Below are 72,089 nucleotides of genomic sequence, written 5' to 3'. Positions count from 1 at the left end.
CCTCTGCATCTGGGTGATGACTGTAGACTGAGTCTTTCTTTTTCCAAGAATTCTCTTAGTCTGATCACCTTGTCTATACTTCCTGCCTGGCTACTGGCCAATCAGTGTTTTGTTAAACCAATAAGAGTGATAAATTTTTTACAGTGTACAAAAGCATTATCTCATAGCATGTAGAAGAGCCATACTTATCACACTGCACAAAACTCATCTCCAAATGAAATCAAACACTTCAACATAAAGTCAGATACACTGAACCTTATGGAAGAAGAAAAGGAAAAACTTAAACACATTGGTACAGGAAAAGACTTTCTGAATAAAACACCAGTAGCACAGACACTAGGATCAACAATTAATAAATGGGACCTCATGAAACTGAAAAGCTTCTGTATAGCTAAGACCACTATTATTTAGACAAAGAAACAGCCTACAGATAGAAGGATAATATCCGAAATACATAAAGAACTAAAAGAACTAGATATTAAAAAAAGAAATAACTCAATTTATAAATAGTGTACAGATCTAAACAAGAAATTTTAAAAAAAGAGAAATTCAAATGGATAAGAAAAAGTTAAAGAAATGCTCTATATTCTTAGTCACCAGAGAAATGCAAATTAAAACTACTTTGATATTTCATCTTCCACCCATCAGAATGACTAAGATCAATAAACAAGTGATGGCTCATGAAAGCAAAAATATGGAATCAGAGAACACTCATCCATTGCTGGCAGGAGCTCAAACTTGTATAGTCATTATGAAATCAGTGTGGAAGTTCTTTACGAAGATGGGAATTGACTTACCTCAAAATCCAGCTATACTACTGAATGGCATATACTCAAATGATACTTCATTGTACCACAAAAACAATTGTTTAACCATATTCATTGCTAATATATTCAGAAGTTTGTTCTATTATCCAATTTCTCTCTGCTGCTGTTGTTCTTTTCTCAATAGCATTAAGAAAATTCAAGGTCAATAAAGTGTTATGCAATCTATTTCTGGGCTTATTTTCCATCCTTTTCTGTTTGTTAAGCATAACCCTTAAAGTTTTATTTCTATAATTTCCTGACCTGTAGAATTATTTTGTATACCTGTAATATGTTTTATATTATAATAAGCAAAAAACTGTTCTATTTTTTTAGACACATATGCTGGACCATTTTTTGTCTTTATTTGGGCAGATATACCCATGATGGCCATAACTTCTAATAAAAGTGTGAATACTGATAAGTAACTATATTTAGAAGTTCTTTAAAATTCCTTAGTACTATGAGAATAGTACTTTTGACAGAAATATAAGTGCTTTGTTCCACCTTACTTAATTCTTGTGATTTGTAACCTTCCTCTCCTGATTTATTTGCATCAGTATAAAATAAGCAGGCTCCATAAACTCACTGCAATGTTATCCATATATGGGCTCGGCCTTTCTGTCTGTCTTTCTGGCTCTATACATTCAACCCACCTTGTGCTTTGTTTTACTTGAGACAGGATTCCAATTCCTAGGAGTTGAATATCTGCCTCTTGAAGAGGCCAATCTAGATGCCATGGTTCTGGAGTAATGATAGTCATGTCCACACCTGTGGGTAATCCCTTAATTACAATGTCATTTATATGCACTTTTAGCTTTGGTCTTTGATTATTATAGAAAAATCTACCAAAATATATGTTTCCTATTTCCTACTAGAGTTTTTGACTCATCCTCCAGGTCTATTCCATCATCCAGAAGAGTAGGTTTTTTTTGTTTTTTGTTTTATAATAGGCACTAGATTGTTTAATTTTTCTGGTGAGACATGTTCTCCACAGTGACTGGGAATGACTGGACCTTGTTTGACATTGTGACCTGTGAGAAGTCCCCGAAGGAGTTTTGTGGTGGTGTCAGGTTGCCTTGTCTGTCTTTTGACAACCTACATTCATTAGTCCAATGTTGGCTTTTGCCACACCTCCTACATATACCAGAAAGCTGAATCCTCCTATTCTTGCCATTCCTAGAGGAGATATTATTCCTAGGAATTTCTTATCCATAGTTTCTTCTAAGATGTCCTATTCTTCCACAATTTAATATTTGGCATTTTGGTGTCTCCTCATACCATTGAAAATTGCTTCTTCTACCCATGCCTCAGTACTATAATCCAATGTTCATTCATTGTATGCAAGATTTATTCATCCATGGGTGCTGATCTAATCTTTAAAGGCCCAAGGATTTTCTTACATTCTAAGTTGGCATTTTCAAAAGCCACGGATTCAATTAGTACACATCTAGCTTCAGTGTCTGTCACTCTTACTTGTACAGCCTTAGTTAATCTTTGTAAGAAGTAGTTAAAAGGGGTCTCTCTGGCCATGTTTAACCCTAATATATGATTCAATCCTCTTTTTTGGTTCTGAATCCTGTCCCAAACATTTAAAGCTGCTGTGCTACATAGGAGCAAGGTGTGTTCCTCATAGTGAGCCTGTTCCTGAGGATCACCTCACCAAGAATTTGATCTTGGGAAGTCTCAAGTTTGCTTTCCCTGTTGCTCTAAAATTTTTGCCTCTTTTCTCCAATAACACTTCCAAAGCAGCAGAGGTCAATTTTGTAGGGCAGCTAAGATTAATTGAAGCTGATTGTGTGGGGGTATCTTTAGTGCTTGAAGCTCACGTTTCCACCATTTCCCTGACAAATGGTGAATGTAGCCCATAAAAAAACTATTGTTAGTTTTATTTCTTTTAGATCTCTCATACATATTGGTTTCCATACATATTCTTTGATTACCTTAGGGTACTTTGTGCCAGATAGTCTTTCTGAGGAAATTACCAAATATGTAGTTGAAACTCTGTGTAAATCATGCTTTGGTCTGGCACATACTGATGAAGCTACATCCTGTCATTGTACCTTCTCTCCCTGTTCATCAACTTCAATAAATTCCTCAATCTTTTCAAGTCTTTTTACTACTGGCTTTTGTAAAGTCTGAATCCCCTGTCCAGTGTTCTGTTCTAATGTCCTCACTGAGGATTTCAATGTATGAAACTTGTCCAGTAAAGATAATATTTCCTCATTGAACATAATTTTGACTGTGTGCATATACCTTCCTAGAGAGATATCTTATCCATTAATCTATCATAACTTTTTAACAGATTCTAATAGTTAAACTCAACAGCACAGATTCTTTCAGATAATTTTTTCAAATTGATGCTATCCTTCTCTGTAGAATTGAACTTTTTAAAAAAAAATGAGATAATATTAAAAACAAAGCCAATTCCTAGAATCAAAGGGATATAGAAGGAAAATCATGTAAGTCTTGCAGAATACCTTCCATAGTATAAGCAAAATAATTATTGAACTCATGGATGTTATCAGTCATTTTTTTTGTAGTTTTTCAGATCTTTCCTGTCATAAGACAATTACAATGAATTTGAGTAAGTGTAATAATCGTTTTCAGTCAGCAGATGTTGCAATTGCAAACACATGACCCAGAGACACTTGCAGTAGCATACAGCACAAGTTGGTTACTTAGTTACTGAAAAATATGTTTAACAAATTAAGAGCAGTTATTAAGGTGATCAAATGATTCTAAGAGTTGGGGCCCAGGAAAAAGAGAAAACCCAAAGTTTTCCATCATTGTCAGTTGCAGATTGTATGCACTGTTGGGATTGCAGGCAGCAGTGTATGGGTTGACATATAACTTGTGTGGGTTGAAGGCTGGGGAATGCTGAGCAGCAGCCTGCTGTTTCTGAGGGCTGGTTAGAGCCAGAGGCAGGAAAGTCATTGCCCAATGCAGCTGGGAGACCAATCCCAAAAAGTGTGGACTGATCCCCATATTTGGACAACAGATGATGGCAGAAGATACAAAATAACCCCACACTAGTTCTGAATTACATATAATAGATGGTTATTTATTTAGAGGAGATTCACAGATCACTGTTCTAGATCACAGTCCTCTACACAAACAGGGAAAGGGAATAGAGTCTAGCAGCCAGAAGTGAGAGCCAGTAGCAAGAGAGTGAGCACAAGCTTTACAGCTGCATTTATAGTATAAGAGACCATTCCCAAATAGGTTGTTTTCTTAAAGGCTATTGGCTGAAGGAGCTGAAGGAGCTCCCATAGCAACCATAGATGGAGAAAACAAGATATTTCATGATAGAGTCAAATTTGAACAGTATCTATCTACAAATCCAACACTATAAAGATACTAGAAGGAAAACTCTAACCCAAAGAAGTTAACTGAACCCATAAAAACACAGGCAATAGATAATCCCAAACCATCAAAGTCCAACAAGTGGAAACATATGCACGTACTACCACCTCCACCACCACCACCACCAATAACAACAACAAAATGACAGGAATTAACAATCACTTGAATCGCTAGTCATTAATATCTGTGATAGTTTGAAAGTAATTAGCCCTCATATTTCTCATGGGTGGTGGCACTATTTGGAGGTGTGGTTTTGTTGGAGTGGGTATGGCCTTATTTGAAGATGTGGGGCAGGCTTTGAGGTTTCCTGTGCTTAGGATACTGCCCAGTGTCTCAGTGGTTTCCTGTGTCTCACACGATGTAGAATTCTCAGCTACTTCTCCAGCACCATGTCTGCCTACACATAGCCATGTTCCAAGCTGTGATGATTATGTAATGAACCTCTGAAACTGTAAGTGAGCTGATGTGGGAGTGTCATATATCAATCTGTTGATTTTATTGTTTAAGCAATAAAGAAACTGCTAGGCCCATTTGATAGGCCCACCCTTAGGTGGGTGGAGTAAACAGAAGGGAAGGCTGGGAGGAAGAGGAAGTAAGGTCAGACTCCACAGCTCCCTTCTCCGGAGCAGACGCCTCAGGAGAGACGCCATGCTACCTGCTCCAGGGAAGACGCACACCATGCCCCAGCTCCGACCCAGGATGGACTTAGGCTAGAATCTTCCCGGTAAGCGCACCTAGGGGCGCTACACAGATGATTAGAAATGGGCCAGAGCAGTGTTTAAAAGAATACAGTGTCCGTGTAATTATTTGGGGCATAAGCTAGCCGAGCCGAGCCGGCGGCTGGGGTGTTGGGGGACGCAGCCCTGCCGCCGCCCCTTATTACTACAGATGGCGCCCAACGTGGGGCCAACTGAATACACAGAAAGCCTGAAAAAGCTTGGGAAAGAGTGAAGCATGTTTTATTGATAGTAGCGATTTCTTGGGTCTACTCTGCTTGCTAGAGGCAAGCAAGCGCCTCATCTAAGAGAGGCTTCCTGACTCAGCTTTAGCTGCAAAAGCCTGCAGCTCATTAAGAGGTCCTGCCATGAAACACTTAAACGGTGTTGACGAAAAGCTGAACGCATGCTTTTCGGTTTTCAGGCGTAGCAGGAAAAAAGCTGCGCCGTTTAAAAATGCCAGCTTTCTGGGCCATCCTGCCAGGGCAAACTCTGACTGTTTGAGGCAGGAGGGCTGGCTACCAAGAGAGTACTTGAGTGTTGTCTGTTGTAGCTCTCTGGTTGGCAAGGACCTTGAAATGCCAGTTGTGGCTATAAACATGGCTATAGCCAGTACCTCAGCCATGAGGCTGGAAAGCTAAGGATCCAGCCGTCAAAGCCACGCCTTTAGTCCTACTGATATTGCTTGGTAAATTAAAGGCTCTTGTGGTCAAAAAACAGAGAAATATACAGTAAAGAGAGATTCAGAGACAAAGAAAATTTCTAAATGGTTTACTGTGTGTTAAAAATATATGCAAGCTAAAAGTTGAAGTTCTTAAAAAAAAAGAAGGAAGAGAGTTGTTGTGTGTCCTAGTACACACCTTTAATCCCAACACTTGGGAGGCAGAGGGAGATAGACCTCTGTGACTTCAAGGTGTGGTAGCACACGCCTTTAATCCCAGTGCCTAGAAGGCAGAGACGAACAGATCTCTGTGAGTTCAAGGTGTAGTTGCAAACACCTTTAATCCCAATGCCTGGGAGGCAGAGACAGGCGGATCTCTGAGAGTTCAAAGACAGCCTGGTCCACAGATATACACTCAAAAAGCAAAAAGTTAACTTAGGAATGTCACAGCTTAGATTCTTAAGTGCCTAGTGATTTAAAGGCGCAAATCAAAAGTGCTCCTGGATAGTAAAAAATTACAGATTCACAATAGGACAGATTCAGACCACTAAATGAATCACACTGTTGAATAAATGTACGTTGGCTTGGGAGAGAGAAGAAAAAGAATATAGAGAATAAAGTTAATGGTTTAAAAAGAAAAAAGTAAAAGTAAAGTCTTTAAAGAGACAGAATAAAGTAAAGTGATAGAGTAAAAATAAGCCGCGTAAAGATGGAAAATTCACAGAAAGTCTGGATTATGTACATTGTGTTTTCTTTAAAATTTTTGACTGTGAAGGAGCTAAGTACAGAGAGACATTTCATTACCTGGGCTGCCAAGCTAAACCAGAATGGATATAAGGGTATTACGATTTCAGAATTTGGGTCTAAGGATATGATGCTTTGGAGAGAGTCTTCTTTTGTTTTCACAGAGGATGAGACTCTATGGATTTCTTCTATTCCGATTTGGTATGATGGACCACGTCCTCCTGAAGGGTTGCTGTGAACATCTTCAGAAAATTGCCTTGCTCAACTGCCAACTGAGATAAACCTGGCACACAGGTTACACCCTAAAATCATTAACGACGCCCCCATTCAGCAGGAAGCAGTTTGGAGAGAAAAAACTGCGCCCATGTTCCCAAATATAGTTTATAAATGTTCTTTTACATTTAAAGGGGGATATGATATAGACATGAATAATTTGCATTAGTATAGATTTTGCTTTATTGATAGAGATTTACGGTCAATTTTGTTATATGTACAAATGTTTCTGATGTAATTTTTACTTGATAACTGTTTTGTTATATGTAATTTTGCTATGTTAAGGTTAAAGCCTTCCTTTTTTGTTTAAACAGAAAAAGGGGAAGTGATGTGGGAGTGTCATATATCAATCTGTTGATTTTATTGTTTAAGCAATAAAGAAACTGCTAGGCCCATTTGATAGGCCCACCCTTAGGTGGGTGGAGTAAACAGAAGGGAAGGCTGGGAGGAAGAGGAAGTGAGGTCAGACTCCACAGCTCCCTTCTCCGGAGCAGACGCCTCAGGAGAGACGCCATGCTACCTGCTCCAGGGAAGACGCACACCATGCCCCAGCTCCGACCCAGGATGGACTTAGGCTAGAATCTTCCCGGTAAGCGCACCTAAGGGCGCTACACAGATGATTAGAAATGGGCCAGAGCAGTGTTTAAAAGAATACAGTGTCCGTGTAATTATTTGGGGCATAAGCTAGCCGAGCCGAGCCGGCGGCTGGGGTGTTGGGGGACGCAGCCCTGCCACCGCCCCTTATTACTACAGTGAGCCACCCCAATTAAATGTTTTCCTTTATAAGAGTTGTCATGGTCATGGTGTCTCTTCATAGAAATAGAAGTCCTAACTATAAGACAATATCTCTCATTATCAATGGACTGAATTCACCAGTAAAATAACACACTGAATGAATAAATATGAAAGCAGAATCCATCCTTCTGGTGTATACAAGAAATGTACCTCAACATCAAAAATAGATATTACCTCAGAATAAAGGGTTGGAAAGAGATTTTCAGATCAAACAAACTTAAGAGCAAAGCTGATGTAGCTATCCTAATACATAACAAATTTCATTCCAAACCCAAATTAATCCAAAGAGATGGAGAAGGGCATTTCATATTCATCAAAGGAAAAATCCTCCTCATGGAACCTTCTCCGAAATTGGCCACATACTTGGTCATGAAGTAAGTTTCTTTGGACACAAAAAATTAGAATAACTCCCTGTATTTTGTAAGATCACCATGGATTAAAGTTGGAATTCAACAACAACGCAAACTATAGAAAGCATACAAATTCATAGAAACTTAACAAAGCTCAGGTGAATACCACAAAGACAAGCAAGAAATAAAGAAAGAAATTAAAGACTTCCTCAAATTCAATGAAAATGAATGCACAACATTCTTAAACTTATGGTACGTAATGAAAGCAGTGCTTAGGAAAATTCATATTACCAAGTGTTTTAATAAATAATTTAAAGAAATCACATACTAGCAACTTCAAGGCACACTGAAAGCTCTAGAGACAAAAGAAGCAAACACACCCGAGAGGAGCAGATAACAGGAAATAATCAAACTCAGAATTAAAATCAGTAAAATAAAAACAAAGAGAACAATACAAAGACTCACTGAAACAAGGAGTTGTTTCTTTGAGAAAGTCAACAAAATGGACAAATCCTTATCCAAACTATCTACAAGGCACAGAGAGATAATATCCAAATTAACAAATCAGAAACAAAAAGGGGGACCTAACAATAGACACTGAAGAAATCAAGATAATCATTAGGTCATATTTCAAAACCCATACTCTACAAAATTTGAAAATCTAAAAGAAATAGGCAAGTTTCTTGACAAATACCACATACCAAAACTAAATCAAGATCAAATACTTTAAATAGACCTATAACCGTAAAGAAATAGAAGCAGTCATTACAAGTCCCCACCCTGCAAAAAAGCCCAGGGCTGGATGGTTTTAGTGCAGAATTCTACCAGACTTTAAAAGAAGAACTAATACTACGATTCCTCAAATTATTCCACAAAAATAGAAACAGAAGGAACATTGCCAAATTCTTTTTGTGATGCCACAGTCACCCTGATACCCAAACCACAGAAAGACTCAAAAATGAAAGAGAATTGCAAACCAATTTCTTGCATGAACATTGGTGCAAAGATACTGAATAAAATACAGGCAAACCTAATCCAAGGACACATCGAAATGATCATTCACCATGATCAAGTAGGCTTCATCCCAGAGATGCAGAGATACAAAATACAAAATTCTGTCAATGTATACTATGACTTTCAGTTTAGTGTTCTCAGGTGACTCCTGAGTGAGCAAACAAGTAGTTCTTAGTTTCTTTTATTTTATTTTTTCTTTTTTATCTCTCTTTTTGTTTCGGTTTTTGTTTTTTTTGAGACAAGGTTTCTCTAACCGTACTGGAACTAATTCTGTAGGCCAGGCAGGCCTCGAACTCACGGAGATCCTCCACCTCTGCCTCCAAAGTACTAGGATTAAAGGCATGAGCTACCACTGCCCAGTTAGTTCTCTGCTTCTACAACTGTTTCTTGCGCCATTTCTTGGGTTACTTTACTTCTGCTTCTTCTTTTTGTCCAATTATAGTGTGTTAATTTTTGTTTTAGACTATTATATTAAATGTTATTTTATTATTATCCCTTAGAAGTCTATTTGCTTCCTAATGAGAGAAAGAAAGGGATTGATCCAGATGGGAGGGAAGGTGTGGAAAGGAACTTGGAGCATTAGAAGGAGGGGAAATCATAATTAGGACATATTATTTTTGGAAAATTAATCTATTTTCAATAAAAGGAATAAAGAAAAGAAAACCTAGTATGACTTAGAAAGAAAAGGTAACAAGAGCAGATGAAAACAGGCACCCTAACTAACCAAACAGTCTCTCTGAGTAGAATCATATTTTTAAATCAAACCATGTCTTCAGTCTTCTATGCAACAGGAAAAATTTTTGTTCTTATTATATTTTTAAAGATTTATTTTTATTCATGAAATATATGTAAAATTAATTTGTTTATTTTAATTTTATAAAAATCCTTATAAATTTGTTTGGTGATAACCATAACTTCAGAGCTTGCCTTCTGTGTCAACTGGCCACAAGACTTGTATCATTTTTACCCACTATAAACTCACGTTAATACAGCAGTCTGGTAAAATGGATTGTTGGGGAAGCTGGTGTTCTGCCATGGGCTGACAGATGGGCCAGAAAGCACAGAACATTAACTTTGACCTCAGAAATTTTCTTTTTTCTTTCTTTCTGAAGCGGTCCTATACACATACTCCTACCTCTTACCCAAATTTACTTAGTTATGAGTTTCCATAAAATCTTAGACACTCCATGTTGGATTAGAGTTAAATAGAACTCATTCTCTAGGTATCTACATTGTGTGTGTGTGTGTCCTTAGATTTCAAACCACATGAACACATAAACATGAGGGTCCACAATTTGTATACATATAACGACATCATATTGACACCATCAATGTCTAGTTAGGCCACTGAAGGAGAAAGGATATCAAAAACAAGTAGCCAATCATTTCTTTTTAATGAATCATGTCATACTAGTCAGATCCAGTAATCTGACAATAAACTAGCTTCTTTGACCTCTCAATTCCTTGGGCAATAATTTAAAGAGTTAAGTGTTATGGTCACAGTGTCATTAAAGACAGAAAAAGTGTGGTGTCTCATATTGCAAATGGCTTGTTTTGTCATAATTTACCTATTAAACTTCCCAGAGTTGTATTCTTTCTGTTGAGGCAGACTGCATTACTCTGAATTGTACCCTGTAATTTCCTGCTATGCCATTAGGGGTTCTTTTCACAAAGAGGTCAAGGATGCATTACTAATTCTCATTTGTTCTTCGCAATACAGTTTAATAAAATTTACACTCTCCGTAAAATCCATCCCATCATACCCTCTCTACTACTTAACAATCATGGAAGTCATAGACAAACAGACACTCCCTTGGTTTTGCCATCTCCCAGGTTATATCCACGGACATAATCAGTGTGTGTAGGATAGTTTTTGACAGGTGAAGTAACACACCCGTTCTTGCTCATTTCTCCATGCAAGTCCCAATCAAAGGACACTTTCTTAGATCTTATACTATACCAGGCACTGAATAGTCAAGGCCTTTAAATCATACTAGATGTGCCTCACAATCATTGTTCAAGCCAAGCAGAGCAAACATAATCATTCCTGTTTTGTATATCAGTGTTCCAGAATGTATAAACAGTTCTTTCAAGGTCCCACTGTAAAAATATATCCAGAGCAAAAATTTAGATTATGGCCTGTAACTTTTATTGCTTTGTTCTGGTTTGGTTTTCTGATCTCTACAGGAGTTTTTTGCCTATGTTTCAGACACGCATTTAATATTCCCTTTGGACTGTACCCTGATAGTTTGGTTCATATGAATTATTCAGAACATAATTTCTTTTATATACATGGGGTTTAAAGGCACTAATAGCTACATTTTATTGACTCAGGAAAGGAAATTCATCCAGAAGCTGGCACTAAATCGTTTCTCTGTGAACACCATTGCCTTTGCACATTTATTTCCTAAAGTGAAGTACGTGCCTATTTTTCTTTGTTCCTTGCTTTTCCTAAGATCTGGGCTTCACATTTGTCCACTCTATTTTACTAGCTTCCTCCCGCTGTAGAAGTTCATTATCTACTCAGTCCCTTGGCAATTAGCTTCTGCACACCTGGCCTCTGAAGAAGCTTGTTTTCCTTTGGGAGACCCAGGCACTAGAGGAAGGACCCAGAGCTCAGAACCAAGCGACCTGGGCTTTCGACCTTTGCACATCAATATTTTAGGGAAAATATTGTTTACTTCTGTGAATATCTGTTCTGGATGTTTGTAAAATGGGGAGGAAATACTCCTTACTTTCGAAGTGTTTTTTTGCACTTTGGTGAAAGTTGTAACTGGTGTAATAAATATTATTGTTTAAAACTGCTCGTAAGAAAAATCAAATTCTGACCTCTAGAGCCATTATGTTGAATGTAGCTTACAGTGGAACTCCCTTCACTATTGGCAAACCTGTGAAACAGGGCATATCTCTAGCGTTAATTGAAAAGGTCTTATGTGGGTTGTCACAAAAGGAAAATCCATGTCAATCATTAAAATTGTGTTGTTACCTGTATCTGTGTACAAGTTGTGAAAGGAAAAAAGAGGAAGAGGATAAATGCGAAAATACTGGGTTTAGAAGACAAGGGGACTAATAAGGCTAGTTGATCCACATTGAATATATTTGAGATTTATTCATCATTTACCTTGCATTCGTCAATCAAAGGATATAAACAAATGTTCTGAAGGGAATTATGGACTTCAAGAAAAAGCAACGGCAAAAGTTGTATCAGACTACAAGATATGATTACGTAATGTACAATTCACTCACAAATTTATAAAATCATTCTCTGGCAAAAAGTACTACTCAAGAAGTAGTACTTACACGGAGAAGTCGGTGTTAGAAAAAGGATTTGTAAGACTATGAGCATCTGCCTTATAGACTCTGTCATCAACGCTGACCCCAAGCACATAGACAATGGGATTGTTGAGGAAGCTGCTTCCTCTGCAAGTCACATAACTGGGAAATCAAGGGCACCGTGGAATCTTTTAATCTCAGAACTGTTCATGTTTATAGGACCCAAATCAGGCCAAGCCACACAGTACAATACCACACCTTTGTTTAGCTTAATTTTTAAAACCTTATAACCTCTATGTTGGATTAGAGTCAAAGAGAATTATTTTTATAGACATCTACATAGTGTGTGTGACCTTAAAGTACAGTCCTCATGCATAAATACATACAAGGGTCCAAACTTGGTGTGGACATGTTGTAATCATATTAATATCACCAATTTTTAGCTGGGGTATTGGAAGAGAAAGGATATAGGAACACAGAGAAGATAGTCTTTTCTTTCCAATCAGTTATAATAGATTAGTCAGATCTAATAGCTTGGCAACTGATCAGTTTCTTCAGAGCTTCTTTAACCTCCCGATTCCTGAGACAGTAAATGAAAGGATTGAGGGCTGGGGTGACAATGGCATAGAAGATGGAAATGACTTTGTTCATGTTGAAGGCGTGAATAGCGCGGGGTCGGGCATACATGAAAATAGTGGCTGAGTAGAAGATGGTGACCACCACGAAGTGGGAAGCACAGGTGGAAAGGGCTTTTTGCTTTCCTGTTGGCATGCGTAGCACAGTGGCCAGGATGCATCCATACGACAGAGCAGTGATTGATAAGGGAAAGAGGAAGATGATCAGAGCCAAGACAAAGTCCACCAATTCTGCAACAGACATGTCTGTGCAGGAGAGATTAAGTACTGGAGAGATGTCACAGAAGAAGTGGTTGATGACATTGGGACCACAGAAACTCAGACGAGAGATGAAGTAGATCTTTGCCAAAGAGATGCCAAAGCCAATGACCCAGGAACCAAGAGCCAGGCGGAAACAGAGCCCATGGCTCATGATGGTGGGGTAGTGCAACGGGCGGCAGATGGCCACATACCGGTCATAGGCCATGGCAGCCAGAAGAACACATTCCGTACACATAAGTGCAATGAAGAAGTAAAGCTGTATCATACAGTGGGTGAAGGAGATGCTGTTACTCAAGGACCAGAAGCTGAACAGAAGCTTGGGCACAGTCACAGAGATGTACCAGGTCTCCAGAAAAGACAAGTTGGCCAGGAAGAAATACATAGGCTTGTGCAGTGGCCGGTTCTGCTGCACCAGTAGGATGATGATCACGTTTTCAGTCACAGTCAGAATATAGGCCACAAGAAACATCAGGAACACTGCTGCTCGCATGCTCAAGCTCCCAGGAAACCCCACCAGAATGAAATGGGTGACTTGTGTCTGGTTCTCCAAATCCATATCAAACACACAGGATTTAGCTCTTCTGAGAGAAAAAAATCATTTGGTCAGAGTCCATGGTCTGTTAAACATCTTTCATTCCTGCCTTCTTTGCATACCAACAGCAGCAACAGTTGCTTATTAACAGCATATTATTAATTAGATAGATGCGTGTGACATAATTATCATATACCAAACCCTATCCCAATTTCCTACATAGCATTTTTACCTGTACCCTCTTACTTTATTTTAATGATGAGTTATTAGAGAGCTGTTAAGTTCACTTCTATGTTCTCGCCGAGAGGAGGAAAAGGATTGTATTCAAGTCTAAGCCTAAAGTCGTGTGCTGTCTAATATCCTCCAGTGCCTCCACAAATACCTCCAAAGCAAGCTAGCAAAGCCCACTTCGTGTCACAGCTGCCAGTTTCAAGAGGTGCACTGGCTTTCCTGTGCTGTCGTCTGCTCACAGTCTGGAAGTTATTCCTTGCAGCTGGGTGACCTTCACATGCCACATACTTAATCTTTCTTCTCCACTGGTGGAGATGGAAAAGACCAGCCACAATATGAGTTGGATGCCATCACGAGGCACCGGGAGTGTCAGGCTCATCCCTGTGAAATCTCTGGATTCCATTGGACACCCAAGACTTTTATGTCCTTGAAATCATGCTCTCTTTGAAACCCATTTTCCTCTCTTGTTTAATACAAATATTAATATGCGTTCAGTGGATGGCACCGTGGATTATAATAAAATTGGGACATCAAGTAAGTGGTGTTTCATATAAAGTGTAAATGACAATTAGTGTGGAAGGGGCTCTTGCTCCATATTAAAGCAGTAAAGATGAATCTAGATCAGTCCTGGGGAAGTGTAACTGCAGTAATCCAAGTAAGTTGTGAGGAACAGAAAGGTGGGATCCTGGTCAGTGGGCTTCCAGTTTCTGAGGACAAAGACAGAGTTTTGGGGTGGGGGGTGTAATAACTACACTAAAATAGAAATGTATTTTAAAATTTTAGATATTTTTAAAGAAGATTAAAAGCCATAAAGTAACAGCACATGATCTGGGGATATTCCTCTGACCTCTGAGGAAGTAACTTTTGAGCAGAGGATTCCAGGATCAGCTCTTTGAGGACCTTAGATGGCAGAGGCTCCAGCTAATAGGAGACCCCTATTGCTACACTGTGGCAGATAGAAGAGGAGCTAGGACATGGTGAGAAGGTAGGTATGATCCAGTAGACAACACCCAAAAGCTCAAGAAAAAATATAGAGAGTGGCCTAAATGCAATGAGAGGCAAGCAGAGGCTAAAGGGCCAGGCACTACTGCGTCATAGAAAAATAACTATCATCTCAAAGTGAACGTTCTGGAGACAGAAGTTAAGAGCAGTGACACAGACTTTAGGAGAAGGTGGCAGTGACCTCAAAGACAGTTTTGATACAAAGGAGTTTAAGATCCATTTTAGAGGTAAAATCTTTAACATAAATTAGCAGATTTGGGTGTAGAAGTTTGAGAGAAAGATCAAGCAGAAACCAGACAGTTATCACATATTGTGTTGCCATTCACTAATATAGGAAAATTGGAAGGCTTTTATGGGCGTTTTCCCTATAACCAAGGAGATGGAAATGGATGAAAACCTGTAAAATAATGTTAATGAGACACAGTTACTCTAATTTCCCAGAAGAGGCCCTGTAGTCCAGGCACATAAAGTAACAGTTCCTAATTAAAGAAGGATGCAGTCAGAATTATACTGAAGACCAGGTCTTTCTGAGTCATAAATTCAATCACTAGGGTCACTCTCCCACAGACAAAGAAAGTCAAATTTTAGTCTCATCACTAATTTAAACACTTTAAACTCACGATTCTTTTATTGAATGTTCTCCAGTCCCGCTGAAACGTCATTATAAGCACTGGTCATTGGAGCAGCAATGAGCACAGGAGCAAACGTATATTTTACCCAAAACATACACAGCAGAAAGTTACATACAGAGAGGGGTGCTTGTCATGTGCACCAGAGACAGGATAAGCCCTGAATATACACTTGGATATATCAGGAAAAAACTGAGGAATTGTGGCAAATGATTCAGAAAGAAAAGACATAGAGGAAAGCTATGCACAGTTTAGCAGTCTGATGGCTGTATATGTGAATGAATTGAACAGGGTTGCCAAGCAGGGAGGCAGAAAGACTTATCTGGGTCTAAATCATGAGGAGCTCCTTACATAGCAATAAGGAGTTAAAGAACTGTTCTAAAGCAAGAACGATAAATGATGACTGTATGTTTGTCAGGAGAATGATAATAACCTTATTTTTCACCCTAGTTGTTGATATGAGAAGATATATTGGGTGAAAAAAGATTATCAACTGAGAAGTTGGAAAAGCTGGGAATCACTCTCACAGCAGACACAATGCAAACAAGGAAGAGCAAGATCTCTAGCCGATGACAGATTTTTAGGAAGCTCAGGATCACTAGTTGATGGCTGATTGTTAAAGAAACTGAAATGAACATATTCAGCTCTATCTATATAAGCAATCTACCTGCTTACATAAGAAAGACCAAGGAGTCTGTAGCATGGTGAGTCTGGGGAGCATGAAGGAATCTAAGGGTGGTGGTAATACTTTGGGGTATTTATTTATGACCCAACACCAGGAAGTTTCTCTCAAAAAGTAGTAAGAGAGCCTATTACCTCAGTTTATTGCATAATTCTCTTCACGTAGGATTCAGAAAATGAGATTATTGTTGAGGATGAAAAGGAAAGACATGAAACATTTACAGTTTAGATACCACTGTCCCCTAGAGTTGCGTATATATTATGGATACTGCAGGATAAATCACTTACCTTGACTTAGCAGCTTCTGATGGGGCAGAATGTGAAAAGAAATTCCTCACTGATTCTAAAATAGGAAGAAGTACAAAGGAAAGATTCAGGTATTGAACAGCTATAAGGAACCCACTCCCTAAAGTTAGAAGAAACCAATGGGCACAGATTACCCCACTGCTTCCCAGCAGGTGGCCAGGCCTATATAAGAGGATATCCCCAGACACTAGGACTACATTTGTGTCCAGTGTGGCATCAGGCTGGATCTTCCAGCACTGTGGGGTCAGAGATCCCATTGCCTTCTGGTGAGAACTGTTCTAGGGCACATCAAGCTGTGAATGTCTTTGTTGTTCTGAAGACTTTATACAGCATCCAGACCTTGGCATCTCTCCCAGGACCCAAGAGGAAAGAACATAGACAACAGCTGTCCAAGTCTCTTGTGGTATTCAAGCAAATTTGTGCGTACTGTGGCCAGCTCATTTGTTTCCCGTGATGTTGGTTCCATTGGAGGAAAATTACTTATGGCCACATACTTTAGGAAGAACCACGTTTTATTCTTTGTCAAATGAGTAAGAGGAAAGAGAGCACTGTAATTAAATATCTTCTTTCAGATATTCAGTTAGGAGTATCTTGACTTTTGGGAAACAGGATGACCATATCAGTTCTCCAAGGCAGACCACAACTGCTGAGCTAGACTGGTATTGTGACAATTTAGTAAGGGTTTACATGTAAGTCTGTCATCTAGTATATTATAAAGTTATGTCATAAAGTACACTCAATGAATTTAACATAATAGGTGATTGTCACTGTCATTTCTCTGTGTGTGGGGGACTTGCAAGCAGGCCTCACAACAAAGAAAGATGACATATTTACCGTGCTTTTGTAAAAGAGCAAGTGGAAACATTTAACGTCATAAACAGTCTATGCTGGGGTGGTGCTCATGCTCAATTTTATGGTAATTAAAAAACAATTTTGCTTGTAGATTCCTTCATAGGACTAAAATACAGAAAACAAATTATAAAATAGTCAAAAAAAAGGTACTTCTTTGCCTTATGTATGAATTCTCCTTCAAGTTCCAGAAATACTTGCTCTGACATCACTTAAAATGGATCATTTAATCAATTTTCCACCACGGATTTAAATTTTGGTTGAAATGACTATAAATGAAAAATGACACAATTTCTACCAAACCCTGGCTGCTTTTGCTGCGTGAGCTGAATTCTAGGCAGAGCACACTTCTCCAGAGTCAGGAAATGCCCTTCCTGTTGTGACAAGAGCCTGTGAATTGCCATGACTGTGATTCCTGAAGTAAAAATTTTATACAAATAATCCTAAATGGATCCGAGATATTTGGCAGACACAGCTGGGCATGTTTGGTGGCACCCTGACATGCTGCTCAAATAAATTTTCCTTGGAGCTTTTGGTGTACATCCCGGTAATGGAAAACAGGACTGAGTCTTCGCAAGAACCTTGAGTTGGCTTCTCTATAAACTGAGGATGTCAGCCAAACTCCTTTGAGAATAGTGTTCACATTGGTATTTCTCTCACTTAGTGTCTGTATCAGAAGTATGGACCATCATCTTGATGAGATGTGAAACAATTTAAAGGTCCCCACCTCCCTCACTACAGGGCAGTGACTTCTTCCTTCAGGAATCTTCCCCTGAATGCTGAAAGTTTTCTTTTTCCACAGTTGGACAAGAGTTAATGCTGACAAGTTTTGACATCCAATGAGTTATTTCTGTAGTGAGTAAGAATCTCCCACTTCACTAGTGGAGGGAATCTTTTTTTTAATTTTTATTATTTATTTATTAAAGATTTCTGTCTCCTCCCCGCCACTCACTGCCACTGCTTCCCATTTTCCTCCCCTCCCCCAACCAACTCCCGCCCCCCCCCCATCAGCCGGAAGAGCAGTCAGGGTTCCCTGCCCTGTGGGGAGTCCAAGGACCTCCAACCTCCACTTATATATACAGCAGATGTTTTCGAAACTTTCAAACTTCCCAACTCCACATTTTAGTTCTAGACACTCTGCTGTGAGATTTTTGTTATTGGATTTTTTAAAATAATTTTATTTCTGATTTATAAGATTTTCCAAATCAGGAGCAGAAGGAGACGAAGCACGAGCAAGGAACTCAGGACTGCGAGGGGTGCACCCACACACTGAGACAATGGGGATGTTCTATCGGGAACTCACCAAGGCCAGCTGGCCTGGGTCTGAAAAAGCATGGGATAAATTTGGACTAGCTGAACATAGCGGACAATGAGGAAGAATGGGAACTCAAGAACAATCGCAGTGGGTTTTTGATCCTACTGCACATACTGGCTTTGGGGGAGCCTAGGCAGTTTAGATGCTCACCTTAGGAGACCTGGATAGAGGTGGGCGGTCCTTGGGCTTCCCACAGGTCAGGGAACCCTGATTGCTCTTCCAGCAGATGAGGGAGGGTGACTTGATCGGGGGAGGGGGAGGGAAATGGGAGGCGGTGGCGGGGAGAAGGCAGAAATCCTTAATAAATAAATTTTAAAAAAAAGATTTTCCTTCACTTTTTCTGTGCTTAATTAACACTTTGCCTATGACTTTCAGTTGAGAATAAATGGTAAGAATGAACATATGGAACTAGTCTTCAATCTTAGAATTCAATCAAGTCTTTGGGCCATTAAAGATAATGCAAACTGTTACATGTTAGTGAACAAAATTAATTCCTGCCCCCAGGGCTTTTGTATCAACATTCCTGCCCCATGAAGGATCACATCCACTGGATTCTAATTAATTTTTAAGTGAAGATATTTCACTACCACTTTCTCTTTCATCCTCTAGCTCTCTCACATCCCCTCCTTCCAACCCTGCCCACAACCCCCAGCTCCTTATCCAGCTTCTGGCTTAGTGTCTGCCATTCAAGATTTGCTGGAAATATTTAGTGAATGTGTTTAAGTAAGTGAGCAATAATCTTTGACCTCTGAATATATGAAAGTCACAGAAATGAAACAGTCATAGATTGAAACACAGCCTCCTTTTCAGTCTTTAAAAATAGGGAGTTAGTAAGGAGGAGTACCAAGCAAACATAAAAAATGCTGATCCCAGTGAGAAGTGGATGCAAATACTCTGTCCAATCAGAGGGATTGGACAAAGAGAGCTTCACAGATTCACTGGCTTCCATTATTTGCTCCCAGGTAAGATACTGGCTGTCATTTACTACCAGTCACAAGCAGTCAGAGTCTTTTAAGATTGTTTTAAGGGACTGTGCCCAGAAGGATGCTATCCATGCTGGTAAGTTGTATATGGTCGAACCTTGTTAGAGAGATTATGTTGCTACCAAACTAAAAGATCCTTATACCTTAAAAATAAGTAGCAAGAAGGTGCAAAAACCCATCCTACAATTAGAGATTATTTTCACCTAAATCAACAACAACAACAAAAAATTTAAATCCCTGGGCTTTTTTTTGTGAACTTTTCAATGACATTTTTTTCTTTAATGTTTTGCATTATTGTGACAAAACATTGTGCTAATTAAAAGGAACGGGCTGGAGAGATGGCTCAGTGGTTAAGAGCACTGGTTGCTCCTCCAGAGATCCTGAGTTCAATTCTCAGCAACCACGTGGTGGCCACAACCATCCGTAATGAGATCTGGTGCCCTCTTCCAGTCTGGCCTGCAGGCAGAACACTGTATACTTAATAAATAAATCTTTAAAACAAAACCAAAAACAAAAGGAAGGCTCCTTTTGGCTTGTGGTATTAGTCCATGGACACTTGGTCTTGTGGCAGCACAGTTCCTTATGGTGGGAGCACGAGGAAATGAAGCATGACAGCAATGACGCAGAGGAACCGGAAGAGGACAGTGGCCCAGTTGCCCTATTCTAGTTTTCTTTCTGCTGTTGTGATGGTCACCAAGTCCAAAAGCAAGTTGGGAAGGAAAAGGTTTATTACATGCCTCAATGCCCTTTTATTGTTTGCCCAAAGGTGACCCTACTTCACTACCAGTTGGCATTTTCTCAGAAGTTTCATTGCCTCTCAATAGGGCCAAAGTAAGGCCCATGTCTTCATCACACGAGCCTTTAGAAAACATTCAAGATACAAAGGATTGATAACTTCTAGTAGCATCACATAAAAACATGTAATTTCGTTGGATTCAAATAGTAATTTATTTAGTTTGCTAAAAGGGATTACAGTTAGTAAGATCAGAAGAATATTAGAAAGGTCTCCTTCAGACTAAATATACTTTTTTTTAAAATTTATTTATTTATTAAAGATTTCTGTCTCTTCCCCGCCACCGCCTCCCATTTCCCTCCCCCTCCCCCAATTAAGTCTCCCCCCAGCCCGAAAAGCAATCAGGGTTCCCTGTCCTGTGGGAAGTCCAAGGAACCCCCACCTCCATCCAGGTCTAGTAAGTTGAGCATCCAACCTGCCTAGGCTCCCACAAAGCCAGTGCGTGCAGTAGGATCAGAAACCCATTGCCATTGTTCTTGAGTTCTCAGTAGTCCTCATTGTCCGCTATGTTCAGAGAGTCCGGTTTTATCCCAGGCTTTTCCAGACTTTTGAAATGATCTGTAGCCATTCGTTTATATAAGAATGTCCACAAAAAGAAGTCCTAGACAAAAAATTAGCTTCAAATCCAACAGCTGTATTTGTTTTGTAGAAATTAGCATGTAATTGGCCTATTGACAGATAGCAATGAAGTTAAATGCATCAGCTTATAACAATATTTAGAGAAGGAGTAGACTGTAAGTACAGACCCCAGAAAGCTACATCTACGGACTGATTGATCTTGTCAGGTATTGTGGGCTGTTTACTGAAATTTTTTTGGAGTCTGTGGCATTACTCTAATGAAGTAGCTTTCTCTACACGAGACATATTAATCCTGACTCAGATTATTTTAGTTAAGAAGCAGATGATTAGTTAGAAATTCTTGATATGCTTCTTTTAAATGAAATGGAAAAGGCTGGTATGGGGTGGCACTTTTGTATATAATCACCAGAATAAAGGTTGTATGATGCTATTTCTTTCTCTGGAATATGTTGCAGAAAGATTTAGTATTATGAAATAACTTCAAGTCCCTTGTTTAGTTCCTTCAATTTGTTTCTACAACAACAACAAAAAAAAAGATAAGTTGGTAAAATTTCCCAAGGAGATGTCTATACAAATGACAGGCTAAGCCAATAACCCATCCCAGTCTCCTTCGGGAACAAATAAGATTACCGGAATTACTGACAATCACCTTGGTGTATCTTGGGAATCTGCATCACTTGAAAAGCCCACCCAGCATGGGTGGTGGCTCAGAAAAGCTGAAACAGGAGAGTTTGCTATGCATCTGGCAGGCACTTCCCCTAAAGGATTCCCTTTCCCCTTTGCTATTTTTACTTCTCATCTAACCTCAGGGCAGAGTCTTGTGACTCATAAATTCCTTGTGAGTTCCTAGAAGTTTCTTGTAAGTTTTGTGAGCCTCTTCTTCTCCCTACCAGGAAATAGTTCAATTTGGAAGAAATAGCTATGAAACCTGATAACTGCTTCTTGAAAGAGTATATTTGAGGGACAGAACCTTGGTTCCTGGCAAATTTCCATCAGTTAAGAGAACCAAGATTTCAGGATTCCTGGTAGTGCATTCACTAATCCTAGTACTGAGGATGAAAATAATGGAGTAAAGGCCAAGTCTCCCCAGCACTTTGAACTCTTTGCCGGAAGTCTGAGGTCTTCTGTCACTCTGACCCTTAGCTGGTAATCGCCAAGAGCATGATAACCTTTCCTAATAGTATTTTATAACCGCTGCAGCTATGCTTTATAAGAGAAAAGCTTCCACATAAATAGAAAACTGTGCAAATGACTAATAACACACATTTTTTTTGCCTTAGTGTAGATGACATCTGGGTAGTTAGTTTGTCATATTTCAACAGACCCAGAAGCTGAAGGAAATGACTTTCTTTGGGAGAATTATTTCTCAGGCCGGTCTGGCAGTTGAATTATACTATATGAGTTGTTTTAGGAAATGGCTTCCAATGAATGTCATATTAGTATTGGGTCAACCTCTGTGTGTTAAAGAACAAATCATCATACACAGCCAAAGAATACTGGTCAGCTACTTGGCCCTGACCGCATAAGAAATTTAAAATGCAGCTCTGTTTAATCAATTTGAATTGATATTGTTCATCCAATATTGGTTGTCACCCATTCTGTCCTTTAAACAACATAAAGTCAGAATTGGGTAAAGAAGCACCAGTTAACAGAAGGTCTACAACTCCAACTGAAGCACCAGCCAGGTGATTTCCCTTTCTTTCTTCTGCCTATTAAAGACCTCCCACAAGGCTGGGGATGTTGCCCAGTAGTACAGAGCTTGCCTAGAATGCAGGAATTTTCAAGTTCTACTCCCAGTTCAGAAAAAAAAAAAACCCTATGAGTGCTCATGCTCACTGCAACCTTAGGCATCTGAATAATCCATCAGAGATTTAATACTTGAGAAAAGATGCCATCTATTGGACTGAGATAGCCTTGGGCATAGCTTTCCTTCTTTGTTCCCCTCAGGAACACTGACATAAACAGCTCTATAATATGGGTTTTACTTTTTAGATCTACTAGTGAACCACATTATCTCCATATGATCAAGAGACTAGGTACTCCCTGTCTTCTATGAGATGGGAAAGGAATTTGTCTGTTTACAACAAACAGACAGCAGAGGTTTTTCAAACCAGTGTATATTTATTATATACAGCAACAGGTTTCATAGCCATTTCATTGTCTTGGTCATATTTTGAAAGGTGAAAGAACGGTCTAACAGAAATGCGAATCTTGTTTTGTCCATATTTGCTACAAATTCTCCATATTACTCCTCCACTATGCCCTTTTGCCTTTTCCATATGGTCATGCTCATAATTTCATTTCATATAGATATATTATAGAAAATTATGAGCGAACACATACAGTATTTGTCTTTTGGGTCTGGCTTATTTTCTTTAATATGATGACCTCTAGTTCCATTCATTTCCCTGCAAAAGAAAAGCAGCAACAGCAACAATACAATTATCTAATTCTTTATGGCAGAACAAAGTCCTTTGTGCATATGCCACGATTCCATTCTCTAGTCATCTGTGGACAGATAAATGTCTGAATATAGACAGGCTCTATAACTCAGCTGTTGCAAAAATGTAGAGATGCACAGGTGTCTCTGTAACATGGTGACTGTCATTACTTAATGTATTCCAAGGGAAATGTTAGTTTTACTTTTAGTTTTAGAAAAAAACTTCCATGTTGCCAGGTGTGGTGGTGCATGCCCTTGATCCAATCACTTGGGAGGCAGATGGATCTGAGTTGGAGGCCAGCCTGGTCTATAGAGTGAGTTTCAGGACAGCTAGGACTACACAGAGAAACCCTGTCCCCACAAACTGAAAAACAAAAAGGAGAGAGAGAGAGAGAGAGAGAGAGAGAGAGAGAGAGAGAGAGAGAGAACTTTCATGCTGATTTCCAAAGTTGTTGCATTAGTTTATAGTCTTTGTAACATTTAACAAGAATTCCCTGTCTCCCATTTTCTTACCAGTGTTGGTTGGCATTCATTTTCTTAATGGCCAGCATTCTGGGTAGGATAGAATTTTTTGGCAAGTTGGATTAGCATTTTCTTGATGACTAAAGGTGCTGAACATTTTTTATGTATTCCTATGACTGTTTATAATTCATCTCTTGAAAATTATATGTTCATTTTGCTTGTCTATGTTATTATTTTTCTTAGGTTTCTGAGTTCCTTATACATTGTATGTGGCACTCTGCTGTCGCATGTATAGCTAGTAGAGATTTACTCCCATTCTACGGCAAGTCCTCTTGGCTAATTTTTTTCCTTTGCTGAACAGAAGCCTTTGACTTTCATGCAATCCCTTTTTTTCCCCATTATTGGCTTTATTTCCCATATCTACACATTGACTTCCTTCTTATTTAAATATCTTTTATTTATTTATGTGTACAGATATTTTATCTCCATGCATGTCTATGCACCATGGGCAGAATTGGCTCCACTCAGAAGAGAGCACTGGATTCCCTGGGACTGGACTCACAGACAGTAGCTGCCATGTGGGCACTGGGAATTGAACCCATGTCTTTTGTAAAAACAGGCTGTGCTCTTAACCACTGGGACATCTCTCCAGTCATTGAAAACACTTTCAATAATGCCTTTGACCAATTTTGAGATTATTTTTGTACAGGGTAAGAGACAATGTCAAGTATTATTATTCTGTGAGTGAATACCCAGTTTTCCCAGCATCATTTGTTGACGAAGCTGTCTACTCTCTAATGTGCGTTTTTGTCATCTTGTCAAATACCAGGTTGCTGTAGCTTTACATGTTTGTTTCTGGGTCTTCTGTTCTCTTCCACTAGCTTATAGGTGTGCTTTGCACCAGCACCATGTTGCATCTGCTATTATGATTATTAATATAGTTTGATATCAAGCATTGTGATATCCTCATTATAATTATTTTTGCTCAGGACTTCTTTGGCTATTCTACAAATAATATCATTAGAATTATCATATAAATTGCTTTGAATCTATGGTTTACTTTTGATAATAGGACTATTTTCATAATATTAATTCTGCTGCTTTATGAACATGGAAGGTCCTCCCATTTCCCAATAATTTCTCTCTGAATTGTTTATATCTTTTATTATAGAAGTATTTTACTGTTTAATGTGTTTATTCCTCCATATTTTTGTAACTTTTTTGAGTGAAATATGAAAAATATGAAGATTGGAGAAGAATAAGGGTAGTGAGATTCAGGATATTTTGTTAAATATTAGTTACTTTAGAAGGACACAGTAAAGGAATTTCACAAGATCTCAGTCTGTTTGCAGACAGACACCAAGCCTTGCTGGAATGTAATAAGCTGTCAATAGAATAAGAATGTGCACAAGTAAGTCACCAAAATCTCATTTACAACCTGTAATGCTTTACCAATAGCTACAATTGCTCCCATGCAGAGAGGTAACCAATAGCAACAGGAACTACCTGCTAGCTAGGATAGCTAATTGGCCATGTCAGTCTCCATGTTGCTGAATAACTCCTGATTCATTCTTATGTATTTCATGAACAAAAGAAAGTTGGGCATTTATTTTCAGTACGACCTTTCAGTAGGTGGACCAGGCAGAATCTCCTTTGTCTCCTCAAATATAGATAGTATCTGATTCCTCTGTCCAACCTTAAGTTTCAGTTCAATATGAGTTAGGTAATTCATGTAAACATTGAACTATAATGAAGAAATACAGGATCCACTTTCTGTAATATCTTAGAAATCCTTTTAACTGACTTTTGTTTGAGGGAGAGGAAAGGATTAAAGGAGATGGTTGGGGATTAAATCCATGAGGCCCTTAAAACCTTTATGAATGAGTTTCTGCAATGTGTGCAACCTTTAGCATGGGGATGCCTCCTGAGAAGATGAATCTCAACAGTGAGTCATCTCTCTACTTTAACTGAATAGCTCCCTCTGAAAAGGCTGCATCAACCTCTAACACTTTGGGAATATACATGAAATGTCAGCTAGCCTTGTGGTTTAACAGTCAGGTATATTGTTGAGTTTCACATATGAATACAAGAGTTGGTAACAGTGTAAAAGTCAGAATCAGAAGATTAAATTGTCAATAAAGAATGGATGGATATGGGAATAACAAGGCAGCTGGGTATCATTATGTATGGCTCATAAGCCTTGAAAATGTCTATATACTCCTACATTTATTTTCTATCCAGGAAGAGTAGATAGATGTTTTATAAAAACTGTTATAGAAGAAGGAGAGAGAGCACGAGCATGGAACTCAGGACCGCGAGGGGTGCACCCACACACTGAGACAATGGGGATGTTCTTTCGGGAACTCACCAAGGACAGCTGGCCTGGGTCTGGAAAAGCCTGGGATAAAACCGGACTCTCTGAACATAGCGGACAATGAGGACTACTGAGAACTCAAGAACAATGGCAATGGGTTTCTGATCCTACTGCACGCACTGGCTTTGTGGGAGCCTAGGCAGTTTGGATGCTCAACTTACTAGACCTGGATGGAGGTGGGGGTTCCTTGGACTTCCCACAGGACAGGGAACCCTGATTGCTTTTCGGGCTGGGGGGAGACTTAATTGGGGGAGGGGGAGGGAAATGGGAGGCGGTGGCGGGGAAGAGACAGAAATCTTTAATAAATAAATAAATTTAAAAAAATTATAAAAAAAAACAACAAAAAAACAAAAAAAAACTGTTATAGAAAACAGTAAGCCATGGATTTACATAACCTCTAAGAATAGACTTTTTCTTTCATCTTCTTCATTCAGAGGGTCCTGTTAAATGCTGAATGAGATCCTCTGTTTTAACTAACCTGATTTTTCTAAAATGGAACAAAGTGATCTTTTTTCTGAGCTAAATGAACTTTACCAAAACTCATATTATTTTAGACTGTGGTCTGGAGTTTGAAGATTGTTTTGAATGTAAATGTCTTCCCTCAATTTGGAATAACATGGTGTTTACTTAGAGAACTTCAATAAAATTTCAACTACATGCCAGTGTAGGCTCCATGCCCAAGAGTAGCTGGTTAACACAAAACAATTTCTATGCTTCTTTTGCTGGACTTTTTTCTCTGGTTTGTTTTGTTATGGAACATTTTGTCTTGCTTTTTGTTTTGTGGGGTTATTTTGAAAGAGAGAGATATGAAGAACTTAAAGCTGGGTTACTAGGAAGATAGGAAGGATCTGGAGATATTTGGGGAGGTAGAAATGAAAATATAAAATATGACACAAATTTAAATGAAAAAGAAAACATTCTTCAATCAAATTATAGTTTGAAAAGGAACTATTAGAATCAATGAGTTTGTCAATAGGTCCTAACTGCAGAGGAACTGGTTAGGAACTCAGAAGGGTTGTTTGCTATCATGAAGTCCTTACCACTGAAATATTCTTTATTTTGGGGAAGGGGACTTTGAAAGATACTATGGAAAAGAACTAATGTAGTCTTATATCAGTTAGGGTCTTGGTAACTTCACAAGTGAGCGAGTTGTTAGTCAGTATCAGCAAAAATCCTCTTTAGTCCATCAGAGCAACACCACTGAGAATAACTGTAGAAGGATGCAGGGTGAGAACACTTTAAATTCCACACAAGAGAACAGCACTAAGCATTTCACATGAGGCACCACTGCAATGAAAGAGAGGAGTGTCAGTAAAGGCATGGATTTGTAAGTGATGTAGACCTCAACATAAGACAATCTCTACAGTCTCCTGACTTATCTGTAAAGAGAAGCCTTACCTAACTCATTGATTTGTAGATGTTACCTGAGAAATTGTATATGCTGCTGAAGAGCCGACAGGGCACAGTACTCATCCAGTTCCCATGAAAACAGCAATATGGGAGAAAGCTTAATAGAAACCTTCCTAAGAAGAGCTGCTTAAGTGAGACAAGCTGTTGTTCTCCTAGATGTTTGCAAAGTGAACAGAAGGAGCAAGGAAGAAACTGCTGTGGAGGGAAATGAAAGGCAGCCAGGACTACTAGGAAGACACATATTTATGGACTCAGCTAGGGGACAGAACATGCAGGACTATTAGATCTGTGGTGATATCTTGTTTATACAAATAAAGCTTGCTTGAAGATCAGAAGGGCGGAGCTAACCACTAGCTAATGAGTCTGGAGGTCTGTGCAGACACACAGGAGTGATATGGCTGGGTGGAGAGAGGAAGTGACAAGTCAGGAGGAAACAGGAACTCAGTCTCTTTTCAGCTGAGAAGTTGAGTAGGTAAAGTGACTGGTTTGGCTCCTTCGCCTCTCTGATCTCTCAGTATTTTCCCCTATATCTGACTCCAGGCTTTTATTAATAGGTCTTTATTAAGACCTGTTAGAACTTGTGCAACATAAGTCATTGTAGCAAATAAGATTGTGTCTGCTAATAGCAAGTGACAATCATTAAAATATTTATGCCAGAGAGAGTAGCAAACAGGATGAACATATACATTGGTAAATATTGACATATGAATTATAACTGAAGATAAGTGAACTTTACAGAGTTATTTGATTGTAAGAAAGAAAACCAAGGGGCTGGAGAGATGGTTCTGGGGCTAAGAGAACTTGCTGTCAAGCCAGTCTTGGTTCCCAGGGGTCATATGATAGCCTATAGCTGTCCATAACTCTAGTTCCAGGAGATCTTGATGGCCCCTTCTGACCTCTGTGAGAAGCAAGCATGCACTTGGCATAAACACATATACACAGGCAACACACTCATACACATATAAATAAATATACAGATAAAGAAATATCTGTAAAAGGAAAGGAGAGCAAACTGAGTAACTGCAGCTCGCTAACTTCAGAATCCCTCATGACTGAGGCAGGGCTTGGTCACTAACAGACACTGACTGGAGGGAAACAACAGTGTTAGAGTAGTGATAAAACAACTGAACCATACCTGGATTAAGGAAGAAATAAAGAAAGAAATTAAAATCTTCCTTGAATTCAATGAAAATAAAGAAACAACATACTCAAACTTATGGGACACTATGAAAGCAGTGCTAAGAGGAAAGTTCATCGCACTAAGTGCCCACTTAAAGAAAACAGAGAAAGCACATATTGAAGACTTAACAGCCCACCTGAAAGCTCTAGAAAAAAAAGAAGCAGACTCACCTAGGAGGAGTAGAAGATTGGAAATAATCAAACTGAGGGCTGAAATCAACAAAATAGAAACACAGAATACAATCCAAAGAATCAATGAAACAAAAAGCTGGTTCCTGGAGAAAATCAACAAGATTGATAAACCCCTATCCAAACTAATCAAATGGCAGAGAGAGAACACGCAAATTAATAAGATCAGGAATGAAAAGGGGGACATAACCACAAACACAGAGGAAATTCAGAGAGTCATTAGATCTTACTACAAAAGCCTATATGCCACTAAACTGGAAAATGTAAAAGAAATGGACACTTTTTTAGATAAATACCATTTACCAAAATTAAACCAGGACCAGGTGAACAATCTAAACAGACCTGTAAGTCGCGAAGAATTAGAAGCTGTTATCAAAAACCTCCCTACCAAAAAAAGCCCAGGGCCAGATGGGTTCAATGCGGAATTCTACCAGAACTTCCAAGAAGACCTAATTCCTATACTCCTCAATGTATTCCACAATATAGAAACAGAAGGGTCATTACCAAATTCCTTTTATGAAGCTACAGTTACTCTGATACCAAAACCACACAAAGACTCAACCAGGAAAGAGAATTACAGGCCGATCTCACTCATGAATATCGACGCAAAAATCCTCAACAAAATACTGGCAAACCGAATCCAAGAACACATCCGAAAAATTATACATTATGATCAAGTAGGCTTCATTCCTGAGATGCAGGGCTGGTTCAATCCTCTTGGATACAAAGCCATATTTCTTGTGGATAAAGATTTCATCTTCCTGTTAGCAATAGAATAAAATAAAACGATAGATCTAGGAAACAGACTGTAAACTATCTCTGTGTTTATATGCAACTGAGAAAGCCATGAAGACCCAGAATGATAATTAATAGATGTTTGCAAATATCATACTTCCTTTTCCAAGTGTTAAATATTTGCTCCTATTACACAGAATTTAGCTTTTTAAAGCTATTTATTGGCCTTTAGTAGCATGTAATACTTTAATACTAATAGCCTTAAATATACAGCATAATAATAACTGAAGTCATTTTCTAATAAAAATTTAAATAGGATACTATGAAAACACTGTTAACATAATATTTGTACTAATTCTTTGAAGATTCCATACACAAAATTCATTTTAATCATATTCAATCCCATGGCTCTTCCCACATCTACTTCCACTTCCCTCCCCCCCAATTTGTGTTCTCTCAAAACAAAACCCGACTGACTATAATATGAAAAGCTGTTTAAACATTCATTTAGCATGTATGTGCACAAATAAGTGCATATGTGAGTGAGTGCCTGTATTATGGCATTCATGTAGGGGTCATTTTCTCCTTCCACTATGAAGTTCTGAAGATCAGTGTCTGGCAATAAGGCTTGATGGCAAGCCAAGGATCCTTTGTCTGCTGAGCTGTCTTGCATACTCTGAGAAACATTGAGAGAGTAGAAAGTAGTCTTACCTAGTTTCTTAAATTTGGAATGCTTCTATATTTGTAAAAGTATCACATGAAAAGTCATTGAACAGTGACAGAATACCAGGGCTTTAATGTTTTAGACAGTAATATTTATCAACTTAACATTATACACAGTGTGTTTGACAAGACCCTATGTTTGTATGGCACAAAAATAAAATTCTTGCCTTAGAAGATCATAGTCTTTATCTTCCAAAACAGCAATCAGATGCTTTTTTCATTGGAAAGCACACACATACACAAACACATATATATGACTTGCAAATGACTCAACAGACAAGGACAATTTTTGCCAAGTCTGATGGCTGGAGTTCAAACCCTAGAGCCCACATAGTGGAAGAAAAAAAGACTTCCTGAAATGTGTCTCTGGCTTACACACACACACACACACACACACACACACACACACAGAGAGAGAGAGAGAGAGAGAGAGAGAGAGAGAGAGAGAGAGAGAGAAGAGAGTAAATGTTGGAGTAGGAAACGGAAAAGATAGTAACCACAAAATATCTACAGTTTTATGTAGGAATTAATATACATATACATTTAAAATATACATACAATATGAATATAATATTTACAGTAAAATAAGATAAAATATTGAGTAGAGACTATTTAAGAGCAAATGAGGAAGTCTGAAGTGAATTAAAAGAAAGCATGCTTATATCAGTCAGCTTAGCATGAGCTCCAAGTTATTTCCCTAAAATGATGCAAAAGTAAAATGCACCCTTCTATAAATTTCTCTAACTTTCAAATCACTTTGGGTTACATTATAAATAAGTTAATATTACAAATTTTCATAATTTGTTTCACAGCCCATGTTCCTACTTCTTAAACCCTGACACACATAAGGGCCCACATACATAAACACACAGATGTACACACACATGAATTTTGAAGATTTTATTTTTCTTTCTGACCACATATACATGTAGCAGGAGTGGACGTGTTGTGCTTGTGAGAACAATATCTCTGGAGCCCAGAAGGGGCTGTTGGATTTCTTAGGACTGGAGGTACAGGAAGTTGGAAGGCATCATGAGTGCTAAGAATTGAACTCCAGTTCTCTGCAAGGGCCCTTCTGAGTCATCTCTCCAGCCCCCTCAAACATAAATTTCACAGAACATTAAGTCAGCATGAATTCTTTGAAAGGATATGTTTTTCTCAGAATTTTTCTTAAACTATCTGAGAAAGATTCCTAATTACAAACTCTAGAGAACCCACTTCATTCTTACAAGAACTGGAGTTACAAAAAAGAAAAGTCATGCATTCCTGCTGTTTATTTATAATTGATGGAAAATTTTATTCTTTGGCAAAAATTATCAGCACTGGGCCCACATCTCAGTCAGCCCATCTGCTTATGCCCATAACTTCTGAAGGTGAAACAGAGTGGTTTGTTCTGGGTTAGTAAGTAGGCCTTTGAGTTAACTGACAATTTGGGGCATCGAAAGGAGGGAGAAGCGTGAGCTGTTCCTGTAACTGCTGGTGGGAGGGCATTTAGTGTACATTGCCCCAATGTCTGTAGCCACTCTGGAAGCTAAGTACATTTCCATATTTAGCCAAACAGTATTTCTGACATAAAATAGTTCAGTAACTTGCCAGAGAGCACAGCTGATAAAAGGCAGAACAAGGATCCGAGGCCCAGCGTATCTGGAAAAGCTGAGGTTGATCCTTTCTTCAGTTTTAGACTGACAAAATCCAAGTCATTGTATGTCAGAGGGGACAGGATCTCAAGGGGCATCACATAGGTAACTGACATGCAAGTGTTTGGTATTGTTCTGTGATGAATCTTATTAAGCATGTGTAGAAGCTTCTGTGATCAAGATGACACATCATCTTACAGTGATCAGTTTTCCTCACTGAAGTGTAGGAGCTCTACCTACATTTATCACCTCTCTGGTTTGATTTTGACCATAGATGGTCCAGACTTCTTAAGATCTCCATTCTTTTACTTTAATTTCTCTGCAAGTTTCCTAAAAGCAGCCATAACTTCTTTATTCCTCAAGCTGTAGATCACAGGGTTCAACATGGGTGCCACCACAGCATAGAACAGAGCAACCATCTTCTCCTTGTCCTCAGAGGAGGCTGACCGTGGCCCAAGGTAGGTGAAGATTGTGGCTCCAAAGCACATGCAAACCACAGTGAGGTGAGAGGCACAGGTCCCAAAGGCTTTGTGACGTCCCTGCGTAGAACGAATGCGCATAATGGCAATGACTATACGAGTGTAAGAGAAAAGAACCAGGCCACAGGGAAGCATGATTACCAGAAACCCCGAGATAGCCACCATGACCTTGTTGAAAGAAATGTCCACACAGGCTAGCCGAAGCACCGCGAGGGTCTCACAGGCGAAGTGATTGATGACGTTGTGACACAGAGGAAGACGAAAGGTGATGACTGTCTCCATCAGTGAATTCAGGAAACCGGCCACCAAGCAGCTGGTAGCCAGCCCCACACACAGTCCTCCATCCGTGATGACAGTGTAGTGCAACGGGTGGCAGACTGCCACATAGCGATCGTAGGACATGGCTCCCAGGAGGAAGAACTCAGAGCCACCCAGGGCCAAGGAGATGCAGAGCTGGAGCACACAGCCGTTGAAGGAGATGAGCTTTCTGGCTGAAACCAAGTGGGCCAACATTTGCGGGGCAATACTATTCCCATAGCAAAGGTCCACTAAGGACAGGACACTAAGGAAGAAGTACATGGGAGTGTGAAGCCTGCTGTCCAGCCTGATGAGGAGAAGAATCAGGGAATTCCCCACAACTGTTATGAAGTACATGGCAAGGACCAGAACAAAGAGGAAGACCTGAATGCCCCAGTCCCTGGAAAACCCTAGTAAGATGAACTCACTGACCCATGTCTGGTTGGCAGATTCCTGACCCATGAATTTCAGGACTGGAAGGTATTTTTCCAACCATGCTGCTAGCTGACACTACTGAGTTTTAAGGTAATCCACACTGAAGGCCATGATAAGCTGTAATGTTGCCCCTGAAAATTAAGGAGAAAAGAAGTGAGATCATCCTGATTCAAATTATTGGAACATCATTTCTTTTACTGAACACCAAACCTTAAAGGCCAAAAAATTAAGTAGTTTTAGATTTAAAAATTTTATTTGGTTTAGTATTTACTAATGCTTAATACTTATTATTTCACCTCTCTGTGGTCAGAATGGTTTCGTGAGCAACTTTTAGATGATGTCCAGTTCCATTTAACTTTCATTACTGGATTTCTCCTGTAGAGATCCCAGACTAAGCCTTATTGATGCCTTCACAGTAGAAACCATCCATAAAACCTGGGGTATTTTAAGTGGTCTTCTTATGTATTCAATCACCAAGCAATATACACCTTCACAATAGAATGCATCCATAAAACCTGGGATATTTTAAGTGATCTTATATATTCAATCACCAAGCAATATGAAGCTTATTTTATACAACTTTGACTTTAATAGTGTCAGGTAGAGGGCCTCTATGTCACCCACATTTTATATACCACCATTCCAGGCAATGCGCTGCAATTCCAAATATCAATTTCAAGACTCAGGTGTTACATAATAGCAAAAAAAGTCCCATATGCCTTCAAGGTGGATTTAATGAAGGGTCCAGTAATGTCGTGTTCCTACCGAGCAATAATATTTTGCAGTGATGACATCATTCATTTCCACTAGAAAGGGGACTCATTCTTACCAGTGATAAGAGAAGAGCAGAAGACACAGCACTAACCATAGAACATATATTATAGTGACGTTTCTCACCAGCTGTGGTGACTTGTGCTTGTAATATTAACACTTTGGGGACTGAGGCAGAAGATTTGCCATGAGTTACATGCCAACCTAGGTTGTTTGTTGAGTTCTAGGCATCCTGGGTTATAATATGAGGTCCTATCTAAAAACACAGTAAGAAAAACAAAATTATCATGCCTCTTTTTAGACGGTTTGCTTTTAGCAGCTTATTCAGTTTCTGGACATCAAAGCAGAGAACAGAGAAAATGCACAATCAACCAGCAGAACCAAATGGGCAAAAACACCTGCAAACCAGTGTCCAGAGTGTCCTCTGGGAACTTCTGTAACTCAAAAACAAAAGGAAACACAAAGTAATCAGAAATTATTATCAAATGATTACTAAGAACCCAGTGGCTTTTCTCTGGAGATAGACAAATGGCCAACAGGAATGTGAAAATCGGCATCGCTGTTAGAGAAATGCCAATCAATACAAGGAAACATCTCAAACCACTAGCAACTTCTGACTCCACAATGAACTTTCCTTCCTGCTTACAGAAGGGAGAAAGTGACTTATTAACCAAGAATGAAGATTACGTCCCATGATCTCGAAGAGCGTCCTGTAACAGTACACTACGGTGGCTATCCCAATAGTTTCTACAGTCACGATGTGACTGACTACAGAGGGGTGCCCAACACAGGTGTCTCTGCAATTGTGATACTTCCAGCCTAGGAACTTTTGGAATGCTCATTACATATCACATCAATTACAGGTGGTGAGGGTACCTAAGATTAACTAATGCACGATATTACAAAAACGGCAATGGTCACTCCTTTTTTATAAGTTTCTCTTACACTTTCTCTTTATATTTAAACTGTTTTTATAAAAATTCACTGCATTTTACACAAGATAAAAGATAATTTACTCTAAAACCATTATACTAGGTAATGAAAGACCACTGATGTTTACAATGTTTTCTTATGAAGATGTAAATCTCTCCTTGCCTCTCTAATACTTCTGAGAGAGCCACCAACAGCTGAAGAAAACACACTACAAAATACAGATTAATACAAAACTCATCCATCCTTCCAGCCTACCTTGTTCCTAACAAATGGCTCCTTTCTCATAACGTTTTCAGAAAATATGTGCTGAAACCTGTTGTTGGGTCTATTTGTTGATCAAGAGAACTTGGCAAAAATTAATTACAGCTAACCTGTCTAGGGTCATTAGTTTATACCTAAAGATTTGAAATGCGTTTCTTTAATGTGGAAATGTTTTCCCTTTCCCCTTTATGTTATCTTTCCTTCATTAGAGAATGGCTCCTGACATCTGCAATCCTGTTATTTTAAAATCCTTTCACTCTCTCTTAAATAGAAATGTATGAGTATATATTGCTACCAACATGGAGTTGAAATTATAGTTACTTTTGCTTACTGGTTAGCCATAGGATTGAAACAATAATTTAAAACACAAATAAAACATGAACCATACCAGTCTAGGATAAATGACTTTTAGAGTGTTTGTACTGTGGCCTGTTCTGCATGACCACAGGTTCCAGGACAGGAACCAAAAGCTACGAACCTCTGAGCGATACGCCAGCCCAATTAAATGTTTTCCTTTATGAGAGTTGCTATGGTTCTCTAGGATCACTAATTATAGGCTCAATGTCCTTTATTTATGGCTAGAAACCAAATATTAGTGATCCTAAAGAAGCTAAATAAGGAGAACCCAAAGAAAAGCATATAGGCATCCTCTTGAATATTAACGTTCATCAGGCGATGAAATGAGACAGAGACAGAGACCCACACTGGAGCACCGGACTGAAATTCCAAGGTCCAAATCAGAAGCAGAAGGAGAGAGAGCACGAGCAAGGAACTCAGGACCGCGAGGGGTGCACCCACACACTGAAACAATGGGGATGTTCTTTCGGGAACTCACCAAGGCCAGCTGGCCTGGGTCTGAAAAAACATGGGATAAAACTGGACTCACTGAACATAGCGGACAATGAGGACTACTGAGAACTCAAGAACAATGGCAATGGGTTTTTGATCCTATTGCACGTACTGGCTTTGTGGGAGCCTAGGCAGTTTGGATGCTCACCTTACTAGACCTGAATGGACGTGGGTGGTCCTTGGACTTCCCACAGGGCAGGGAACCCTAATTGCTCTTTGGGCTGACAAGGGAGGGGGACTTGATTGGAGGAGGGTGGGGGAAATGGTTCTAAACTTACCATGGCCACAGGAACCATGAAACTCACAGTAGCTGCACCTGCTGGTACTGGGCTCACATGTGTCAGCCCCACTTTCAATCAGCCAAGAATGCAGAGGAGGCTCAGGCAAACCACTGAACTACTGGCAACTAACAGAATCCGGGAAGTGGGGAAAGTAATTCTCACTGGTAAGCCGGAAAAGTTTAATGGATAATTCCAAACCTGTGGTCATGCAGAAAACCCTAGTTAAACTCTGTGGGACACAAAACATTAGCCAAAGTTGTGAATATGGGAACCAGATCTGTAGGGGAAAGAAAGCTTAAGGGGTAAGAGACAGAAAAGAGATGGAGTAGAGGCAGTAAGCAGAAAGCATTGCATACTTCTATGAAATTGTCAAAGATCAAAATCTATTAATAAAAAGATAAAGGAATGATTAATTGCTCATTTATTTATATTATTTATGCTTCTACAATTTGGAATTACAGCTATAAATATTAACAACCAAACAAGTGATGCTTCCTCAGCTATCTACAAAACATTTTCAAAAGGAGAAAATTCATTTAAAGCCATATTGTCTTTGCCCAATAGTTTAATCGTGAAAGTGTACTTCCCAGTGATATATACATGATCTTTTATTTGACCAAATTAGATATGTTTTACTTCTAAAAAGTGATTGTGAAAGCCAAGGCATCTGAGAGATGGCTCAGAGGTCAAAGCACTTGCTGTTCTTGCAGAGAACTGAGTTTGGTTCCCATCACCCACATGCTGGCTTTGGACTGTAGGTAACTCCAGCTCCAACAGATCCCCCTCCCTCTTCTGACCTCCAAGGGCACTGCATCATAAGTGCATATCCCTTCACTCTAGCCTTGAGGACAGACTTGCAAAAAGCTAAGCACAGATCAAAGCAGAAATACTGAGTAAAACACACAGAGAATACAAGGCAAAGGACAGAGACTGGGTGTGAACAAAAATAATAATAATAACAATAAGTTGCAGTCCTCTGTCTCTGGCCATTGCCCCCACAATCCTGTCCAGCACCTGTCCAGCTGTCACACTATCATTTTGTACCATTTTTTTGTCCCAGAATACTTAGAGAATGAGCATTAAGAATTACACAATCATAAGAATGACAGAACCACATTTTATTTCAAGTAGAAACACATATAGTTATTATGTGTATGTGTACATAAGTGCATGTTGGTGTGTGTTTGTATGTTTGAGGAGGCTAGAGAGCAGCCTCAGTTTAGGGTCCTCCAGTGCTGTTCAACTTGGGTTTTTTTTTTCATAGTTTCTTAGTGAACCTGGAGTTCATCAACTACTCTGGGTTGTCTGGCCAGAGAGTCACCCCAACAGCCACTTGCCATTGCTTTCCAAGCCTTGAAACTGAAAGAATATTTTAAGATCCATACCAGCTACATACCACTTTTGACCTACAAGGGTAGACACTTCCTAGAGGAGCTACATGGCATTCTGATCAGCACTAGACAAGGCAGCTGTTGGAAATATTTTTAGAGAGAGTTGGCTACTAAGAGGCTCAACCCTGTCACAGTCTGGGAAGTCTTATATCACTGGCTTCCTGACTTGAAGAGCTAGAATCTAGTGTCTGAGGACCAATGTTAACTGGAGGACTGTTCTATCAAGACACCATACTTTAAAGCTTGAAGTGGGAAGGCTATCAGTTTTAATAAATCAGTTTTGCAATTTAATGTTAATAAATGAGTGCTAAAGTAATAAAAATTCCGTAACTTACCATTGGAGAGCTCAGCAAGCTTCCCTATGCCTTTGAACGGTGGCAAATCTGAGAATGCTTGGAATTTGAAGACAGTGACTTTAGAATAGGTAACTTTCTCAAAGTTTGGGAAGGAAATCTCCAGGGGCCAATTATGCTTTGTTTATTAAATGTCTCTTCTCTCCCATCCTCCCATATCTGGCTACTTCTGCACCCTAACACCCTAAGCATTTCAACTTTGCAAATAGAAGTTTGCTGCCCTTGTCCCTGGAGCAAGGCAAGGGACCTGCCAAAATTTAATTTCTCAAAGGACCAACCTCTGTTTTTAAGTTGTTTTCACTTTAGAGGGTTCATAGTCTATCCAAGATGGTGAGAATGCAAGTGTGGGGAAAACTCTACTTCTTCATCCCAGCTCGAAATCTCTAGCCTCCTTTGTCCAACAGGTCCAGTTCAGGGAACTAAGGAGGTCCTCTCTGTTCTCTGGGCATAACTTGATAATGTGAGGGTGAGCCGTGAATCATTTTATTCTTATCCCTCATAATATGTTACATACTCTTGGTCTGCTCTTTGTGTCTGGGGTTCTATCACCACATTCATCAACTTTCTTAGGATATTGATCCTTGACTTTTTTTTTTTTTAGGGAAGACAGACCAGTTCATAGTTTAAAAGTTATAAAATTTACTTCTGTGACTTGATATTCAGAGTGCAATAAGCTTGTGTGGTATGCTCTAGTGAAGATGGTAAGTTCTGTGCAGTGAAATCCACAGAATTGAGAAACTTTTGTCCTTCCTCTTCCCTAGAAGAGTAGAGGCTTCCATGGTCAATATTTTCTCATCGTCTGTTCTGCAAACTAGGGTTGTTCCCAGGAAATCTGAAATCTTCAAAGTGAGGACAAGGCCATCCAAGAACCGTTCTCAAGAACTTGCTCTATAGATAAGATAACGTCTGCACAAAAAAAAAAAAAAAGGGCATTGTACTAGTGCTGGACCTGGAGAAAAAGACATAGAGACTGTCAGTCAGTCCAGGGTCATGAAAACAGAAGGAAGGAGAGGAGAACAGAGGGAAAGGAAAGAAGTGGAGGGGGAGAAAGTGTCTCCCTATTTGAAAAGTACCCTTTATATTTTCCCTAAAACACTTTCTTTTTTTTTAAAGTATATTCTTTTTTTTGTTTTTCCATTCCAAAATTTACACTTCTTCCCCTCCTCCCATTCCCCTCCCGCTCCCCCACTCACTCTCCTCCCTCCCCCTCCCTCCTTAAGAGAGGGCAGGGAACCCTGCTCTGTGGGAAGTCCAAGCACCCCCTCCCCCCCCACACACATCCAGGTCTAGAAAGCTTTGCATCCAAATAGACTAGGGTCCCAAAAAGCCAGTACATGCAGTAGAAACAAGTCCCAGTGATTTTATCAATGGCTTCTCAGTCAGCCCCCATTTTCAGCCACATTCAGAGAGTCCTATTTGATCGCATGCTCATTCAGTCCCGGTCCAGCTGGATTTGGTGAGCTTCCATTAGAACAGGCACACTGTCTCAATGGGTGGACCAACCCCTTGCGGTCCAGACTTCCTTGCTCATCTTTAGGGTTGGCAAGAGACTTGGCTCTAGAGGGGATCCCAGGTATCCATGGGGATGTCCCCAGCTAGGGCCTAAAACACATTCTATTTATAATTCTCTTTACTGTGTGAATTCATCATACTATCTCTTATTCTTTTACTATAATTTAGTGATTGTAGGATAGATTCCAATTACATGAAAAATGAAGCCAGCAATTAACAATGGGGGCCTCATGAAATTACAAAGCTTCTATATGGAAAACCAAGTCATTAATGAAAGTGAGAACCTACAAAGTGGTATTAAAATAATTTCTAGCTCTATATCACACATAGGATTAATAACTGGAATATACAAAAAATTTAAAAACTAAAAAGAAATCAAACAATGTGATCAATAAAAAAGGCTGATGCTATTAACAGACAGTTCTCAAAAGATGAAATACAAATAGCTAATAAACATACAAAAATAGTCAACTTTGTCATCTATCAGAAAAATACAGATACAACTACATATAATATAATAGTTCTGGGAGAAGAAGATTTTGCTTTCTTTAATAATATGACATAACCCTGGTAGACTGAACACAAACCATTCCCCAAATTGCCAGGAACATAGAACCCGGACTCTGTGCAGGAAGAAAAAGAGGGAGAATCAATTCCAATGTTGAGTGAGAAGAGCTAAAAGCATGGAGAGGGTAACTATGGGAGGAGTTGGGGAAAGGACACAAATACTATTAGAATACATTGTAGGAGATTCTCAAAGAATTAATAAAAGTGTTCTTTAAAAAAATCTTTATTATTCAATGAGGCCCTTAATGTCTATGCTGCTGGGGTTATACGTAGGAAGTGGTCTCCTGTGCCCATGTGTTGTAGAGTACTTCCCACTTTCTCTTCTATCAGGTTCAGTGTGTTCAGCCTGATATTGAGGTCTTTAATCCATTTGGACTTGAGTTTTGTGCATGGTGATAGATATGGATCTATTTTCATTCTTCTACAGATTGACATCCAGTTTTGCCAGCACAATTTGTTGAAGATGCTCTCTTTTTTCCATTGTATACTTTTAGATCCTTTATCGAAAATCAGGTGTTCATAGGTTTGTGGGTTAAAGTCAGGGTCTTCTATTCGATTCCATTGGTCGACTTCTCTGTTTTTATGCCAATACCAAGCTGTTTTCAATACTGTAGGCCTGTAATAGAGTTTGAAGTCAGGGTTGGTAATGCCTTCAGAAAATCCTTTATTGTATAAGATTGTTTTGGCTTGGGAATATACCCAAGAGAGACCCTATCATACAACAAAAGTATATGCTCAACTATGTTCATAGAAGCATTGTTTGTAATAGCCAGAACCTGGAAACAACCTAGATGCCCTTCAATGGAAGAATGGATGAAGAAAGTATGGAATATATACATATTAGAGTATTACTCAGCAGTAAAAAACAAGGACTTCTTGAATTTTGCATACAAATGGATGGAAATAGAAAACACTGTCCTGAGTGAGGTAAGCCACACCCAAAAAGAGGAACATGGGATGTATTCACTCATATTTGGTTTCTAGCCATAAATAAAGGACATTGAGCTTATAATTCATGTTCCTAGAGAAGCTATATAAGAAGGTGAATCCAAAGACAAACATATAGGCATCCTCCTGAATATTAACCTTCATCAGGCGATGAAATGAGACAGAGACAGAGACCCACATTGGAGCACCAGACAGAAATCTCAAGGTCCAAATCAGGAGCGGAAGGAGAGGGAGCATGAGCAAGGAAATCAGGACCGCGAGGGGTGCACCCACACACTGAGACAATGGGGATGTCCTATCGGGAACTCACCAAGGCCAGCTGGCCTGGGTCTGAAAAAACATGGGATAAAACTGGACTCACTGAACATAGCGGACAATGAGGACTACTGAGTACTCGAGAACAATGGCAGTGGGTTTTTGATCCTACTGCACATACTGGCTTTGTGGGAGCCTAGGCAGTTTGGATGCTCACCTTATGAGACCTGGATAGAGGTGGGCGGTCCTTGGGCTTCCCACAGGTCAGGGAACCCTGATTGCTCTTAGAGCTGATGAGGGAGGGGGACTTGATCTGGGGAGGGGGAGGGAAATGGGAGGCGGTGGCGGGGAGGAGGCAGAAATCCTTAATAAATAAATAAATTTTAAAAAAAAAGCTTTTTAGCATCTAAAAAAATCTTTATTATTGTGGAGATCTACAATGTTGCTTGTTCAATTTCAAATTATTTTGGCTTTTTTTTAACCTCCTTATTAGCAATTCATGGCCCATGTCTTCATCTGTCCTACCATCTTTGTTGCCAACAGGTCAAAAGCTTTTGGATTTTATTAAGAGGTCACTAGTTTCTGTCAACACAGCAGAAAATACCATTAGATGGCAGAAGCCTGTAAAGCAGAATTTGTCACTTTGTTGCAATCTATCTACCTGATATTTCCACAAATGTACTTTTAAGGTGCTTGAATTATGACTTTCTTTTTGTTTATAACTGTAAAACTTCATAAAATTTCTTCCACATTGGAACATGTTATATAGCCTAACCTAAATCTGTGTTCCTGGTCTGTGGTCATGCATATATACTCGAAGAATAAATTATCTCTCATTCCATATAATTTAAGAACTGTGCTTTAGATTGACAATAACTTTTCTTTCATTAAAATTTTAAAATCAACTAAATTGGTATATAATTCAAAAATGTGTACTGGGACCAATAAGATGGCTCAGACATTAAGAGTGCTTGTCACACAAGACTGACAACTGGAGTTTGATCTCCGGAACTGACAAAAAGCAGATGCAGTAGCTTGCATCTGCAACCCAAGTACTTCTGCTAGGAGGTGGGGAACAGAGGTAAGAGAATCTCTGAGAAGTTCTTGGACCAGCAGGTCCAGGTATGCAGAATGGTGAAAATAATAAAGAACCTGTTGAAACAAGGTGGATGAAACAAGTAAGCTTCCAAAAGTTGTTCTCCCCATGAAACTGTGAAATTGGCCTGGCCCAACTGCCATGAGAGGCATGGTAATACAAATTAGGATAGAAAGTAAATTAGGTTAAAAACTTTGAACTCGACAAGATAGGATAAATAATGGAATTTTTTTCTGAATTTGCCAAATACAGATGGACTGGACATAGCACATATAATTCTTACCAGGTAATTGTTCTTATTGTACATAGTTTTACTATATTATAGTCTAAACATTTCCTTTTTATTTAGACAAAAAGAGGAAATGTTGTGGGATATTGGTACATTGTGTGAAGATATATTGCTGTGACTGATGTAATAAAAATTTGAATGGCTGAGAGCTAAGCAGGAGGAATAGAGAGGATTTCCTGTGAGAGAAAAGGAGGATGAATCTAGGCATGTGAGAGACACCAGGAAACATAAAAAGGAAACATGAGATGTAAGATGAACAAGAGTTAATGCCACATGATACAATGTAGATTACTATAAATGGTCTAATTTGTTATAAGAACTTATTAGGAAGGAGACTAAGCTACAAACTGAGGTTTTAAAATTAATAATGTTTCCATGTCATTATTTGTGAGCTGGTGTCCCAAAGGAAAGTCCAACTATATAACCTTTGTTTCAAAAGTAAATGCAGGCACTTACAGTCCTGTAACCTTCAGATATATGCATGATATCTTCATGTATGCACATACATGTACATACACAAACAGGCACAAATATTTGCATATATGCAGCATTAGGATTGCTGATGCATTTGTGCAAAGCTGATTTCTATGATATTAACTGTTTTCATCCAAAATAGATGCATTATAGTTATAGCTTATTTGATTCTTTATTGATATTTTTAGTTTATTACCGGTAGGGTAAGGAATTGCTATTGATTTTATTATCCCAGTACACCATCTTTTCTTTATTAACATTGATTATAAAATATCTTGGTTAAGAAATGTAAGCATGAGCCAGGTGGTGATGGTGCACGCCTTTAATCCCAGAAGTCAGGAGGCAGAGGCAGGTGGATCTCTGTGAGTTTGAGGCCAGCCTGGTCTACAAGAGCTAATTCCAGGACAGGCTCCAAAGCTACAGAGAAACCCTGTCTTGAAAAATAAAAAAAGAAAGCAATGAAAGTCACACTCTATTCCATAGATGTTTACAGTGTGTAAAAGTAAGACTATCCTGACTATTTCTCAGTAGTGAAAAATAAAATATCCTAATGCTTTTTAATCTTATAAAAGTCAAAACAAAGTGCTAAACAAAATCGTTCAGTAGGTTAGAGAACTTGTAAGAACAAGGATCTGGGTTTGATTTCCAGCACTTGGTTGCTCAACACAACCAGTAACACTAGTTCCAGGACATACAATGCCTTCTTTTGATCTCTGTGGGCATCAGGCATGAGCATGGTACACAGACATATATGCAGTTACTAACACTTAAACACTATTTTTTTTGAGTTTTGAATAATTTAGTTTCTGGGGACATCATTCACAAGCACTGCATCTAGATCATTGCCTCCTCTTCTCTACCCTCTACCTTAGCCAGTGTCCACCCTTCCCAAATCTTGTCTTTTTTGTCACATACATATAAATTAATATATGTTAGTGTGTGTGTGTGTGTGTGTGTGTGTGTGTGATCTACTGTTTCCACCTAGTTTTTATAATATGTACATATTTTCAGGACTTGTCAGTTGATATTGAACAACCTATACAGGACCTTGTCCCTTGAGGAGACTGATTCTCCTTTTATCAGATGTAGCTCTTCAGCTGGGGGTGAGACGGGTGACTATCATTGGAATTTTTGGTCAGGGGCATGAAAGAGACTCCCACAAAAGATATTGCTAATGCCCTTTGTTGCCTCCCAGAGTATCCTATCACTGGAGACACCACACATTCCAGACACAGGACTTAGAAATGTCACATGTCACAAAAGTATAGTCCATCTTGAAAGAATTTTAAGAAGAAAGTGCATAGCCACCATTTCCTTCTTATCTAGAATGTGTTTTGTTGGGCTGTTGGAAAGAAGAACAAATCATTTTCATCTAGTTTTTTCCTTTAGTTTCTCCAATACTTTTTTTAAAGCCCCAATCACGTCATTGTTCCTCAAGCTGTAGATAAGGGGATTGAGCATTGGGGTCACTATAGCATAGAAGAGAGCAACCATCTTCTCTTGTCCTGCTGAGGATCTGCCCACAGGCCTCATGTAAGTAAATATGGCTGTTCCAAAGCACATGGAAACCACTGTGAGATGAGAAGCACAAGTCCCAAAGGCTTTGCGTCGTCCCTGGGAAGAGCGAATACGGAGAATGGCCGTGACTATGTGAGCATAGGAAAAGAGCACCAGGATGCAGGGAAGCATGATCACCAGAAATCCCGAGATGGCCACCATGACCTTGTTGAGGGAGATGTCCACACAAGACAGCCTTAGCACAGCCAGCATCTCACAGGCAAAGTGATTGATGACCTTATGACAGAAGGGTAACTGGAAGATCATGACGGTTTGCATTAGTGAGTTTGTGAGACCAGCAGTCAGGCAAGCCGAAGCCAATCCCAGGCACAGCCATCCATGCATAATGACCTTGTAGTGCAGAGGGTAGCACACTGCCACGTAGCGGTCATAGGCCATAGCACCTAACAGGAAGAACTCCGTGCTGCCCATTGCTAAGGAGATATACAGCTGCATCACACATCTGTGAAATGAGATGGACTTCCAGGCTGACAGGAAGTGGATGAGCATCTGGGGCACCGTGCTGTTGGTGTAGCAGATGTCCACAAACGACAGCATGCTGAGGAAGAAGTACATGGGTGTATGGAGCCTGCTGTCCAACACTATGAGGAGGAGGATGAGCAGGTTCCCTAGGACGGTCAGCAAGTACATGGCCAGGAACAGCACAAACAAGGAGACTTGAGTTCCCCAGTCGCTGGATAACCCCAGCAGTAAGAACTCACTCACCCATGTCTGGTTTTCCTTGCCCATTAGTTCCCTGAGAATTAAGCCCAAGTTATATATCAACAAATATCAGATCATAACCAAAACCCTTCACAGAACTTCCATTAAATGGAAAATTTACTAAAATGCTTGGATCATTCTATTGAAAAGTATGACCATAAACTTCAGTCTCTCCTTTACATTCAATTTTCATCTTAAGTTTGTGGCTTTGCTGAATGTCAATTTCCCAGAACCCACAGTGAGGCTATCTCAATAGCTTAACAGTTATAAACACTTTCTATTGATTTACTTTTTATTGCTGAGTTCTTCAACTCTACAAAAAAATGACATTCTATTTTTTTCTTTGTCTAGTCAAAAAGTGTGAGTTTCAATTTAGAAAACAGAAAGTGCGAGTAGATTTTCTTTGAGGTACAAGGGAATGTCAAAAACACCATTTCAGAGTTAGTAAAAATTTAAAAGTAAAATTTTTGTGACCCTGTCCCATCTTTAAAATCTTCATGATTGTCTTTGTATCTTCGAAGACACCAGGGAATCATCCCCAGTTTTATGTTTTTCCTCCAGAAGAGTGACAAAGAAGAGGTTAATGATAGAGTATATCTGTAAAGACACAAGGCCAATTCAGAAATGCACTAGCTAGCATCTCTCTTAAATATAATATCTAACCCTACCACAGATACTGCCTTTAACCATGGAACCATAGAAATCATTTCCTTTAACCATACGACCATGAACATCATTACCTAAAACCATGGGACCACAGAAATCATTACCTAAAACCATGGGACCACAGAAATATAATATCTAACCCTACCACAAATACTACCTTTAACCATGGAACCATATAAATTATTTCCTTTAACCATACGACCATGAACATCATTACTTCAAACCATGGGACCACAGAAATCATTATCTATAACCGTAGGACTATGGAAATCTAGCAACACATTCCAACTGTCCTCTCAGATCCATATGAGACCTCCAGGCATAGGACTTTGATCATCTACATAGGAAACAGACAGCTGATGCAGGATATTTTTGGATCTGCCAAAAGGGAGCACAGATTAAAGTCTGCCCTGTTTACTTGGGAAAGAGAAGAATAGCATTGGAGGAAGGAAGGGAGAGTTACATTCCTTCTAACAAGTTCTTAGCCAAGAAGGAAAAAGGGATGTAATGTGACTGACTCTAACAATGCCTGAAGACTATGGATCCAGCTATGGATCCCAGCACAAGTTTGAGACACCCCAGTATTCTACCATGATACTGTCCAGAGTCTGCTTCCTCAGAACAATGGACTTTGTGTTTCATAACTGCAGCAGCAGAACATTTTCATACAAGCATAGGCATAAGGGATGGGGATGGAGATGCTTAGGTGAGCAGATAACCTGTCTAGTTGAGACATATGTGGATGTATTTCACATTTTTTTTCTGAAGAGGCAGAGAGATTGAAGAGGCTTTTCCCTGTCTGTGAGACTTTTGGAAGCCACTTGTGACTTTAATAAAGTGTGAACACAAGGTTACTAAGAGCTTCTGAGAACATTTATGAACACAGAACCCTTAAGGCTTCAGAAATACAAGAACATCGTCAACATCAAAAGTCTTGGATTGTTATGTACCTGTTAGATTGCTATCCTCTGACTGCCTGAGTTATAGTCCAGAGAGAATGGGGAAAGCTTGAGAGAAGACAGATGTCTGAGGCACTGAAATATCTGGGAGATGAATCTAAAAGGGCCTGTTCCTCAGTCTGAGTACCCAAAATGTGTCTTCTTAGGGTAGGACATCAGGACTTGACCTGTAGCTCTTTAGTAACCAATTTCAGTCCAACCCTTGGAGGCTTCAGCAAGCAGAGAGAGGCTGAGTGGTATGGAGACCCTGGCTCTATGCCGCTGGTGCCATCTTCACTGGGACATCTCCAAGACAGGAGTCTGGCATTGCCCAGGTGCCGGTGAGGGCTGTTTTGGAAGAAGGAACTTTCCTCCTCAGAGATGAAATCTCTACAGGCCAATTATGCCATGCTTGTTAGGCTTCGGTTACTTTCTGTTACTTTTGTTCTTAGTTGATCTCTGACTTTAAAAATAAAAACGAAAACAAAATACTCAACTTTGCCCCTTTACTTGGAAATTTCTAAGTAGTCGTTTATCTCTAAATTCTTATCTATACTGGAGACTTTAAAATGACAGTTTAGAGTTCACCAAGCAGGAGCTCAAGAAGGGACTATGAACTCCCACGCCCCCCAGGAGACAGTCCTCTGATTTCATTAAAAGTAGACTTGGAGGAAGTTGTTGCTTTCCCATCTTTTAAGTCATGAGTCCACATCCTTCTGACTGGAATTTTTAATCCTGAATGTCCAGTTATGTCTAAACTATGTCCATGGCCTTCAGGCAATGTGTCTTTTACTGTGGCAATTCAGTTGTGTTTTTTCTTCACAACCAACACAAATATTCTGCAGGACCTTTAACACACTGGAGCCCCTACTAAAAGACTCCTTTTGATATAGGCACTATGGAATAATTTACTTTTTTAAATCTAGAGGTCTGCCTTTGTGTTCTACAAATACTCCTGAAATTTACTACTCACTATAAATACCAGTGCTGGAATGGAATGAACACAGGCAGACAGTCACACACACACACACACACACACATGGGTCGGGGAGATCCTTTGTCCCATGTATCTCCCCACTTCGATCATTTAGTGTTAGAATTACTGCACTGAGGGCGGAGAGACAAATCAGTCGTTAAGAACACCGACTTCTCTTCCAGAGGACCTGGGTGTAATTTCCAGCATACCCAAGACAGCTAACAACTAGCTTTATAATTGCAGTTCCACCCGATATGATGCCATTTTCTGACCTCCACAGGCACTGCATATTCATAGTACTTATGGGTGGATACAAGCAAACAAACACTCATACATATAAAAATTAAAAAAATACTGTTAAAGCAAACAAACAAAAAGGCAGCCTCAAGGGGACCATAGATCCTGGCTGTGACACATGTGCCATATGGTTTACTGTGTCAGGACTCAACCAGGAGCTGCCCAGGGACACCCCAAGCCACTAAGCAGCAACAGTTCTCTCTAATCCATGCATCTGCGGGGCAGTACTCAACCAAGTGCCATCTGGGGCCCCTACTCAAAACACAGCAACAGCTCCAAGCCATGCGGCTGAGAAGGCCAGAACCCAATTAGGAGCTTCTGGGAGACTCTAGCCCTGAGTCAAGATGCAGCAACATTAACAGCTTTGTACCATGTCATGAGGTTAGCAGGGGAGGTCTCAACCAAGCTGCCATCCGGGGCCTCGCCCCAACCAAAAGCCCTGGTGGTAGGTAGTTGGACACCACCATGGTGAGGGAGTACAGGATGGGAAGGTGGAAGACAGGGAGATACAGAATGGTTTGTGGGCTGTGGAGAGAGGGGAGCCTGGAGAGGTGGGGGTGGTGAGGAAACGGCTGAAGAGGATAACCAGCTGGCCATATGAGTCCAGGTTGATGTCTGAGCATGGCCTATGACCAAGGGCCAGTCTTGATCCTGGGACCTGGGGCAACTGAGGGGGCCTTTGTTGATGTCTGTGGATCCTGTCACCATCGAGGACAGCTATTGTGGGATATTTGTCCATTGTGTGAAGATGGATTGCTGTGATTGCTGTAATAGAAAGCTGAACGGCCAATAGCAAAGCAGGAGGTAAGGTGGGATTTCAGGGGAAAGACAGGAACAGGAGATAATCGAGGTTCAGAGGAGATGCTGAGGAGACATGAGGGAGTAGGACATATAGGATGAAAGAAAGGTAAAAATCCCCATGGTAAAAGGTACATTGATAAAAGCAGATTAATTTAAGTTATTAGACCAAGGGGAACAAGTGTAAGCTAAGGCTGAGCTTTCCTAGTTAATAATTCTGGGTAATTATTTGTGAGCTGGTGGACCAAAGAAAAATCTACAGCCTGTGATTCCATGGGGGCAAGGTGAGGACAGGGTCTGTGTTGATGTCCCTTGCCCATGTTGTCACCAGGGCCCCTGTGGATGCCCCAGAATCTGGGCTGCAACCTGGAATGATGGTGTCCAAGGCCTGTGCCACTGCCAGGACCAGGCCAATTTGGGTGGCCAGGAGGGCTGCATTGCTGGGGGAAGGCCATACTAATCCTGGTGGTCTGCACTGCCATCTGGTGCCATGGTGCCTAGGATCTTGCCTGGATCTGTGGTCCTACCACTGCGAGTGTCTTTATGGACGTCTGTGGCTCATACTGCCACCAAAGGTCACATAGATGACCGGGGTCTGGGCCACGGTCTCTGGTCACCAGGGCATCTGAGGGCCAGGCTGCCACCAGGGACATCCTGATCAGAGTGGCCTGCATTATCACCTGGGCCAGGGTGTCACCTGGGCCAGGTCTATTGCAGAAGACTATGTCTGGGTCTGTGGCCCTACAGCAGCCAGGGCCTGAGTGGCTGCGCAGGACTCCTTTTCTCACAAAGGGCCATGCAGATGATTGGAGTCTGGTTGGCCATCTCAGACTATGTCAGTGTCAGGGCAATGCTGACTGGATGGCCAGTGCTGCCACCTGGAGCCATGGAGATAGATGTCCAGGCATGGAAACTGCCTAGGGCCATTTCTGGGTCCGTGGCCCTGTGAAGGCTGCCTCTGGGGTGGTGTCCATGACTAGTTGCCAATGAGGGCTCTGTGGATGCCCAGAGTCTGGTCAGCCACCTGGGACCATGTAGGTATGTGAGGGCCACACTGCCATCAGGACTGTGCTGATCTGAGAGCACACTGAAAAGGAGAAAGCTGAGCAGGGTAAGTTATGAAGTGTAAATTTTGAGGAGAAAGACAGTAGAATGGAGCAAAGTCCTGTATTCAAGGAGATAAGCGGATTAAGAAATGGAATATAGGCAGTGGTGACCTCAGGAAAGGGCGGCATGTAGGAAGGCCCAGGAGTAGATGACATCATGGTGGAGGAGCTGTAAGCTGCTACAGTAGACTCATGGGTCAAGGCGATTCTCACACTCTTCAGAGAGATATGTGAGCATGGGGTGATTCTCATGGAATGCAAGCACACGGTCACAATACCCATACACAAGACATGTTGGACTGCTCAGATTACAAGGGCATTAGTTTCTCGTGCCAAAACAACAAGATTTTCTCCTCCATTATCCTGCAAAGGATCAAGGGCAGAACGGAGGGAATCCTAGCAGAGGCTCAGTGTGGATTCAGAGCTAAGAGGAGCACAATTGATCAGATCTTCAAGTTGAGGAAAGAATTTGGAAAAAAAAAAACTTATATGTCTGTTACTTCGACTTCAGGAAGGCATTCAATAGTATTTGGAGAAAAGGACTTTGGGAAACAATGAGGTTCTACAAGGTACCCAGAGAAAATCATAAGAATACTAGAAAATGCCTATAAAGATACCACTGCATCATTTAGTCTGTGAAGAACTAAGTGATCAGTTTAAGACAATCGTAGGAGTGTTGCAGGGATGCATCCTCTCATCACTACCCTTTAATATAGTCCTGAAATTAAGGTTTAGCAACAGCCCTGCAGGATGAGGAGATAGGCGCACAGATAGTTGGAGTGCCAACCAATGACCTGAGTTTTGCCAACAATACCGCACTACTTGCTGAAAGTCCAAACGAGCTGTAGACCATGGTAAACAGAGTGGTGGAAGTCAGTGAAAACCTTGGAATGAAAGTAAACATTGAGAGACTGAGATGCAACACATGGGAAGGACGTTAACAGTGTAATAAAGAATGAGAAGCTCAAGCAAAAACTCAACTTTGTCTATCTGGGAGGAAACCTCAGTTCAAAGGAGGGGACTATATCAGACGTCAAGAGGTGGATAGGAATAGCTAGGGCTGCATTCCAGGCACAGGAAAGGTTTGGTCAGCAAGAGACATAGCAACGACCACAAAATTACAAGTACATGAGACACTTGTCTTCAGCTGCCTTCTTTTCAACCCTGAAACCTGGGCAATGAAACACTCCTCAGAACAGTGGCTGAATGTGTTTGAGATGACATGTCTCAGGAGGATTCTAGATGTCACACGAAGAGATAGGCTGCTCAATGATGACATTAAGAAACATCTTCATCTATATTAAGAAATAAACTACAGGATTTGGCAACGGTGCTTGAGATACTTCAGCCATGTTATGAGAATGAGTGATGGCAGATACCCGAAGGCAGCACTGCTTGAAGGAATGCATAGGATACAGCAAAGAGGAAGGCCACCCAAAATGCTGGATAGACCGCATGAAGAAAGTCTCTGGAACCTTGAGTATGACAATAATGTAAGCGTCTAGGACTGTCCAGAATAGGAACCACTGGAGAACCACCATTAATGGGCTGCCCATGCATGCTTAAGTATTGCTGGGGCATATATGATGATGATGATGATGATGATGATGATGATGATGATGATGATGATGATGATGGTGATGATGATGATGATGAACTTAGGGAAAGATTCCACCCAGCTAACTTTCCAACTTGTAAAAAGGAATTAAAGAAAATCTTGGAGTCAAGTTTGGTGGGTCACACCTTTAATCTCTGCACTTTGAAGGAAGAGGCTGCCAGATATCTGAGTTTAAGTCTAGCCTGGTCTACAGAGTAAGTTTCAGGATAGCCAAGTTCAGGCAGTGAAAGACAAAAATCTCATGAAGATGTAACTGAAAGAGAGGGCTCTTGTTCCAGCCCCAGCAAACAGCCGTACTTGGCAGCTTTGGCCATCTGGTTCTGAGTTTACAGTTAAGCATACAAGAAATGAGTTATGGAATAAAGCTTTGAGGTCAGATATGTGTCAGGAGTGTCCCTGAATGGAGGCTTAATAGAGAGGCCACTGCATGAAGCTGTGATGTTGAAGCCTGGATTGCCTTGGAGAACCCAAGATGTTAGAGATGCCCATGGGATGCCTGCAAAGAAGAGCTGCTAACAGGGAGTGGAACCAGCCCAAGTGTGTTGTTGTCAGCAAAGCTGAATGGAGTCGGAGATGAAAAGAACATTTTGATGTCAGACTTGGAGATACAGAATTTGGAGTTTGCCCAGCTGGTTTTCAGTCTTCCTTTGGTCCAGTATTTCCTTGCTAGGCTCTCTTCCCTGAGTTTTGGGATGGTAATGTATATCCTGTGCCATTATATGTTGAAACTATGTGATCTGGTTTTTGATTTTTATTTTACATGTGATTGCAGTTAAGAGATTTCATGAATCTCAGAAGAAACTTTGAACTTTTAAACATTGCTGAGGCTGTGATAGACTACGGGGAACTTTTCATTATGATAGTTACAAGCTTATGCGAGCCAGGGAGTGGACTGTGGTAGTTTGAGTGTAATTGGCTCCAGTAAACTCTCAGGAAGTGGCATTCTGAAGAGACGTGGCTTTGTTGGAGTGAGTATGGCCTTGTTGGAGAAAATGTGTCACTGTGGGGGCGGGCTTTGAGGTTTCCTATGCACAGTATATGGCCCAATCTCTCAGTGGACCTCCTATTATCTACAAGATGTAGCATTCTCAGCTCCAGCACCACATCTGCCAGCACGTAACTGTGTTCCCTATCATGATGATAATGGACTGAACCTCTAAAACTGTAAGCAAGCCACCCCATCTTAATGTCTTCTTTATAAGCTGCCTAGGTCCTGGTGTCTCTTCATAGCAATGAAAATCCTAACTTAGATACCTGACCTCTGTGTGCTCTTTCTAGGTCAGATAGGCTCTTGGAGTGACATCTGCCACAAACTTCTTGTGATCCATATAGCTCCTCCATGCTATGGCCATGGTGGAAGTGACAGTGGGAACTGTCGAGACTCTCAGCTTCAGACACTCACCACGCTTCTGCTGTAGTCTGCGCTATTTATTCGGCTTGAAGTTTGTTCTTCAACCAGCTTGCTATCTATCCACATTTGTGACCTTCAGCTCAGAGGATCTTAGCATTTAGGGATTTCTCCTGGTGCTTCTATGAAACTGGAACTGAGCATTCCCGATAAAGTCTCCACTGAATATTCTGTGCTCAGGCTGTTTGTGATCTAATTATTGTTATCTGCCATCTTGTCAATGATTCCTATGAGCACTTGTTTGACTCTTGCTACGATATCTCTGTCCCTGAGTTGTGATTGCTTTGCTGTATGTGGTTGTAGCCTTAACTGCTGGGTCAGTCTGTGGATTGTAGCAACTTACCAATCATTCAGTGCCACCAACACATGAAAAACACTCATTGGTATTTACCGTATAGCACCAGCAACAGTTACATCAGTCAATGTAACAAAATAGGGGATTAGATCAACTTTAAGATAAACAATAAATACCCAATTGTCTGAGGAATACATAGCCTTCAATTACTTTTAGTTTTTATCTATTTTTTATTTTCAGAATTTGTGTGTATGAGGTCTTTGCTGGCATGAATGTCTGTCTACTACTATGGGGGCTAGAGGAGTGCATCAGATCCTGTGGAACTGGATGTATAGACAGCTGTGAGCTGCTTTGTGGTCATTGGGAATTGAACCCACGCTCTCTGCAAGAGAAGTGCTTTTAACAGCTGAGTCATCTTTCCAGCCTGCCCCCAAACCCACACATTGTAAAGCCAGAGCTTCTGTGATAACACGCTCACAAGTGGAAGGATCCCAAGTTATCTGAGCTGATGAAGACACAGAGGCAGGAAAGGAAAATCCTTTCTGTGGCTTACTGACATGAGAAGGCTCACTTTTGTCTTCCCTCCTCCCCCTTTCCTATGTCCTGTTCTGTCATTTTATTCCTCTCTTTTAATACAGCTACTTTTATATCAAAGGCACAACGTGTGCTCACAACATCACAATCCACTAAAATTAGAAAGTGAATAAAATCTCAACACCTTCTTTTAAGATAGGTTGGGCAAAGCTCTTAAGTCAGACATAGAGCACTTTCTAAACTGTGCACCAACCGTTCTGCTATCTTAAAATCTATATTAAAGCAACGATATTTACTGTCTTGTAGAAGGAATATTCTTTCTCAGGTCAACTCTGGCTTTGATGCTTTTCTTAGCCATGAAACTGTTTCCCTTTGCTTATTTTCTTTCCAGTTTTTCAGAATAAGAATTATTTCTGAAATTAGATTGTTCTAATTTTGATGGGACTTCACACATACACAATGATTTTATTATCAAATTGGTCATTCACTATTTATAAAAATGCATTGGATATTTCATTGCTCAAATTGCCACTGTGAACAAACAGCTTGTGATTAGATCTCAGGAAAAAAAATGATGTTTTTCTTCCTGGCTTTCTCAGAATGGATATTATGTTAGATCCTACATACAAAAATGCTGAGTCTATTTAGATAGAAATATTCTCAAACTGCCCTAGCATAGTGCATCCATCATAAAAGTGCTGTAAGAGGCAAAATTCACCATGTATCACTGAGCGAAAAACTTCAATTGTGAAATTTGTTTGATTTCTCAAGGAACTACTATTTGATTGCCAAAGCTGTACCACATTTTTTCCAAAGTACAAATTAATAATCAGTTTTTCTGTAAAAGATTTTAAAATGTTGTTAATACTAAGAGTATACAGAAAACCAAAATAAAATGATGTTTATTTTGCAGCAGTTAAATATTCTTCTCCATTTACTTAGGATTCATTAAAATACATTATAAGCAAATAATATCCAAAGGTAACTGGGTGCTAAGCTTATACCTCTATATCAACATTCTCAGAGTATCATACTTCTTGCTGATAGCTCAGGAAGACATCAGAATAAAAAAATTAACTTTAGTCAGTATTGATTTCAAAATACCATGAAGTACAAACTTGTGGGTTGAAAGGTTGAGTAATGATTGGCGAGAGATGGCAGTGAGGCTGAACTCCGTGAAACACACTGCTGAGACATAAGCATAAACCACATCCCACTCCTGCCACACCCACGCAGCCTCCAGCATTACATCGCCAACACATGTTCTTTCGGGCCTTCCTTGTTGCCATGGCAATACCTCATGTCTGAATGGAGAGGAGAACATTAAAGAAAAGCCATCTTCTCCGTCAATGCTCAGGAGTCATCATCTTGTGAGCTTTGATGTGAACCCAGAGAATTTCCCTAACAGTTTCTGCCAAGCCCCTTTCACCTCCTTATTCCTTAAGCTATAAATCATAGGGTTCAGCATGGGCATCAGTACAGCATAAAAAAGGGAAATCAGCTTCTCCTGAAGGACAGATGGGTTGGAGTGGGGTTGGATGTAGGTGAAAATGGTGGTGCCATAGCATAGTGTTACCACAGTAAGGTGGGAGGCACAGGTGTGGAAGGCTTTTCTCCTTCCCTCTGTGGACTGGATTTTTAGAATGGTGGAGATGATCTGGACGTAGGACAAGAGAACCAGGAAGAAAGGTGTCATAAGCAAGACAATGCTAGAAACCATGATCACAATCTCATTGGAGGAAGTGTCCACACATGCCAATCTGACCACAGCTAGAATTTCACAGGAAATGTGATCAATATATTTATTTGTACACATGGGCAGCTGAAAGGTGATGGCGGTATGCACAAGAGAATTAATGGAGCCGCTGACCCAAGATGTAATGACCAGCCTCGTGCACAGCCCCGCATGCATGACGACTGAGTACCTCAGAGGGTCACACACTGCCACATAGCGGTCATAGGCCATCACTGCCAGAAGAAGAAACTCAATCCCACCCAAGCCCAGAGAAAAAAATAACTGTGCTGCACAGCTCAGAAACGGAATTGCTTTGTGTGTGGCAAGAAAATGAGCCAGCAACTGGGGGACTATGCTTGTGGCATAGGACACATCCACAAGCGACAGGTTGGTCAGAAAGAAATACATGGGAGTGTGGAGTCTGCTGTCCAGTCTGATCAGAAGAACGATGAGGAAGTTCCCCAGCACTGTTGCCAGGTACATCAGCAAGAACAGAACAAAGAGGGAGACTTGAGTGTCCCAGTTACTTGACAGGCCAAGGAGGATGAATTCATGCACCCACGTCTGGTTGTCCTGTTCCATTAAGAAATGTGATGATTATTAATCTGTAAAGAAAGTAAGAAAAAAAAGTAAAAACAATCGAGTAAGCATGGAGTTCCCGGTAAAATGACATAGTATGTGTGACCTGCCAGTCTCGGCCGTCTTCAGTCCATTCATGAGATTGCAGTTGTGTCCTCAGTCATAGAATACTCTTCATCAGCTCTGTTTCAGAGGGTCGTAAGGAACGGTGATAGCGCAGACTTACAGGACACTCTCATGAGCAATGTATATATATATGTGTGTGTGTGTGTGTGTGTGTGTGTGTATTATATATATGTGTGTGTGTGTATATATATATATACATACCCATTTTCTTTGGTTTGGGGTAAGGAGAGCATAATAATTGGCTATGATGAGTAATTATCAGTAAATGATTTGAAACCTAATGTTTTAAAACTCCCTAAAATATGTCAACTAGCTTACTCTTAATGGAACTCAAAATTCAACTGCAAAACCAATTATTCTGAAGAGGCAGGGATTTGGGGCAGTATCTAGAATCAGAAAACATTGTTTTAAATCTCAGTTGTCTTTAGCACGTATGTCATTTACATGTCATGGTAAGCTTTTGCATGTAGAAAAGGCTCATACTCAATAATTCTCAAGTATATTAAGCATGCAAAAATACTTGGGGAATATTGCTGATATATTATCCAGCACTGTGTGTGCTTGTAGCATTCTGACCTCCACTTTGGGAACACAATTAAGTAAATGTTATTTCCTTCCCACATTTCCCACAACTTAACACACTTAAGTTTGTAGCTTTTAAAAAAATATTTGGTCTTTTTAATAGGCTTTAGTCTCCTCTGCTGTTCATAGTCTAGAGAGGGGTGCCACGATGAATGCTCTATCTTTACTATTCAATAGCATAAGATAAAAATTCTTATAGATGTTCATTAGAGTGTAAATTCCCTTCTGGTTGCTTGTGTTGGGCAAGGGCATTTTCAGTTATAGTAGTAAGATATGATGCCAACTGTAAACACTGAATAGAAACAGAGGTCATCTCTAAAAGACTCCCAAGAAGAACAAATTGTTATTTTTCCTCCACATCTGCCTGTCTCCAGTGCTGCAGCTACCAGAGTGGGTGAAATGACAGATGTTGTTATTTTTCCTCCATATCTGCCTATCCCCAGTGCTGCAGCCCCCAGAATGTGTGGCACAAGGAAAACTAGAAAAATATACAACAGAAGCAACCAAGGGGAGAAACAGAGGGTGTTGACCACTTCTAAGGCCTCTGAGCCTAAAAGAGGAATGCTACCACACCTCGACTGTCTTCCCTGATGAAGAACAAGACTAAGTCACTGCTCTGAAAATGCCCAACTCACATTTCCATCTGAGCATTCCACATTCACTCTTGCACAGTTCTCCAATGTCTGTGACATTAGTTTACCATAGCTAGTTGTCTTTAGTTTTACCATAGAAATTTGTTACATAGTTCACAACCCAACACAGTTCTATTAATTATATTTTACTAATTATAGCAACTATTATAGATTGCATGTTTTACAGAAAAGTATATTGCTAAATCAAGCTACTCTTTGGATAAACACATTTTTGATATGTTAACTGATTGATATCAAGATTGTTTTTATCGTGAAATGTTTAAAAATAAAATAATGCTGAACAGGATCTTCATAAGGTGGAGAACCCAACAGAAGCTGGTACACTGTGAACATATGTATCACTTTCTATTGATGGCATGCAATACATTGTGTCCAAAAAGAAAACCAAGGCTTTAAATGATAGACAATGAAACTGCATAAAGAGTAGAAAATGAGGCATTTTCAGTAAAGATCTGTTTTCCTAAGCTAAAATAATGCCAGTGTTTCATCCTAGGGAAAATCATCGGCATGTGTTTCAAACTCATTTAAGCAATTATTGGCCGCAGCAGAAACAGATTTAATGCTTCAACAGCACTCAAAGGCAAAAGTTAGACATTCAGATTTCTCACTCAGCTTTTTGTGTACTATAGTGTGATTTATTTAAAGATTCAATTTTAGCCTATTTTTAAAATAAAGTAAATTTCAATAGATTGTATTGAGCCATATGTGCTAAAACTTTTGCTATTGTTTCTGCCTACACATCAATAAGTCAATATTGTCTTATACCTGTTACATCTTGATGAATCCCACAACATCCTACAAGGTTTTATTCAGTTTAATACCATTGTCTTAGAACTCTGATTGCTGGAAATACAGTTACCTGAAGGAAACAAGGAGAGAGATTCTCACAAGTAGGCTAGGGACGAATTGGTTGTCATCTAGATGGATTTGGCTTTAAACATCCTGCTTTCCTTCTATGTCTGTCTTCTACCCTTTCATCTAAAATTCACATAACTTCATGTCAATCTCAAGACCACTGCTCTGCACCAAAAAACCTTGCAGCAGATGTGGGGCCCACCTAAGAATTTTCCTTTGTTCCACCAACTTTAACAACAATATCTTTTGGAATTCAAGACCTTCCTAAAGCCAAATCAAATATATGATTAATGGCAACTTCTCAAGCAATGATTTGGTGATATTTGCTATTAACATATAGCACCTGAAATAACAGAGTCATTCAGTTAGTGTGCTTTGATGCACGTAAATTTGTTATTAAATAAAAGTAAGTAATTAAATAAAAGTATTTATTTTTTAATTTACTTAAATGTATTCCTATTTATGTCCATCTGCCTCCATCTCCACAGAATTCCTGAGAGGAAAAAAAGTACTTCCAAATAAGATTTCTGAAAATAAGATACTCCATTAACTTTTCATCTAACACACCTTCTACATATCTGGACTGAAACAGAAATGATGCATTAGAGAAAATGTGAAGCCTTGTTCATTGGGATAGAGATGAGAAGCATGACCCATAGAAATCTATTCAACATCAGAAGCACTTGCTTTGCTGATGTCACAGTCATCACATCACACACAGATCTGAAGACCTCTCACCTGGCTGCTCACATTGCTTCCTCACTGCTTCTTAATGGAAGGTACTTGTTCTTACTGCTCTGTGGACCAATGCTCCCTTATTTGACTTTTTCAAGGAAGAGGTTGCCAGGATGCAGCAATGAGGACCTATATCTCTTTGAAAGGGTCACCATTACAGTGTTATGTCCAGTTAAATGCTTTATACCTTGAGGACCAGGTAAATTATTTAAATTCAATTAGATTATTGTATTGGTAACTTATATTCTCTCCCCTTATGCACAGATGCATTAAGGAGAAAATCCTACTAGGCAAACACAATATAAAATGATTTCCCAGAATCTCATTCTTCAAAAAATATTTTTAGCCAACATTCATGTCACTATAAATAAGCATAGAACTCAACCTTATAAGTCCCAAATGAATCATATTGATCTTAAATGAATAACACATCAGCCAGGTTACAGAGATGACCCCCTACAATTTTCTGTTGTTGCTGCCCTAACACTAATGGATAAAATTCCAAAAGCTTTACTCCAAGAAAGAAAATTGTTCAGTCATCATCATCTTTTGTGATGCTCCATTGAGTCTGGATGATATTTGGCCTTCTTGGAACACTCTACAATCTTATCTGCAATAAACTGAGCCCTTAATACAAGTACATAACACTATTTCAACTGGTAATTTTTTTGCTTGCTGGCCTACATAAAGCAGAATGTACCTTTGTATACTTCAGTATCAGTGGAAATCACCCCTTCCTACAGAGAAATGTTCATGCTCATGTATGTGACCGCAAAGCTGCTTTCTGTACTTACACTGTACTTACTGTGGGCAGGAGCATTTCCATCATCCTTGCATTTGGACACGGTGAGAACCCCAGGGATACTGTGGTGGCTGAAGTGTAAAAATGCTTTTGTATCTGAGAACATTGATGTCCTTTCTTTTTAGTGTCTTATTATTTATTTCATCTCCAGGTTTATTCACTTGGCTTTTCCTAAAATCCAATTCTAACTATTGATACACAGTCTTTAAAGAGTTGCAGTCTTGAAATTCAGATTAGTGATCTGTTTTATTTTGGCTACATTGTGGAAATCCGAATCTTCTTTATTTCACTTGCCCTGTGTATCTAGGATACTCCTCACAGTATTTTGTTCTTCTTGATTCTATAATACTTTCCTGCAGATGATTCAAGGATCAAACCCAATAAGACAATCCTGGAGCCTCTTTCATCTTTGACTCCAGTTTCTAGTCTCAGGTTTTATGACTTTGATAATCAATCTAGTCTTCTTATCTTTGAAGGACTTCCTTTGAGAAAAAAGTAAAATAGTCATATATACACAGTCGGAAAAATAATAGAGACAAGATACTTTAAGGTCATTGAAATGTTATTTTTCCCAGAAATATAATGTGCTCCTACTAAATATTCATGAATTTCCAAGACTAGGTACATATTTTATTAAACTAGACTTTGTCCTGTGTCCTAACAGAAATGATTCAGGATTCATCTGTCATGCTTTCACTTTTAATTAATAATATTTTTCCCTAGACCCCTTGCTCCAACACTAAAGTCTTTCATTGGCAAGCTCATACGGTGGCAATGTCCCTATCCTCAAGTCTTTAGAAAGCTGAATGGTTTCATTCTAATTCCTGTCATCCTGCGTGAGAGAAGATCCCAGTATCCATAGCCCACACAGTCTGTATGCCCACAGAGATCAGGTTACTATTTGTTCTGCAGGTCTATGCACTCCTTGCTACCTCCACCTTCCGGTGGCACAACTATTGAAATTCCTCATGTAGTAGTCAGTACCTGGTGGTGTGGACACACCTCCTTCAGTCCAGGATTGTATTGCAAAGGATGCTCTCTTGTTCAGAGTGGTGGACTGTGGAGATGTCCCAGTTGTCTTGCCTCCAGGACTCTAAAATTCCCTGGGACTACTTTACAAAAATTAATGGGAGGAAGCTCACAGGTGATCCCAAGTGGGCTCACAAACAACACTAATAAAATGAGACAGAGGCTGCACTGGTGACCTGGAGCCAGCAGAGTCCCTTGGGAGTGCTTTACATTAGTGTATTAATTGTTGTCATCACTCCCAAATCTCAGTGGCTGGCTCACCATGCTGCCCTTCCTCTTCCTGTTCTTTGTCTCTCTTACCCAAGCTCCAGTGAATCCTTAGGTCCTTCTTAAAATATTGCATAATTCTGTGTTCTGTGACATTCTATCATTGTCTCACATATGAGAGTGTGGGAGGTCCTTCTATCTATGTGTTGCTTTTATTGTTTAATGAATAAAAAATTCCCTTGGCCTGTTGATAGGGCAAAACTTAGGTAGGCGGGGAAAACTGGACTGAATGCTGGGAGAAGGAAGGTGGAGAGAGAGAGATGCCATGGAGCTGCCACTAGAGTCAGACTTGCTGAAACTTTGCTGGCAAGCCACAAAAATATTTCCAGGCCATACAGTATGCTGCAGGGCATGTTTAGCTATTAGTCAGATAAAAAGGGTTTATGTGCTGCACGCTCATTCTCAGAGTTAAAGCGCTGAGCACAGATCCTACCAGACTTGGCAGTAATGGTACATCCACCATTTTGAAAGTGGAGAGAGGTGGAGCCAACATCCAGAGCAGCTACAGCCAAGGTGCTTACCATTTTAAAAGCTCTTCAAGACATAAAGGAATTACAGATAATACAATAAGAACAGATTCAGACATAAAAGAACTCTAAATGGGTCTCAGTGTTGGATAAATGTATGTAGGCATTTAGGTTGTTTCCAGGTTATGGCTATGCCAAACAAAGCTGCTATGAACATAGTTGAGCACATGTTCTTGTGGCATGATCGAGCATCCTTTGTATGTATACCCCAAAGTGGTATTTTACTAGGTCTTCTGAGAAATCACTACATTGACATTCAAAGGGGTTATACCAGCTTGCATTCCCACCAGCAATGGGAATGTGTTCCCTTTTCCCCAAAACCACTCCAGCCCCTTGACCAAAGGATGGATAAGGAAAATGTGGTACATTTACACAATGGAGTACTGCACAGCAGAACAAAATAACGACATCTTGAATTTTGCAGGAAAATGGATGGAGCTAGAAAACAATATTTTGAGTGAGGTAACCCAGACACAGAAAGATAATTATCACATGTACTCACTCATAGGTGGTTTTTATAATTAAAGCAAAGAAAACTAGCCTATAAACCACAATCCCAGAGAACTTAGACAACAACAGGGACACAAAGAGAGACTTGCATAGATCTAATCTACATGGGGAGTAGAAAGTAGAAAAAGACAAGATCCTCTGAGTACATTAAGAGTATGGAGACCTTGGGGGAGTGTAGAAGGGGGAGGGAAGAAACAGGGAGGGGAGAAGAGATAAATGTAGAGCTCAATAAAAATCAATAAATAATACAAAAAATGTACATAGGCTTGAGAGAGAGAGAAGAAAAATAGTATAGAGAGTTGGAAAAAAGTAAATCGTTTTTTAAAAAAGTCTTTAAAGAGACAAAAGTACAGACAGTCATAGATTAAAAGGAGTAAAGAAAAATAAGCCACATAAAGATGGAATAGACACAGAGAGTCTGGATTATGTATATTATTGTATACTCTGAATTTTTGACTGTGAAGGAGCTAAGTACAGAGAGACATTTCAATGTATGGGCTGCTGAGCTAAATCAGAATGTATATTATAAAGATATCTTGACTTCAGAATGTGGATCTAAGGATATATTACTTTGGAAAAGAGGTTCTTCTCTCGTTTCCAAGGAGAGAAAACTTGTGAATTGCTTCCAGACCAGTGTTGTTTGATGGAACAAGACCCCCTGAAAGAGTGCCTTGAACATCCCTCAAAAAATTACTTTGCCCAATAAACAGCAGGAAGAAGTTTGGAGAAACTATGCCCATATTCCCAAATATTATCTATACATGTTTGTTTACATTTAAAAGGAGTATGCTATATAGATGGATACTTTGCATTGGTATGGATCCTGGTCTATTGATTCAAATTTAAGGTCAATTTTGTTATATGTATATGTATTTCTGATATTGATTAAGGTATTGTGTTTATGTAGCTCATTTAAAAATAGAATGTATAATTAAGAAATATAAGTTAATAGAAATCATCTATAATAGTCAAGTTTGTAGTTATGTTAGTTAGATTTTCTAGATATACAGAGATATATTTCAGTTAGATATGTATTCTTCAAATCTTCCAGAGACTTTCAGAATATGGCATTTAAATGTTTAAGAAGTTATGACTTTTCATGATAGTGAAACACACCTGCTCCTGGCAGCACAAGCTACTTCAAGAGGAAGATGGGCACCAAAGAGTCTCCTTAAAAAGTTGGTTAGCCATTTGGGCAAGAAACTGCTCTTCCCTGGCTGCATAAACTCGACATGCAGGACCCACAGAAAAATGACTGCTGAACTTGCCTAAAGGTGAGACCATCCTTTGGAGTCCCTGTGTCATGAAAGAGTCTGCTAGACATTCTGCAGGATACAAAATAAAGTGACTGAAAAACTGCCAGTATAGGTTTGAAATTTCTTTGAAATTTCCTGCTTTGTGGAAAAGTCTGCTGGATACTATGGGCATGTGGGCTGAAGATGGATGCCCCAACAATACAGAAGAACTTTGGGTGGCTGTCCAGGTAGCACGATGTCTCTGTCAATTATAAAATTTTGGAAGTTGCTTACAATTCACTTCCTGTTTACTTAGATAATATTATCTCCTTCTGGAGTCTTTGATGGAGTTGAAGAATTTATAATTATAGTTATAGTTTTCCTTAGTTATGATAAAAGATAAAATAAATATAAATGTAGGAGGTTCTTCTGTCTATGTATTGCTTTCATTGGTTGAATAAAGAAACTGCCTTGCCTTTTGATAGCGTAGAACTTAAATAGCCAGAGTAGACAGAACAGAAAGCTGGGAAGAAGGGCAGAGTGGCAGATGCTATGAAGCTCCTGCCCAAGATTGACGCTGGTTAGAATCTTTTCTGGTAAGTCACGAAATGGGTTAAATCAAGCTGTGAGGAAAATAAATAAATAAATAAAATAAAAAATAAAAAAAAAGATGTGAGAGTTAGTCAATAAGAGGCTAGACATAATGGGCCAGGCAGTGATTTAATTAATACACTTTCTGTGTGATTATTTCGGGTCTAAGCTAGCTGGGCATCCAGGAAGAACAAGTGGCCTTCCCCAACAAGTACAAATTACCCCTCAGTGCCTATGTTCCAAGGAGCTGTGGCTGCCCTGCATCTAAATCAGGTGAAAACAGAAGTGTTCTTCTGTTAGATCCAGGAAGCCTTTGCCCCTCTTCTGAGCGTCTTGAGTGCTATGCTATATTCTACTAAGGTGCATTCAAAGAGTACGATAAGTTGCTACAACGCTACAAGTATTGATGGACAGTCAATAGATGTTTCATGGTAGCATTTAAATCCCAAACTGGAGGTAATGCTTGAAAATATCAAAGACTCTAGCTAAATACACAAACACAACTTTATGATTTATAGACTGACTCAAAATAGTGTAAAAATCTTAATTTTGTAGACGTCTTTCATTTTTTTTAGCATGTATTAAAAGATCCATGAAAATTTGAAATTAGAATTGTACTATCAATGTCTGGAATATTATTTTACCTCTTAAAGCCTTAAGTGAATCTTTGTCTATTTATTCCTCATACTTAAAAATGCTTCAGTTTTGCTACCTGCCTGTCTGCTGTTCTTCAGCTGATGACTACCACTCGAAGAGTCACTCTCTCCTTTTCTCACCTACTTGCTAGCTAATCCCAAGACTCCATCAGTCCACTCTTTCATTCTCTTCTACCTTATAACGCTAACTCTACTTCCCTGCTGTACATTTATTTATTTTAAAATTATTTTTATTGACTATTTGGGAATCTCACATCATGTGCCCAATTGAGCTCACCTCTTAGTCTTCCCATGTCCTCCTCCATTCCCTGTGACCCCCAAAATGTCCATCTTGTAGTGTCCATTTATTCACTGGAGCACAGTCCTATTCTACTGGCCAGCCCCCTAAGGGGGAATGAGTCTTTCTTTGCCTATATCTGTGCCAGAAGTCATAAACTGATGAGAGTCATATGGGGGTGCTAGAGCTCTCCCGTGCCCATGCAACCACCTGCACAACAGTGTTGGGGTCCGGTGAGGGGTGGGCCCATCTCTCTTATAAGGGGTGGAGTCAGCTCTCCTGTTCCTACAGACATTAACATGACTTCAGGTGGCAGACCCAACCTTCGGTACCCACATGGGCTTAGGTGGTGACCTAATGGGCCTCAGATACCAACACAGCCTCTTACTGTCTCGGGACCACTGATTCACTCATGGCCATCAGCAGCTGCATGGACCATAGGCCTCAACATGGCCTGAGGTGGCTTACACATGGCACTCACATCAGCATGGCTCCCAGAATCAGGAAAGTCCATAGAAATCACCAAGGCATCAGGCAATGGTTCAGACATGTCACATTGTCCACATGGAATACAAACTTCATTGCATCCTGGGGCAAGCGGCAGCATGGACCACCAACACAAGCATGGTATCCAGTTGTATCACAGACCATGGTGGTCTTTCGGGGAGGTCGAATCCAGAATGTGAACCTTTCTTCATCTCAGGCATCGTCATTGCCCAGAGTCGGGGGATCCCATGGCCGAGGGACAGGAAGGCCTGCACATTTATTGTGTGTTAAATAATCTATATTTATTGATGACATTTTTAATGTAAAATTTCTCAGGTTGGCTTACATGGTTGGACACTTAGTCTCCAGTTATTTGGGAAGGTTGTAAAAACTCTTAGAAGGTAAAGTCTTGCTAGAGAAAATAGATCACCAGCCCTATTTCCTGTCAATTCTGTGACCTTAGTATATATACAGTGGGACCAGCTGCCTTGTGTTCCTACTGCTGTGTCTTCCTTGCTATGGTGGGCTTTTTACCTTCTTAAACTAGTAATTAAAGCACTTTCTCCTGTAAGTTACTTGCTGTCAGGTATTTGGTCACAGCCATGAGAAAAGTAACTAATAAAAGAAATCAGTACCGAGAAGGGGGCTATTACTATGATAAACTTTACCATGTGGTTCTTAAGCCCTTAGGACTGATTTTTATGAATAGAGAGGGGTGGAAAGCCATATAGGGGAGAGTTTGGAGGGAGGGAAGGGAAGGCAGAAATGATTAAAATACAATCTCAAAAATAAACGATAACAGAATTATAATATGCTATAAACGGAGAGTAGTGGGACTTCCTGTTGGGAGAATGGAAGCCCAGAATGCCAGGAGGTCTGGCTCATGGAATCTCAGAGGGGAACAGAAATCTGCTGGGAACCGGGACAGAGGCCATTCATTTTATACTCTGATCTGGGAAAATCCTGAGAACTTGAGTGAGGGTGAATTCAACACTAATTTCCAGGCTGTAGCACAGTGACTGTCGCTCCTCTAAGCCAGGTCTACAGTGAGAGAACACACAGGATCGAAAGATATGCAAAGAGGGGTAGAAAGCGGCCTGAGTAAACTGACAAATGCAGGCAAGGAAGACTCAAAACTAGACGTTAATGTTAAAGGAGTGTATCTCACTAAAGAGAAACCTCGTGCTCTGCACAGGAAAATAGGAATATACCCGAGGAAACAATGACACCCACCTGGGGCTCCAGCTTGTGATAACCCAAATTTATTTGTAATGAAAGAGCCTGACCCGAGACTGATGCTGGTGTCTCCTACTCAAAAACACCTGCCGAAAGGGGATTTTCAAAGATTCAGCTGTCAAAGAATACAGAGGGTTCCATCACACTAACCAAGGCAGCCAGATAACCTTTGAGCTGGCATCCCAACCTGGCAGCATCAACCACATGATACTAATTTATAGGATGGGAGACGTGAGGATAAGAGTATCATGGAAAATGTACCATGGTTTCAGAGAGCCACTGAAGCCAGGCAGGGTGTGGTAGTCCCTGAAAGGGGAATTATGTGAAGCTGTGAAGGCGAAGTCTAAGTGGAAATAAGGAACCTGTAATGCTAGAGATGGCAGGGCAATAGAACATCTGCTGAGAAAAGCTGATATTGGAGTTGGAGCAGCTCCAGAAGCTGGAGAAGCAGGCAGCCAACCTAGAAAGGTATGGCTATCCACACCATCCAGAGCTTAGGTGACTCTATCATGAGACCTAGACGCCACCCATGCAGCTCCAGGATCTGGCGTTCAACATTTTGGGTTTCAGTCTGTCCTTCCTATGCTTCTGTCCCCTGTTTTTATGTGAGTGTTTACTTTATGGCTTTGTATGTAATAAGTGAGTAACTTTGTTTTTAGCCAGGGCTCACAACTGTTGATTTTATTCTGAGTCTGAGGAAAAAAAAAAAAGTTGGGATTTTTAACCATGCTGAGATTGTTGAAGACCGTGGACTTCTGCATTGTGAGATAATTAAGAGCCTATAAAGATCAGAGCCAGATTGTTGCGGTCTGAATGTGAATTGGCCTTCATAGCTCTGTGTTTGAACCCTCCACCCTCAGATGGCAACTCTGTTTGGGACAATTTGAAATATTTAGGAGGTAGATCTTGCAGGAAGAGGTGAGCTAAGAGGGGCAGGCTTTGAGATCTCATAGAATTGATATCGTTCTTGCCTCTTCTCCATGCCCTCATTTCAGATGTGATGTGATAGAGTTGTCTTCTGCAAGGACATTTTTGTCATGGCAGACTATATCCCTTCTTAAACTAAAAAATAAACTCTTTCTCCATTAAGAAGCTTTTTATTTTAAATCAGGTATCTGGTCACAACAACAAGAAAAATAACCAATGCTCAAAGCAAATACAGAAGCAATAACATTGCCAGTGTCTTATGCGACCACATTACCATGGCCTCGGATGTCATGATATTTTTCACAAATTTTCTAAATTAATCTAGGCATTTAGGAGGGAAGGTAGAGACTCTTCTCATTCATCTCCTTTCTATACACCTATAGAACTGTCAACATTTGATTCTTTCCAGTAGCATGCTTTCAAACATTGAGACTCAGTCTTAGGATACAGGTGCCCAGTCACAACTGTTTGTCTACCTGTTGACAGAAGAGACAAAGTCCAAAGCTTTCAGTTTGACATCCACAGTGCTCTCTATCATTTTTACAGTAATGTTTGGGTGAAAATCTTCCTTCTTGTTCAACCGCCACAGTTCAGCACTGAAAAACATCCCCCAAATGGATCCTTCTTCCATTATTAACGCTAATGACATCTACTCTTTGAGTATTTTGTCCATAACCACCCTGTAATAAGATGCTTTTCTGATATAATAGGCCTCATTCAGTTCAGACTTACTGAAATATAAGCCCAGAAGAAAAGTACTTTAAAGAGCATTTCACAGGTTTCTAACGGGAGATAATGGGAGATTTCCCTGAATAATTCACTCTGTCATCATCTCACATTCTCCTTTCGGTATGATGCTTTACCTTACATGACTAAACTCACAAATGTTCCATCTAAAGTCTTCAATGAGTCTTTTTATCGTTTGAATATAAAATATCCCTCAGGCTCATGTATTGAATGCTTGGCCACAAGATCCTGACAGTTGCCTTGCAAGGTTGGAAACTGTAGAAGGTAGGATTCAGCTAGAGAACGTGGGTCACTCTAGGCATGGCTTTGATTGACAGATCCTCTAGGTGTCATCTAATGATTCCTGTCTGCAATGAGGTATCAGCCTTTTTTATCACACGCTCCCATTAGCATGATGTACTATGTCACTAATTCAGAGTCAACGTAGAGAAAGATTATAGACTAAAATGTATGAAATTGGATTCCAAAACTAAATCTTCTTTCATCAGTTGTTCAGGTATTTTGTCCCAGAAACATAAATTCTGATGAGTGAGACTCAGCGTTACTTCTCAGCTCAAGTAAATGAGCAGCACCAAAGTCAAACATAATTTAAGTTTCACCATTTTCTTGCAATAGGAACCACCATTCATTGTGCAGTTACTTCTGTTCTTAGTATTTAGCATAGGCCAGGGTCTTTCTACTGACACAAAGGTCATTCGTTAGATTCCTAACTAGAAACTGAATCACTTTCTCCCAGAAGGCCCAGTAATGTTTTATTAATTTGTATACTTATTATTGTGAAACATAGAAGGAATAAGATAAATGACTTCATTTTGGGAGATTTATGCATCTAATTTGAATAAGCTGCTTCCAGGGAGAAATTGATTTTCAGAAGCTTGCAAAACTGCAATGGATAAAAGGTTGACTTCCCAACAAAGAGTAGTTAACAGTATGATGTTCATTTGCAAACAAAAACCCTAAATTTGATGGGAAAACTACCTCAAAATGCATCAGAATAATAATATAATATAACATATATAACTTTCATACTACCTGAAGGGAAGGAGGGGCTACTGCCATGCCAAGTAGAAGATAGAAGTCATGAATATTGCTGAATATCAGCTAAACCCCAACAACAAAGAGTTATTAAGACTCCAAAGTCCATAGATGTTTGTTTTTTATTAAGAATCCCTGAGCGAGGAAACATAATAACTACAAATGACAAGAAAAATGAAATCCAACACTATATGTCTCTTGTGAGAAAGATTGTGACCACTGATAAAGTCCTACTGAGAGAAAACTAATAAAATCAAATCCAATAAGCTTCTAGATCTAACTTGAAATACAGGGTCTGAAGAGGATAACACTATAACTTCAGTATATCAGGGGGGAAATCAAAATTACACAGGCAACCCAGCTGGGAGAAACAGAAATTCTATTGAAAATGTAATTCAAGTGCTAAGAGGAAGCAGAAACAAACACTACAATTCAAAGGATTTCTAGAAACAAAGTAGGTAATTATTATGTGTGTCCTGTTGAAATTTTCATTTGAACAACTACAATCTTTATATATATTGTGGTTTTGAAAAGATGATAAACCCCAAGAGATTTAGTAACTATTGAACAAAGTTTTATTTTCTAATACTTTTCAGTGCCCAATGATTTAAAAAGTTATATTTTTTGACTTTATTATTTATAACACATATTCCTACCAAACCAACCATTCATTCTCACCTTCTATTAGTATTATCTTTCACAAGCACCTAAGAATTAGGAGCAGCTATCATTTCATCCCAAGAAATTTATTTTCCAGATTTCCACATGACTCCTATTTAAACACATATATCTCAACATTCAAACCCATCATTCACATCTGAGAGGGAACATGCAATGTTTTCTTCCTGTGTCTAGGTTATCTCACTCAGAATGATAGCTTTTAACTCTATCCATTGTAGTAGTAAGGAGCGCGGCGGGGCTGCGTCCACAACACCCCAGCCGCCTGCTCGGCTAGCTTATGCCCCAAAATAATTACATGGACACTGTATTCTTTTAAACACTGCTTTGGCCCATTCCTACCTAGCCTCTTCTAGGCTAACTCTCGCACCTGGACTAGCCCATTTCTTATCATCTGTATAGCACCGGTCTTACCGGGAAGATTCTAGCCTAAGTCCATCCTGGGTCAGAGCTTCATAGCATGCATCTTCCCTGGAGCAGGGAGCATGGCATCTATCTGAGGCGTCTGCTCCAGAGAGGAGAGCTGTCGAGTCTCAGCTCACTTCCTCTTCCTCTCAGCGTTTTGTTCTGTTTACTCCTCCCACATATCTTCTAACCAATGAAATGGGCCAAGGCAGTTCCTTTATTAGCCAATGACCTTCCTCCATCAATCCATCTATCTGAAAATTTCATAATTTCATTGATGTGGGAGGGTCATTTGTCTATCTGTTGCTTTCATTGGTTAATTAATAAAGAAACTGCTTGGCCTTTGATAGGACAGCAGCTTAGATAGGCAGAGTGGACAAAACTGAATTCTGGGAGGGAGAAGGCAGTGAGCCAGACGCCATGCTGCTGGAGGGGGGTCAAGAAACTGCTTGGCCTCTGATAGGACAGAAAATTAGGTAGGCGGAGTAGACAGAACAGAATGCTGGGAGAAAGAAGCTGAGTCAGGAGTAGCCATGATTCTCCCACTCCAGACAGACGAAGGTAAGATCTTTCCTGGTAAGCCAGGTTGTGGTGCTACACAGAATATTAGAAATGGGTTAGATCAATGTGTAAAAGCTAGCCAATAAGAGGCTGGAACTAATGGGCCAGGCAATGTTTAAAAGAATACAGTTTCTGTGTAACTATTTCAGGTAAAGCTAGCCTTATGGGAGCCGGCGGCAGCCCGCATCTCCACATCCATTTATATTTTATTTGTTCTTATAGATGAATTATTCACATTTTCATTATTCTTTCATCAGGTATAGGCATTTAAACCATTTTCATTTTCTGGTTATTGTGAATAAAGCAACAAAGACCATGGAGAAGAAAGTAACTCTTTGCATGCTACCAGTAGTACAGCTGGATCACATGGCAGATCTATTTCTACCATTTTGAAGAACTGTCATACCCCTTGCTGTAGTGATCTTCAACCATTAAATTATTTTCATTGCTACTTCATAATTGTAATTCTGCTACTGTTTTTAATCATAATGTAAACATCTATGTTTTCAAATGGTCTTAGATGACCAATGTGAAAGGGTCTTTGGCCCCAAAGGTGTCATGAACAATAGGTTGAGAACCCCTGTCTAGAGTAAGGTGAACTTTCAAAGAGGTTTAATTTAGAAGTCTTTTTGGCCAAAGATGCTAAATATTTTAAAAATATTTCTCAGACCAACAGTAAGGCAGCCAAAAGCTCTGCTAGATAAGGGAAGTACTCATCAAGTCTAATCCTTAGATGCAAAGTTACTGGCAATTGATGGCTTCTGAGGAAGGAGACTGAGCTTTTCTTCAGGATGGGTCCCCTGGAAGG

General features: G+C 39.8%; 4 protein-coding genes across 4 annotated transcripts; all 4 read right to left on the bottom strand.

Moving 5' to 3' along the window:
- Positions 1–12,511: 12,511 nt before the first annotated feature.
- On the bottom strand, positions 12,512–13,447 carry Or6b1 (olfactory receptor family 6 subfamily B member 1). Its single transcript, XM_075953736.1, has one exon. The coding sequence runs from the start codon at positions 13,445–13,447 to the stop codon at positions 12,512–12,514; it is 936 nt and encodes a 311-aa protein (XP_075809851.1).
- An 18,798-nt stretch (positions 13,448–32,245) lies between these two features.
- LOC142838213 (olfactory receptor-like protein OLF3) lies at positions 32,246–33,178 on the bottom strand. The gene has a single exon (XM_075953567.1). The coding sequence runs from the start codon at positions 33,176–33,178 to the stop codon at positions 32,246–32,248; it is 933 nt and encodes a 310-aa protein (XP_075809682.1).
- Positions 33,179–44,499: 11,321 nt separating this feature from the next.
- LOC142838271 (olfactory receptor-like protein OLF3) lies at positions 44,500–45,438 on the bottom strand. Its single transcript, XM_075953621.1, has one exon. The coding sequence runs from the start codon at positions 45,436–45,438 to the stop codon at positions 44,500–44,502; it is 939 nt and encodes a 312-aa protein (XP_075809736.1).
- Positions 45,439–55,410: 9,972 nt separating this feature from the next.
- LOC142838270 (olfactory receptor-like protein OLF3) lies at positions 55,411–56,364 on the bottom strand. Its single transcript, XM_075953620.1, has one exon. It carries the CDS (start codon positions 56,362–56,364, stop codon positions 55,411–55,413), a length of 954 nt encoding a protein of 317 aa, XP_075809735.1.
- Between the last annotated feature and the right edge of the window lie 15,725 nt (positions 56,365–72,089).

Source organism: Microtus pennsylvanicus, chromosome 19 (genome assembly GCF_037038515.1).
Source record: "Microtus pennsylvanicus isolate mMicPen1 chromosome 19, mMicPen1.hap1, whole genome shotgun sequence".
NCBI lineage: Eukaryota > Metazoa > Chordata > Mammalia > Rodentia > Cricetidae > Microtus > Microtus pennsylvanicus.
The sequence above is the reverse complement of the archived record's forward strand: the minus strand, read 5'-3'. Positions and strand labels throughout refer to the sequence as shown.

Excerpts from the sequence above, each read along its gene's own strand:
- LOC142838213 (XM_075953567.1), bottom strand. The coding sequence starts at position 33,178 with ATGGGTCAGGAATCTGCCAACCAGACATGGGTCAGTGAGTTCATCTTA.
- LOC142838271 (XM_075953621.1), bottom strand. The coding sequence starts at position 45,438 with ATGGGCAAGGAAAACCAGACATGGGTGAGTGAGTTCTTACTGCTGGGG.
- LOC142838270 (XM_075953620.1), bottom strand. The coding sequence starts at position 56,364 with ATGGAACAGGACAACCAGACGTGGGTGCATGAATTCATCCTCCTTGGC.
- Or6b1 (XM_075953736.1), bottom strand. The coding sequence starts at position 13,447 with ATGGATTTGGAGAACCAGACACAAGTCACCCATTTCATTCTGGTGGGG.